The sequence below is a fragment of the Ruditapes philippinarum genome, unplaced genomic scaffold (assembly GCF_026571515.1).
Source record: "Ruditapes philippinarum isolate M1 unplaced genomic scaffold, ASM2657151v2 ctg1912_1_1_1_1, whole genome shotgun sequence".
Classification (NCBI taxonomy): domain Eukaryota; kingdom Metazoa; phylum Mollusca; class Bivalvia; order Venerida; family Veneridae; genus Ruditapes; species Ruditapes philippinarum.
In genome coordinates, this window is record NW_026862146.1 from 21632 (window position 1) to 82579 (window position 60948).

The window sequence follows — 60948 nt, forward strand, 5'->3', positions numbered from 1 at the left end:
TCACATGTTTATTTTTTGGGAATTTAAAGCAAAATTTAAAGGGGGGGGAAAAAATAAAATTAGAAAGTGAAAAAAGGTGCGTTTGTAATATGATTGTCCTTTCCAAAATTTTTAGGGAACTTAGTAAAGACCCCCTTTGTTTTTAAAATTTCCACTTTCATCAAAAAAAACCCCAGTCGCCAAAAGAAAATTTAATTTTTTTTTTTTAGACGACACAGCTCCCGTTGAAAAGTTTTCTTCCAAATTTGTTTTAAAACCTTCTTGTTTATACAATGAATAAACCTTTTTTTTTCCATGCCTAATAATTTTAACATTTTAACATAATTTTATATTTTCAAAAAATAATTGTAAATTTTACAAATTAGAAATTGGGGGAAAGAAAAACTAATTAAAAATTTAAAAATCCCCCAAAAAACGGTTGGGTTTTTTTTAAAAAAAAGTACTTTTTGGGTTTTTTTTGTATACATTTTTGTTAAATTTTAAAAAAATTTGGGCTGGGAAATTTTTGCAAAAATTTAATTTTGTTTGGAAAATGTTTGTTTTTTATAATAGGGGGAAAAGTAAAAGAAAATTTTTAAAAAGACATTCACCTTTGCCCATTTTTCCCTTTGTATTTCTTTTCTGTTTGGATTCCATTTTTTTGAAAAAATTTCACTTTGACTTTCCATACAACATTGACTCTCCGTAAAAAAAACTTTAGGTTTTCCTTTTTTATTTCAAAAAACCGTTTTATATGGCTTCGTTGGGTTTTAAAGCTCCCGCCCAATCAAGCCCTTTAAAAATTTAGACATACAAAAGTCCTGATGCAGGGAAACTTTTAAATTTGAAAATCCCCATAAATTTTTTCTGGAAAAAGAAAAATAAAATTTTTCAAAAAAAATTTTTTTTTCATTTTTTTGTTTCCATTTGCAAAATTTCCTATAATTGGCAGGGGGCCTTTAACAAAGTGGAAAGGGCGATTTCCTCTTTTTTTTTCCCGTAAAATTAAAAAAGGCAAATTGAGAGCCAATTTTTAACCAAAACCCAAGTAAAAAAAAACATTTCTTGTTTATGTAAAAAGGGTGCGGTTTCCAAAAATAAAAAAGTAAATCAAAAGCATGAAACTCATGTTTTATTTCATTTTTATATAGAGGGTGATTTTGGGCCACGGGTTTTTTTTTTTCAGTTATATCTAAATTTACCAAAGGGTTTTTTGCAAAACCCATCATATGTAAAAGGGGAAAAAAAAAAACTAGGTTTTTGGGGAAACCAAAAAACAAAGGGAAATTTGTTTTTTTTACAACTTTAGAATAACCTTGGTTTTGGGTTGAAAAATTTCATTGTTTTGGCCCTGGGTTTGATTTAAAAGATATGATAAAGGGTAAAATTAAAAAAATTTCCAAAATTTAGCAAAAATTTTTAAGTTTTTTAAATGGGAAAAAAAAATTTTGTATGAAAAATTATAGTGTAAGGGGTTTTTTAATTAAAACTGTTATTACGAGAAGAAGAAAAAACATATAATATATGCACATATAGTTTAAAGAGAAAAGTGCCTACCCCGTCCTTCCCCCCCAACCCCCCTTTAACCCCACATTTTAAAACCCCAATTCAAATTTTAAATTAAAAAAAATAATTGAAAATTTTATGTTTGTCTTTTTCAGATTCAAACGGGGTCGCCCGGTTTTAACCCAAATTTTTCATTATTTTTTCAAAACAGCAAAATATTTTATTTTTAAAGCTGCTTTTATGAGTTTTATTTTTAACTATCATGTAATGAAAACGTATAAAATTTTTCTCTTTTTAACCCCTTTTTTTTAAAAAAATGTGGCCCCATAACCGGGGGAAACCTTTTAAAAAATAGGGGGCACCCCCGCCTTTTTTTGGCCCATTAATGTATTGTTTTTCGGTATCCCTTTTTTGCTTTTTTCCAAAAACCGGTTTCGAACCCAATTAATAATTTTAAAGGAGTGTCCCCGGGCAAAATTTTAAAGTTTTGCCCCGCTTTTAAAATTTAAATTTTTGTTGAAAAGCCTCGGGGAAATATTCAGGGCAATTTTTTTTTCCATTAAAAGGGACGAGGGAAAAATGGGGAAAAAACTCCCACCTTTTAAAAGGGAAGGCCCCATTTCTAGAAAAAACCTTTCCCAAAGTTTGATACAAAATATATAAAAATTTTTAAATTTTTTTGTAGAAATCTTTTTTTTTTGTTAAAAAGTATTGGAAATTATTTATTTTTTTTTGGGAATGTTTTTGGAAAAAGATGGTTTCCCCTTTTTTAAAATAGTTTCAACTAGTGTTGTAATGTTTTCTTTTGATGTTTTACCCCATTATAAACCAAAAAAAAATAAACCGGGATTTTGGGCAAATTTTTATAAGGGAATTTAATTTCATTTTTTTGTTTTTCCTTTAAAATGGATGGCCCAAACAGTCATAAAAATTTTAAAAATTAAACCCCCAAAAACCCATAATGAATTATCTAAAGCGGGGTAGGTTTTTGAGCGATGCTCGGGTTTTTTTAAATCAATTTTGGGAAAACCTATATTTAAAGAAGTTTTTGTTAATAATTTTAAATTTGGGGGGATTTTAAATGTTTTTTTTTAACCCAAAACCGGCATAAAAGGGGTTTAGATGCCAACCTTATCTAATTTTTTTTATTTAAAATTGGGGTCAAAAATACAAAAAATTTTTCAGAGTTTTTAAAAAAGGAAAGTAATTTTTCCCGGGGGTTGGTAAAACAAGACGTGGTACCCCGAAAAGGTTTTAAAAAACCCAAAACGTGTAAAACCCGAGGTTTTTTCACAAAAATATCAGAAATTGGGAACACAAACGGGGGATCAAGATTTTTCAACCCAAAACGTGTAAACCCGAGGTTGAACACAAAAACATATAAACCAAAAAAGTTGTAACAAGAAAGTAAAAAATTTAAAAATTGTACCAAAGGGGCGTATATCAGAGTTGTACACAAGACGTATATCAGAGTTGTACACAAGACGTGTATCAGAGTTGTACACAAGACGTGTATCAGAGTTGTACACAGAGACAGAGTTGTACACAAGAACGTGTATCATAGTTGTACACAAGACGTGTATCAGAGTTGTACACAAGACGTGTATCAGAGTTGTACACAAGACGTGTATCAGAGTTGTACACAAGACGTATATCAGAGTTGTACACAAGACGTATATCAGAGTTGTACACAAGACGTGTATCAGAGTTGTACATAAGACGTAATCGGAGAAACGACTCCGAATCATGTCCACTGCTATATTTGCCTACAGCGATAATCTACAGCACGTAAAAGTTATACATGTTTATTTGTTGAATACATAATTAAAAAACAAACTGATAAATCAATTTTTCCGAAAATTTTTAAAATGTAAAGCAAACAAAAATTTTTCGTAAAAAAAATTTCCCTATAAATAATTTTTAGCTATTTAGAAAAACTGTTTTACTTTCTGTTTCTCACGAAAAAATATACCCCTCTTAATTATGCCCTTACCAAATTTTTTTTATTTTTAAGCATATGTACATTAATTACTTTCTTTCCCTTTTAAAATGGGTTATATTTAGACGTAACCATTATTTTCACAATATAACCATTATCCAGCTACGTACATTATGTTAATAGTCCATTAGCCTTTAATATAAGAACATAATTATTGTTGATACTTCTCCCGGCGGCTGGAAACTGTGGGATGTACAGACCTTCAATGATCATATTATTTGTTTTAAACAAATACTTTTTAAAAAGGTAAACAAGTAGTTTTGTAAAATAAGCATTGTATACGTTCAGAGATAAAACTAGATTTCCAATATGTGTAAAGTATTCCGAAAATTGTTGACATTTTAAAACACTGCTGAAACAGCCAGAATCTACAGGCAGTATAGCAGAAATACTGCTAGTACACTATGAGTGTTGTTAGAGCTATTTTTTTTAAATCCATGTACATGTTTAAAGTACCTCAGATGGGTATATAAACTTTTATACGACTTGTATACTAGTAGCTTAGTGACCACTTACTATCTTATGATGGAATATTAAACTTTGTAGGTATTTGTATTACATCTGTATTACAATTTTAACGTAACTTTGATACAGATATTTTTATGCTTTAAAAGCAAATTTAGTTTTTATCGAAGTCATGGAATAACATCTTTTTATCCCATATGCATATTTGGGTGAGACATTAAGGAACCCTTTTATTGATTATTTTTGTGTTGTCTTGTTTTTTGTTGTTGTAATATTTCGGGGTCGTGTCTCTGTTGTAAGTACCCAAAAATATTAAAAGATGTTTAAGCGCTTTGATGCATAAGCAAAATATGTAGTGAAAATTTGTTCACTTACAGGAAAAGAAAACCTGAAATAAGATGACCTTAAAAAGCATTTTGTTACTGGAGCTATCACCATCCTAAATAATTAGGATGCCGTTATAATATATTATTTCAATATCAACTACATATTCCATGTATAATGGCAAACAGTTAAAAAATATTATAATAACGCCAACGACAAATTTTCAAAAGAAATATGTATGCATCTAAAAACATGACTTATATTCCTTTTTTTATAATGAACGTAATAAAATAGGTTTCATAACATACTTTATATAAAATATTTGTTTCTAAAAATAATAATTCCAGCCCATGTAATTATGTTTTTAATCGAAATAAATAGTTCTTTATCGACCTTGTCTCACGTATATTCTTTCCAACAGCTAAAGGTCTTCAAAGTGTATATAACATCATGTTAGAATTAAATGGACATGACATTTTGTGGAGTTTTCATGTCATGCCAAAATTTTATTTCTATTTTAACTTGTTCAACACACGTTAAGGATAGCCATCGTCACGCTGGCAGTATTAAATAGTGTTAGACATAAATAGACCGCAATTAAATGGTCAATTAAAGTTTTGTCTTCCTCACTCTTTATTGTGGCTAAAAAGAAGACATATCAAGCAAGATGGTAAGTTTAATTTATCGTTATTAGATGTATTTTAGAATATATGTAGTACAAATTTATAAAAAAAAATTCAAATACTCACTGAATTAGATGCAATTAGGATACTATAAAAATTCATTTCCGAGTAAAAAATATTTATTAAAATTTTACTTTTTAATAAATTAATTTAAGACCTAATGTATATTTTACGCACTTGGTTCAAGACTTTTTGTCTTTTTTTCTTATCATTCCAACCAAACCAAATGTCCGTTTAAAGGGTTTAAAGCAATATATTATATATTTTTATAAAATTTTGAATATTAAAATTATTTTGTTTTCATAATCTTACGGTCAATTCTCAAAAGAATTCTTACATAGAATGTCTACGTTTATGTAATACACATGAATGGTGTAAGTAAACAGAATAAAAACTTCGAAACAATATATTATGCTATTTTAAGTAGGGTTTTAACTGTTTAGCAATGATTTTATTCATGCACCATTCGGTCATAAGGAAATGTATAAATATATTTCTTTCATACATGTTTGAAATTAATCTTTTACAAGATTTAAATAACAATTTTTCAGCAAATATCTAGCTTTAAACACTTAAATTATCAATTTCGTCGATGTTATTCTTAATGTGTATCAAATTTTCATTTCTTTAGATTTTTGTAACTTCTTACTTATTTTTTTCGCAGATAAAAAGACTTATCAGCGTGTTAGCTTTGACTGTGGGTATTCATTTAATAGTTTGCCCGTGCACTTTTGCACGGATTATCCGTACAGTACAAAAACGTTCGGTTGAACTGCCAGAACAAGAAAATGGCAGTGAAGCAACATCCGAGAGAGCGTTTGAAGTACAAGGCATTGCCAGGCCATCTCATGTGAACACTTTCCAGTTCCTTCTTCCATTTTGGTGGCATTACCTAAGACCGATGTTAAACATATTTGCAACAAACACTAACTTTAGACAATCATTGCAGAAGGAATATGAATATGAAATAGAACATGGGTCTGTAACTGAAATAGAAGCACAGGAGACAGAACATTCAGAAAACTTTGAACAGCCCGAAGGAAACGAATTTGAGTTTGCTGGACATGAAGTGGAATTAAATAACAGAGAACAAACAAATGAAAATGAACTTTTAAATGACGAAAATGGTAGATTAGATGTTGAGCATATGATTGAATCTAACATTTTAACACCTTTCGGTACAGAACAGGAATCACTTGGTCAGGAACAAACCGAAGTCCCTGAACTTGATTCAATGATTGAGAATGCACAATTTGATGAAGAAATGGGAAACTCTGAGGAAAAAGAAAATATTGGTGATTTTGGAACAAATGTTAACAATTTCTTGGCCGAAAGTGAAACGGGTGATGAAAATAAAATAGAGTCTGGAGAAGAAAATAGAAGATTTTTTCTTCCTGGAAATATAATCGGTTCATTTTCTAATTCTCTTACGGATTTTATGCCCACTATATGGGAACAAGAAAAATCTGAGCATGATAAACACGACGGTAACTCTGGTATTTTCGCCAATGAAGAAACAGACAGCAATCATCCGCCAGGATGGGAACAGAGTTCCGAAGGTACGCTTGAAATGAACGGAGACAAATCAAACTCTTTCAATGCAAATTCAAGATTAAGCAACAATTTTGGTAATCAGCTGATACAGGGAGAAGATGTCGGAGACAGATCACCTCGTAGTTTTGAAATTCAAAATATTGAAACAAAAGAAAATGAAATTACGGTGAGTGAGCCGAACGAAACAGAACAATCCTTCGGGTTGTTTTCTGGTTCTGCAAAATCAATTCCCTCTGATGATTCAGACAACGCTGATTCTGGTTCCGATTTCATTCCAAACCAAATGTTTAGACCACCACTAAGTTTGTTTTCACAAGGTTTGCATTCCCAAAATGACCAGGATTCTGGTATTTAAATCGAAACATTCAGTGGTTAATTTGGAACACAATTTACTAAAATGTATCCCTATATATTTTGATATCCCTAAAACAATATATATGGGATGACAACAGGCATTGATCGCTTTCCTTGTCTCTTTCAAAAAAATGTGTACCTGAAAATGATTTAGGAAGTTAAGAACCTAAAAAAGGAGACTGATTAATATTTTGCGTACATCATTTATGTGGTTGTGCTATAAGAATGAAGTCATTTTCTTTAAACACATCGGTCAAAGGAATCCAGGTCAGTTTTAATTGCCAGAATATATTCTAGCAATACTAACTTACATGAAAGACTGGTACAACCAAACTCAATTAAAAGAACATACCTTAAAAAATAAAGCTCGCGATGTTCATAGATCCAGTAAATTCTGCATGTCACTTCTTAAGCTAAAAGTTGGTGCATTTTCCAGCGATAAACAGTGCAGCATATAATTATTTGCTGATTCATTCGTTTTCACTTAGCCTTTCGTATTCTTTTACAAAGCGTTTACATTTATTGTCCGAAACATAATTTTGTAAGTTTTTTGCGTAGAAAAACGGAATTCCTAAAGAAAACTCAAAACGGCAAAAACGGAAATGTTACAGGTTCGGTTTGTTTAGGCTGTTCATGGGCGGTGGTGGTAATTGCAAGCTACCGTCCACGACCTCTAGCACCGACTTAAGCAGTATTTAACAGTATGCAATCAGTATTCAAAAGTTACACATAACTTAGGTGACCGTGGCTGAGGCCGACATAGCCATTGTCAATGCCACTGAGGCCAGTTTTAGTTCAGGTTAGTGTCTTCCTTTAGTTACTGATGTTTTGGATAATTGGTATATAGATACTTTGTAGGACTTTCTCCACCTTTGTACGGTCAAAAGTCAAAAGAGTGAAGGTAACTGGGACTAACAATTAAGATTTCTACAAGGTTTTTTGAATATTCAGTAACAACCTTATGTCTAACCTTATGTCAAAAACCCCTTTTTCCAGTTTGCCCTTTTTCCTTGCCCTTTAAAAAATTTCCTTTTGGGGTTAAAAACCTAAAAAAGGGGCGGCCCCCCCCCCCGGGGTTTTCAAAAAAATTTTTTTTCAAAAAACCGGGCCCCCAAACCAAAATTTTCCCACCCCCAAACAAAAAGCCCCAACCCCCGCAACCAAAAAAAACCCCGTTTTAAAATTCCCCTTCCCCCAAAAAAAGGGGGCCCCCCAAAAACCAAAAAATTTTTTATGTCTTTTTCCAAATCGGCGTTTTTACCCCCCCGGGCTTAAATCCCACCCCCCACCCCGGGCCAAAACAGGCAACTTAATAACCCTGGGGGACCCTTTGGTACCCACTGGGGCCATTTTTTCAGGGGAGACATGATTTGGGAATCTCTGACAAAAAAATTTTTTTAAATTTTTTAAATTTTTTAACACTGGTCTGGTTTTATAATGATTTTAAGTCTAGAAATCTAAATTGTTGACATAAATCTTATATAGTATAATTTCCGAAACTAAACCAAATGCATACATCCAACTAGATTCAAAAACTTAGACCAATCCTTGAACTAGACCATAAACCTTTTAAATTGTAATTTTCAAAAATTAAATAGTGTAAATTGAAATGCAATCATTTCCCCCGGGAACAGTAATCTACAACCACCGTATTATGAAGGGCATATCTTTTATAATTTTCTATACTTGAATGACGAGATTGTTTAACATTTTTACACCTGAACATTTGTAACGTTAGCGCTAGGCGTTATTTTACACCTTTGATGACGTATTCGTTCATGACCAGAATATCACGACTTCTTCACTTACATGGTGTTTGCCAGTTTACCGTATGTAATTGTATTTATTTCCTTGTATATATAGTTGTTAGATTAAAAAATAAAGTAAGTGTTTTTTGTTACAGGAATTGTTGTTCTGTTTTTCCCTTTCAGCTATACCATCTTAAGCTAGGCTGATCATAAAATTATTTAAAGCGATAGGCTGACAACAATTTGTGTTCTCTTTATCACGATACTATTTATTGAATCTTAATCGGACAGAAATATCTATGTACAGTCAAATGACCGTTTTATATTTAAAACATCCATTTCACGGTTTTTTTTATTATATATAGAAATACATCCAAATATATTTACATGTATATATGAATTCTTGCCCTATCATTTATGCCTTCGGAATTAATACGTGTTTCACTTCGTTTTAAAAAAAAACTTATTCTTATACGCAAATCCTTATTCTTGCATAAAAACTGCAAACGTTGGAGTAAACAATGAAGAAAACATGCATTGAAAGATAAAACCAAGCGAACACGCATCCTCAAAGCACGTTTTTGTTTAATGATTAAGGGTTCCATTTGAAAATGCCTTAAAGCAGTATGACTTAATTACGGCCCCGGTATTTTTTATTATCAATACTAAATTGTAAAATTGTATCTCACTCGCGTGTTAGAAGGTTTCGAAACGGATTTATAAATTGTCTCGGCGGATTTCTTCTCGCCCGTACCGGCGACCCTAAAATAACAAATCCTATCGAGCTAAGCGGACATATTTCAGAAATAACGACTAGTATGTATTTAGTCTGATTAATTGTTGGTCTATCATATCTCATCTAACTAAAATTCATGAAAACTTTATGCCGACCATTCATCCGATTATTTTGGTACTGACGTTCGGATGGGAAATAAACGCACACAACCATGCACTTTTTGTGTGTGAAAAAAAAAAGAATAAAATACAAACCTGATGTTTACACAAATTATATTGATATCTTTCTATATCCATATTAATATAAAAGGATACCATCGCGAGTATTCTCAACTAAACTTAAAGGTCTAGTTGGAAAATTTGTTGAGTACATAAACTATATTCAACCTAAACGTAATTTTTTTATGAGACAAATAAATGCAATAATTATAACTAAATTTCGTAATAAATATTGTAAACTTTTAAGCATGATACTATCATGAGATGTTCCTCTAGAAATTAAATAGGTACGGAAGCACCAAGTGTGAATTATTCTATTAAAATCCAAATTACCATATACTTGGCCTGAATTTCAATGTATATATGAGCCGCGTCATGACAAAACCAACATAATGGGTTTGCGACCAGCATGGATCCAGACCGGCCTGCGCATCCGCGCAGTCTGATCAGGATCCATGCTGTTCGCTTGCCAACTCTATTACAAGTAGAGAAACTGATAGCGAACAGCATGGATCCTGATCAGACTGCGCGGATGCGCAGGCTGTTCTGGATCCATGCTGGTCGCAAACGCACCATGTTGGTTTTGTCATGGCGCGGCTCATATAAGATTGTGTATGCGTTATCCGTTGACGATTGACGGGTGCGTTTATCGCCATTGGAACTTCAATTTATTTTATGTGTCCGATCAGAGCATATGAAATTGATTTTCTCACAAGCAACAAGTCTCGTAAATTGCTTGAGGCAATAAAATAATTAGCGAACGATATGTATATAACGTTCAATACAAAGAGAATTCAAACAATAAACTATAGTTGTGGTTAAAATTATTCCATTTTTCAAATTCTTCCAATAAAGTTTATTTTAGTGTTGACACACATGTTATGACATAGTATCAAGTTAAAATAAAGAAAAGTTAAGCTAATATATTTTTCTAATGACCTGTTTTCGTCCTGTGTATAAGGTCAATTAAGATAATCAAAATTAGCTTATTTTAAAATCAAACTTCTTTTATTTATAAATAAATCGGAAGCTATTTTAGAACTAAGGAGGTATTCTTTTCTAGCCCAGTATTGTAATACTTTCAGATATAATTTTAAAAGAATACCAATAAATGTAGACTACATAGTTTGAAAATACAACACCCAATTACATTTTTCAACTCCGACGATATCAATAACTAAATCATAGATAACTGAGTTCAATCAATTGATGAAAAGAACCCTGCAGGCTTCGTTCTTTCTAACACGTTGGATTAATTAACAACGCAGTCGTATGCATGTATGCATCGAAAAAATATAACGGGATCCGAACTTGCTTGCAGTGTTCGTTCTTTTCATCGCAATCGGACCATCGCATGGCATTAAGTCATAATGAAAATACGATTTGATACAATTATTGACTAGTGAGCCATTAAATATGATGTGATATAGCCGAGGTCAATATGACTTTCTGTCGGTGAAAATCACATCATATTCAATGGCTCACTAGTCTAGTCAATTATTGTTTTATTATATGAATAGGCTAAGAAATATAAAAAACAAATCACAAAACGTGCAACCTTATATACACATATACATATATAAAAAAGACGCACGTGTTAGGCATACAAAAATAATTCAAGTTTATACTCATCATTGCGGTGTAGCCTTTAAGTATGATAGTAAAGCAATGATATTTTAATCAAGAAAGATGCCATAAAGAACATAAAGCAACACTTATTTTCTAATTAACACGCGTAATTTACAGTCTACGGTGTATGATCATTGAATATGAGTCTCAATCTATTCTTCGACTGGGAAAATCCAATTCAGCCAGTGAATATGATACTACACCCAGTGAATATGATTTTATAAAAAATTCTGTTGACTACTGTTTGGACCAATAAGATTGCAGCTATATTTAGATCATAAAATAAATAAAGATAATTTCAAAAAAAATTACTGAACTGGCCAGAATGAATCCAATTATCTATACATAGTTCCTTCAAAGACTATAAAGAGGTAGATTTTGTCATCAATATCTGAAAGAAATACATATAAATTTATGTCTTTTCTTGAGATCCCAAATATGACAGGTATCTATATATGTGTCTGTATATGTAATTAGAGACTAGAGGTTGAATAAATTTATAAAACACAGCATGCAATTCTAATGAAGATCAACTAGGAGAAACGCAACTGTAACTCAAGTGATGACGCCAAAGTCATAGTTGGAAGGTAGTTGCTTACTTCGTCGAAGTACTAGTTTAAGTTACCCTTTATATAAAATTATTTCTCTATCATAATGATGTAAAATATTGAAGAAGACCTCTTTTATTTGGGATCCCATGAAAGTTACCTTTTATTGTTATACATGACAAAAACGCTCAATTAAATAGTTTGTTCATGAATCATCCAAACCAATCTTTACTTAATTTACAGATCTTAAATGGACGTTTTTCATAAGATAAGCCACTTTCAGCCAAAAGTTAAACAACAACAAAAAATCTTCACTTTTATGATTGCTTCCAATTTTTTCTAAATGATATGAAAGAAGTACATTGTATGTGTTTTAATCTCATCGTTTGCTAATAATTATGTTCGGGTTTAAAACCTCAACTAACCAATGCACAGGCAGAAAATTGGTTACAAAACTTTTATAAAAAATACATTTTATGCTAGTATAAAGCAATGATAAGGAAAATAATGTCATAACATACTGTTACACACTAAGTATTTTCTGGCAATGTCTTCAAATAGCTTTTATTATACCCGCAATGATAAATCGCTTTTTAGAACATTGCTGTTTTCAGTGCGCCATTTATTTTAGATCACTGTACCGTCACTGAAACCGGGCATCCTAGATAATAAATGAGCCGCGTCGTGACAAAACCAACATAGTGCGTTTTGGACCAGCATGGACTTTCTTTTTGTCGAGTTGTATTTGTGGCTGTGAAACATTCAGTAAATATTACAAAAGTATTTGATTTATATAACTACGGAATTTTTACTTTCTAAAAATAACCGAAAATGTTTTGTTTATACAAATGATGCAAGTCGATTTTTCTTTACTTCTTAATTGCTATGTTTGATTTAGAACAACATACTTGTATATTTATATTAAACTAAGTACAAACAAAATACTGCCGCAATATGTTTGGACAAACAAGTGGCGATATTTGTTATATTAGGTAGCCGACTTTTCAAAGTTTTGGTATAAATAAGTAATTATTAGTTATTTATGTAGTTTTTAATTCTTTATCATTTCAAGCAAATGACTATAAATAGAATAAATATGTGGTAGCTTTTTTTAAGTATACATGTAAATGAAAATAACAGAAAAACAAGCAATTTTATTGATGATAAGAAAGATCAGCTTGTTCATTTTACCAGAAAATCAGTTTGTATCATAAAAGCATGTTTATTTTTGTTTATCCCCCTAATAACCACAACATATAGAAGTTGTTAAATGCGGTCTTATTATTATTTACAGGCGTGTAACTTTCATATAAAACCAGTGTTTTCAAGCATTCAATACAAGCAGCACAAAAAATAAAAACTGTGGTAAGATAAAAGAAAGAATCGTTTTATCCTAACAAGAAAGGAGCCCTGAACAAACGGAATTTAAATCGTAAAATGTAGTGTTGAAACAAGACTTTCGTGATCTGTGGTGATCTCTAGAAGTCTCATAAAATTTGACTTCTTGTTTCAGGTCAGTTATTTATTACACACCTTCAAGTCATTTGTAGGAGGGAAATAAGGATAAGAACGGTGAGTTTATAATTTGTTATTTTATTTGCGAAAGTCATAATAAATTCAAGATTTTTTTTCATTAAAAAGGTTTAAATACAAATGTAACGGTTATTTAAATTATTCATAGAACCTGAATATTCGTTATTGTTAAAAGTATTCTACAAATTGAATGAATAAAGGATATAAGGGTATAAAGGAACATTTATTTTTCAAAAACAAAAGTTTTACTAGTTCCTTTGATTGAGTATTTACCTATTACTTAGTATAAACTTTTCAAATATCAAGATTTACATAGGACAGTGTACATTCTGTGTCGTTTCTAACTAATCAAATAACTGACATTTGTGTTTAAAGGGGCTCCACCGAAGGTTTAAAAAGCCTAAAAACATAACATGGAAAATTTCTTACATAAATTGAGCTTGGGGCACCTTTAAACCAGAAATATATGCAAAGATAGTTAAAGAAATAGCACTTTTGAAATCAATTGAAAATCGTATTTCGCCCATTCTCAATAAAATAAAGCATTTGAGATTGAAAAATATTAAAAAATTTGATGTTGTCATTGTGTCATTTTTTATCGCTGAATTAAATGTTTAGGATATTTTGGCAAGTTTGGCCAGAAATATTTTGAACAAGAAACTATGATATAACAAAGGATGGCATTTATTTCGGTAATGACACTGTAAATTTCTTCGGTAACGTAGATTTCAGATCTAATAATGTAAACATATTGGCTGCATATCAATAACAAATGTGTCTGTAAATATATGATCAAAATTCTGTAAATTCTCTATCTACAGCGGACTTTTCTAACCCAGGAAAATTAAAGAAAAAAAGTTGGGTACCTTGCTAATTTTCAGTTCAATTTCTTCAAAGTTAAATATTCGCAGAAAAGCCCAAAAATAGTCAATTTTGAAAATGATTATTTTATGTCTTCATTCAAAGGATATATATCATATATAATATATGAGAAGTCGAATTCATACACAATTTTGTATTAGCAATTTTTTCTCAAAATATTCAAACTTTCCACTTTCTTAATATTTGGAAAATTTAGTACTAAACAGTTTGATATTCGATCCCCATATAGGATGTCACGTATGTTTCATTTTATTCAAATGCAAGTAAAGGTTGAGAAAACAAAATTTTATTTTTTGTAAAAATAATTTATATTTATGATATTATTATTTTAACATTTATTATATATAGAATGAAATACGGCCAGTAAGCTCTTTGCAGAAACGAATTAGTTGTTGCTGAGAACATCAATATCTTGTAATATATTATCAACATTTCTGTTGGTACATCAACATATTATTAACATATCTTTCCTTTGTAAAAACAATTTTGTGTCTTCTTACATCTAATACAAGGTAACCGTTACTAAACAGGCATGCTTATCCCAACTTTATCTTTAATAATTTTCAAAAATTGTTCAAATTGTAAGTTGGAGTAACGGTATGTTTCACACTCGCTTATTTATGAACTTTATCACGGAATTTAAAACTTACATGTAAAATCGACTTTTTATTTAGGAATCAAATGCACATCATTCTATTGTCATAAAATTGCGATTTTATGTTTTTTATATATGCATGTGTTAAACAATATAAAGTCTGTTTGATAAAAGTAAACGTTTGTTTCACTGTGGTTACTTAAACAAGTAAAAACACGACCAAAGTTAACAAAATTTACTTACTAATGTCAAAATAGAAGTTAATGTTGATGTGTATATACGTGCTTTCTGACTTCAATTTCCCTTTTGATGAACTTACTTTAAAAAGTTGATAAACGTATGTTTCTGTAACGTATGTTTTCATTTTTACATTGAAAGTGGGTTAAAAATGACGCAAGACCGTTTAAGCCGCCATAATTTGTGGTTTAATATATCAGAGTTACACTCATGTTAATTTTCTTTCTTGTTTGGATTCTTCTTTGAATGGATTGGCTCTTAAATAATGGTAACGTATGTTTCTTTTTAAAGTGCTGTTGAAAAGATTTGAATAAAAAATGAAAATTTCCGAAAAATAGAATGATAGTTTGAGAGGCTGCCAAGCTTATTTTTTACTTATAAATTATATAATATATGCTGTATTATTAAGCATGTATCGATTCAATTATGTAAATTTTTGGGTTTCACTTCTTATTGTTTTAGGTTTGTCACTATTTATTTATATGCATTTGGCGACATTTGATCATTCAATTATACCAATGAGATTTTTAACAGTCAAATAATAAATTTTACCAATAAATCAAAGTGCATATACACACAGCAATGACTAATTGCACATGTTTCGTTTATTCTGGAACTTATATTTCTGAAACACAATTTCAAAAGTTGAAATTTCTATGGTGGCGACAGTAAACGTATATTACATTTTAGGGCATTAATGGTACTTGTAAAAGAAAAAATAACAGATAGAAATGTAAAACTGAGAGTGTCCCTATTAGACAAAGTGGCAGCCACCTTTTCTAACGACATTTTGACCTCAAGAAAAACCTTCGTATAAGAGCTACCCAGTGGAACATCAAATGCTGTGTTTTATTGAGAATGAGCGATTTTTATGCTTTTCGATCTTAGCCCGATTTGAGTGAAAAGCGTTTAAACGCTTTTCATTTTGGGTCATTTTTTACAATTTGAATAATTATTCTGGAAAACAAAGTGCGCGAATGGTCTGTTATTTTGCACGAAGATTAGTGGTCTGAACCTACATCAAATGGTACAATTATCTGGAAAAAATATTTTCAGTTCCATCATGTCTAAAAAAACCTCAGTGGAGCCCCTTTAAGGCTGAAAAATTGCTCTTTTACCCCGGATCCTTTCAAAACAATGTCTGTATGAAAATAAAGATGAAAAATGCAAATCTTACTAAATCAATATTTCTTTTGTTGCAAGATAGGGCGACGACAAATTGGTAAATAGTCCTTTTTCCCTGACAGTCGCGCTGCCTTTCGGAATTGTAGTTTGTCGAACACGGGCCCTAAAAGGGCAGTGGGCAAACAGTCATGTGTTACCAGCAATTCTGTCCTTTGACCAAAGTTTGCCTATGAACGGCGCTCTGCCTGTTGACGCCATTCCTAGAGACATAATGGTCGGTCGTGCAAACCAAGGGTACATAGTAAGGGTTGGGCCGCTAACGAACTATGAAAACTTTGTTGGAAGGTAAGGGGCGGCCTGATTGATGCGAAACGTTCCTCTGTCGAATTCTAATTTGAGTAAACAGAGCAGAGATATCGGCTGGGCAATTTGGAAACCAGTTAACATATGGCTTTAGTCCGCTGCATGGCAATTCCCAAACAACCACAGGCATGTAAAATTTTATCCACCTGAAGGAATGTCCGAATGGACCTATTGAATGGTATGGATTATTCCGCCTGCGGGGCAGCACCAGTTAATCCACCTTATGAATTATGGTATTACCAACAGTGGGTAGTCTTCGATGCAGCCCTAATTTAAGTGGCTTAGAAAATTCCCAAATCGCGTTGTTCACTTTGCAAAAGTTTTGTTTACAAAAAATATAGAAGGGATGATTTACGGAAAGTGTTTCTAAATTATAACAAGTATGGCAGAAATTTTATTCTCCCCGAAACAGTGCGGGTTTTCCGGCGTTATCTACAACACTGCGGGTGTTTTCTCAAACATGTAACATATATTCATCGTGTTCAAATCCAACAGGTGGCCCCTTACCTGTACCAACGCAGCCACAGTCACTGATGCACCATACAAGGTCCAGCAACAAACCAGGTCCACCTTAAACCCACAGATAGTTTTTCAACAACCGCAGAGGCCAGCTTGAAGTCGAACCTCCTTCAAACAACACCGTATCTTGTACAACAATTCCAAGCTTTCCAAACGCAAATCATGAGGGATGTTCAATTTGCTGCAAAAACCAATTTCCGGTTTTCACAACAAACAAACAACGCATGGGTCAACAGAAACAGGCTAAGAACACAACAAGTGTACCTTTTTGACGACTGAATCATGTCGCGTTTTCTGATAAAAATCACATATTTGTATTTTATCTTACTTTTATATATTATTTTCATACCCTCAATAAATGGATGCTGGGCTTAGATTTATCTCATTTTTGTTTGTTTAAATAACACATGAAAACATAACAAACTGTTACTTTGTCGTGTTTTCGCCATGAAAAACTACATTAACAGTTGGGATTCCATGTAACGTATATGTAAAGGGTTGTTATCCATACAATAATGATAATTATTATCCATACAAGTCGGTCTGTACTTAAAACGGATTTTTTGAGCGGCAAAAATAATTTACAGTAGTTGTACTGTTTAATCAATTTGTGAAACTAATATATGGATAGTCATGATTTGGACCATTACAGGTAACATGTGCAAAAATATTCAAGTTTTTTCTATGAATACACAATTTATTTTCATTGAGTAGTATGAAAATATGAAAATTTTCATACCACAAGAAAAACTTGAATTTTCTTTTTATTATACATATGCTGTCTCTCTTTTTTGTAATTACAATTCTTAAGACTTCTTTAGTTTTGTGTATTGGCTGAATTAAGAAATAAGTTGTCCGGCAAGACACCAATGAAATCACGGAAAATATATTTCACTGCATTGAAAAATAATTGTTTACAGTGAAAATACGGAAATTGAAAATACGCATTTTATTTCATCAATATTTCAATTTATAAGTATAAAATACATATGGTTAATATTATATTATATTCATTATCTCTAGTTACTGATACAGGCGTTTAAGCTTTAAAAAATTGTTTACTTGAATTTATTTCTTGTGAAACACCTGTATCAATGTCTTGTTACTAGTAATTAAACACCAGTACTGATAACAAATAAGTCAGGCAGTACTAATAACAAAAAAAAAGATGTCAGGCAAATACGAAGAAAGTAGAAGATGGAACATGTACCTAACGTATGTGGAATTCGTTTCCTTGGACCTCTTTTTATCACATTCATCGACATATGGCCCAATATATATCAATCGCTGACAACTAAACCTTTTCAATGATTTTACAAACGAATAATCACAAAGTGCATGCATGGAATAATTAATTTTGTTTTCCCAAATCGAATCAGAAAATTGAGTTACTCTCATACGCTGTGATCTTATTTATATTTATAAAACACTATTATTGCAATGTTATCTAATCTATATCGCATATTGCGTGGGATTTATGTATTAAATGAAAACATGTGACAATGTTTGTTTACAATTTGAAATATAATATCAAAATCGAACGGTAGAGTCCTGAAAGTTGCAGCTATGTAATATTGATCTAAGTTTAACATAATCAATACCGTGTGCACTTTTATCTCCCCGTGTCGCCAATTCTAACATGACGGCTGATTAAATTATTATTTTATCCATAAACAGTTTACTGATGGTATTCTGTTTAAACAACTGGTCAATTAGAAACATTGGAATGAGAATGGATTTACTCTATACTGGATGAATAGTACATTTTATCGTAAATACGCCTGATGAGGAAAGTATTCAAAACATAATAGAATAGTTCAATGATAGCGTGGGCTAAATTTTCAACGTGTTACTTTTTCATAAGGTTTTTGTGTTTATGTATTATATGTATACTATGGATGGTATTAATATCTAAATCTGCAGTTGTCAATATTTCACCTCTGCTTGTGCATGTAGAAAACAAATCAACAGGAGCTCGAAAAAAAATCCAGTTGTTATGAAAATCCGATATGACAATAAAGTCAATGAAATATTTAGTTACACGAGTGAAATGACAATCGTTATGAAATTGAAAACGATTAATTTGAGGAGTTAAATCTAAACAAATAACACAAGCATCAGATACGCAGGGCGAGTCTGTCCATTCACAGTGCATTTATGTCGATCGATCTGAATCACTATCAACCAAAATGTCCATCCGATTTATATCATCTGTCGCTGAAATTGATACGGAAAATAAAAGTGAAACAAACAAGTGCGTGTCTGATCAATCAGAGGACTTCATCGAAGATAATTTGTCGAAAAAGAAAATATTGCGTTCCATTTTAAAATCACCGGCTACGGAATCAGACGACAGAGGTGTGGACAACGACACTTTTACTGATGACACGTATTCTGAAGAGCCATCAGAAGATGATGATAGTTTAGCTGATGCTGCTGAACATCTGTCACAGTCTGAAATTAACACACAATCTATTGAAATAGATTGTGTATCTGAAACAGAACTATCCGGAGATAGAGAGATATCTGAACTGCAGAATTATGTTGAAATACTCAAAAGTACGGGTAAAATAGAAAAGGTTGCTATAACAGATTTAAATGGGAAAATACTTTTTCGGAGCATTGGTATGGGAATTACTGAAGAGGAGGCATTTGCTGCTCTTTGCATTCTCAGAAGCTCTGATAAAACTCTAGCAAAAATAAGAATTGACAAACAAGATTACACGTGCTTCAAAAACAGTTCAAGCTCATTCGTTGGAAGAGCAGAAAATTATTTTTTACACGTTCGGTCATGTTTAGATATCATCCTAATATGTATCTCGGATCCAAACTCACCTGGTTCAAGTATATACGAGGTCTCACGATTCGTACAACGGTGCTACAGAACTAGTAATATAAGTACTGGATATGGAAATGTTGATTTGGTTTAAAAAGAATCTAACTGCTAAATTATCACATTTGTGCATTTAAACAACGCATTTTTAACATTGCAAAAATATGCATATTACTTATAACTTATACTTATAATTCCAAAGAAAATATTTAGCATTCATCACTGGATTCATTAACCGAAATGAATTGATTGAAATATGAAGGTTATAATATAAGACATCCTCTGTGTCCATTTATCAATTATCTATTATAACATTTTATGAAGATAAGTTACCTGAAGAATTGTTCATATGTTACAACCCATCCTTGAGGTTACTTACGCAACTTTATTTCTATTATTTAACAGGAGCAACCGCCGAACGAGCCAAACTGGACCTTTTTTATTCCTAAAGTCAAACACATTCAAAGTAATCCTAGGAAACATAATTTTCTTGTAAAAACTATATTTGACCTTGACTGTCAAGGTCATTCATCAAAGGTCAAAGTCACAGTTGAATTAATCATTATGTCAGGTTTGCTATAAGTGTTCTGTTGTCCATTAATGAATAAAACCCATATAGATAACAAAGTTATGGTAATTTAAGCAACTTTCAAAATCTTGACCGGAACTGCTGATGTCAAAGGTCAAAGTCATATCAGAGTAATTCAGCTTGTTGGTTTTGTCATATGCCTTCTTTTGTTCCAAATTGAATCAAATCTGTACACAAATAAAAAATTTATGATATTTTCAGCAAATTTCAATATTTGACTACGATGGTCATGGTTAATTACAGCTCAATGTCATATCAGAAATAATTCAACAAGTCAGTTTTGTCAGATGTGTTCTTTTGTCTAAGTATGAAGCCAAATTTACTCATTTGACCTTAAGTGTCAAGGTCAAATTTAGGTCAAGGTCAAATTTAATAAATCTTCTTTAATATCTTATCACAAGGATTGTTGTGAACACAATCCGTTCATTAATTAGAAAGTTATAGCCAATTATAAATAAAACAGTGAAATTAAAATAACTTGATTTTCAAGGTGAATGTCATTTATAAGTCATGGTTCAATTGAGTTTGATTAATAACAAAAATCAAGCAAAATCCAGTAATTTGACCTTCAAAGTCAAAGTCATTGATGAGTAAAGGTCATATCCAATCTGGTCTACTTGAAGGTCTTGTCAAAAGGATTGTTGTCGCTAAGTATGAAGACAACCTATAACAAAAGTTATAGCTAATTCTTTCAAAAATTAAGAAAAATTCAAACATTTGACCTTAAAGATCAAAATCATTTATGAGTCAATGTAAAGTTCAGTCTGGTCCCCTTGAAGGTTTTGTCCAAAGGGTTTTTGTGTCAAAGTATGATAACAATCCATTTAGAAATAAAATAAAGGCTAATGTAAGTTTCTGGACAGCAAAAATAGATGGAAATGTTTCAATGTAAAAAAGTTTAGCTAAAAAGTAGTTATTTTTCACATCCAGATACAATAACACTAGCTACATACAATCACATCTATCTTTCATCATACCCTATAACGGCAGCCACGAACACCAATAATATGTCGACAGCGGAATGTCAATAAATGAACTTAAAGCGATAACAACTTTTCTGTTATCTTAAGTTCATTGAACTCTAGATATTTGTTGTGCAAATTTGTTGGAGCAGGTACATTAAAACTTGATAAATTCATTATTCAGCATTTTGATTAAAATTTCATGAATGTGGGATATGTTAGTTCATTGGTATATATTATCTGATTATAACAATAAAACCAGTTGGACTAAACACTTGTGTTTTATTGAGAACTGGTTATGATTCCTGCATTGTAATAAATGTTCTATAAAGTTTAAGTCTTAGTTTTTAAACATTGGACTAGAAATGAAATCTGTCTGTAACATTGGCCTACAAGATGATAGCATGGTCCTTCACCACAACCAACTGCCTTGTTTATATAGTTCTTTTTTGCAAAACATTAAACTGAAACCCTTCACAGTTTAATATGCAAAATATGTTTTAAATAAAAAACAATAGGCTTTCAATGTATGATTTATGTCATCTTACTAGATATTACAGATAATTCCCATGCAAAGAGAGACGCATTTTATTTAAGCAAAGTAACTAAAGCAACAAGAGGGCCATGATGGCCCTGGGGTCGCTCACCTGTACATAGGCCCCCAGGGCGGGGCCAGTTTAAACCAAAGGGCTTTTATTTGAACAAACTTGGAAGACACCTTATTAGAAGATGTTTCATGATGTTAAGTTTTTACTATACACAAATAATGAAAAACAATGACTTTTGGTTTTGCCCCCCCCCCCCCCCCCCCTGGGGCGGAGCCAATTTTAACCCAAGGGCTTTTATTTGAACAAACTTGGTAGAATCCCATTAGAACATGTTTCATGCTAAATATCTTAGCTCTAGCTCTTTGGGTTCTTTAAAAGAAGATTTTTAAGTTTTTAATTACTATATGCAATATAGGGAAAATCAATGACCCCCTAGGGCTGGGCCAATTTTGACCCCAGGGCTTTTATTTGACAAACTTGGTAAACATCCATTAGAACATGTTTCATGCTAAATATCTTAGCTCTAGCTCTTTGGGTTCTTTAATAGAATATTTTTTAGCTTTTACTCTATGTATATAGGGAAAATCAATGACCCCTGGAACGGGGCCAATTTTGACCCCAGGGTTTTTATTTGAACAAACTTGGTAGACACCCATTAGAAGATGTTTCATGCTAAATATGTTAGCTCTAGCTCTTTGGGTTCTTTAAAAGAAATTTTTTTAAGTTTTTACTATATGCATATAGGGAAAATCAATGACCCCCTGGGGCGGAGCCAATTTTGACCCCAGAGCTTTTATTTGAACAAACTTGGTAGACACTGATTAGAAGATGTTTCATGCTTAATATCTAAGCTCTAGCTCTTTGGGTTCTTAAGAGAAATTTTTTTAAGTTTTTACTATATGCATATAGGGAAAATCAATAAACCCCTGGGGCGGGCCCAATTTTGACCCCAGGGCTTTTATTTGAACAAACTTGGTAGACATCCATTAGAACATGTTTCATGCCAAATATCTAAGATCTAGCTCTTTGGGTTTTTTAGAAGAAGATTTTTTAAGTTTTTACTATATGCATATAGGGAAAATCAATGACCCCCTGGGGCGGGGCCAATTTTGACCCCAGGGCTTTTATTTGAACAATCTTGGTAGACACTCATTAGAAGATGTTTCATGCTTAAAAGCTTAGGTCTAGCTCTTTGGGTTCTTTAAAAGAAGATTTTTTTAAGTTTTTACTATATGCATATAGGGAAAATCAATGACCCCCTGGCGTGGGGCCAATTTTGACCCCAGGGCTTTTATTTGAACAATCTTGGTAGACACTCACTAGAAGATGTTTCATGCCAAATATCTAAGCTCTAGCTCTTTGGGTTTTTTAGAAGAAAATGTTTAAAGTTTTTTCTTTTGGTTGCCATTACAACCAGAGTTCTGCATGGAATGGAATTCTTTGAACAACTTTGTTAAGGCTTCACACAAGGAACATCCCTGTGAAGTTTCATTATGATCTGCCTTATGGTTTCAGAGGAGATGACGTTTGAAAAGTGTGAACGGACAACGGACGACGTACGACATACGACGGACAACGGACGACAGACGACGGACGAAGGGTGATCCTAATAGCTCACCCTGAGCATATGCTCAGGTGAGCTAAAAACACAATTCACTGATTAGATTCATAAAATTTATTTAAGCAATATATGTAAATTGTATATGTAAGAATCAAACACTTAACATAAAGAATGATACTGAAAAACACATATAAAAAAAGTTCTTCCATTATATATTGTGTCTAAGGGCAAATATTTCATAATATTTCAAAGTGCATATGATATATATGATGTTAACTCACTGAAGTAAAGGGTAATCTTAGTAGGTGAGATGCTACAAGGACAATATATCGTAGTAATGTACTGATTACTCTATCTAATCTACCCTCTGACAATATAACATCTTGATAACAAAATCCTTGACACTCATTACTTTATCCCTGAATAACACATTTAATGGTCCTATATTTTACTATGAAGTGAAAAGCAACATATATGTGTCACAAGCTCAGGGTCACTTTATATACGCCAATCTGAACAACTAAGCATACAATTTTAAAAATTTAACAAAAGTATGCTAATCATTAACTTACATTAAGGAGGTTTTACTTTTGGTTTCAATAAATCTTAATACTATTTCCATCAGAACACACAATTTATTGACTAAAATTGTGTTATTTTTTTATAAAATTACACATGCATATATACATGTATATAACTTATACAAAAGTATAGGCTAAGAATGGCTTTGTAAAATGCAATGCCTACATTCTCTAACATAATTCATTAAGATAGTAAAAAGTTATTTGCATTCATCTAAAAGTCTAAAAAAAATTTTAAGTACTGATTGAAATATAGTAATAATGTAAACATATGGCTTTATCTTTCTACAAACTTCCCTATATGATAAAGTAGTCATGAACACATTATTTGAGAATGTCTCTACAAACATTACTCTGAAATGCCCCATTTCCAAAATGACATACATATATAACAGTCAACATATTTCAACAAAATAAATAAAAATACTGAGTGAATAAAAGCTTAACTAGTGAAAATGCAAAAGTCATTACACAACAAATGTTTAAGATTAACCCTTTCAATATTAGCAACAACAATGTCCAAGCTGTGACACTTGTGTATGGCCAGGCTAGCCTATATTTCTGTGTCAATATTAGCTTGTGTTTCTAAGTCAGTTACAAGTTATCCTGTATGTATGTGAAAATTGATCAAACAGTATACAGTTGACTCATCAATATTTAAAAGCCTTTAACTGACAAATGACACAACAAGACTTTGAAGCATGGCAAGTGCATTCATAATCTAAATAAATGGTCTTGTACAAGAAGTTGCAACTTCATATAAATATCTATGAATCAAGTACAGGAAATTGTTTTAAAGTGAGCTAGTCATTATACAAGTTAATGCTACACATAGGCTCTGTTTCTAACTGGAAAAAAATTGAAAGGTTTTATGTTATAAAATCTGTATCTTAGTTCTCTGACCTACTTGCATTTAACTGTCTAAAGACACCATTTTAAAGATCATTTGTCTTAAGTTTGGACAAGATTTATCTGGGGGTTTTGCAGGATAAGCTGTTTAATAGATAATAACGGATGATATAACGCTATCACAAACGTGTACAGTTTAGCAAAAAGGTGGGCTAAAATACCTACCATTAAATCATAGCCACAGTATGGAAATGTCATGACAACTTCTAAAATGTAATCTACACATAGACAATTCTTGACAGATATACAATGTATATTAATCTCAGTAATTGAAACATCTATTTTGTAATAAAAATACCAGTAGAACCTATTACATATTCATAGCAAACAAGCAATTATCATAGTATTGCAAGCAATCCATAAGTCCCCTACCGGTTAGAAACCAATCAACATTCTGAAGGGCCACTGGCCATTCACTAATGTTTCAATTTTTCTCTATTTTAAGTAAATTTGTTGGAAAAGTTCTTTAAAAGTGATCACAGGAAACAGTTTTTATGAACAGACAGACAGACGGACTGAAGGACACTCTAAAGTTAATATTTGAAACATCCCTGTTACCAAAATATAACATTTTAAAAGCAAAATTCTTAAAGAGGAGATAACTCTTGAATTAAAGATGCAATTTCATAAAAAATTTCAGCTCTTTTTGACTAATCACAAATATTGTTATATTTGCCATGTTTGAAGCCTATTTGTTGCCAAGGCAACAGATATTTTTTCAAAATAGGAAGAACAGATAAGACATGCATAATCTCAAGACTGCTATCTACCCATATGTCAAGTTTCATAAAAATATTTCCATTACTTTTTGCGTTATCACTGGATCCAGTTTATGTGTAAAATTTGCCATATTTTCAGCCTATTTGTTGCCATAGCAACCAGAATTTTCAACATAGGAAGAAAAGAAAAAGACGTACATAATCTCAAGACTGTCATCTACCCATATGTCAAGTTTCATAAAAATATTTCCAGTACTTTTTGCGTTATCACTGGATCCAGTTTATGTGTAAAATTTGCCACATTTTCAGCCTATTTGTTGCCATAGCAACCAGAATTTTCAACATAGGAAGAAAAGAAAAAGACGTGGCATAATCTCAAGACTGCCATCTACCCATATGTCAAGTTTCATAAAAAACATTTCCAGTACTTTTTGCGTTATCACTGGATCCAGTTTATGTGTAAAATTTGCCATATTTTCAGCCTATTTGTTGCCATAGCAACCAGAATTTTCAACATAGGAAGAAAATAAAAAGACGTGCATAATCTCCATACTGCCATCTATCCATATACCAAGTTTCATAAAAATATTTTCAGTACTTTTCAAGTTATCGCGGGATCCAGTTTTGTGGACGGACGGACTGACGGACGGACAGACAGACGGACGGACAGATGGACAGACGGACGGACAGACGGACAGACGGACGGAGGGTAAACCTAAAGTCCCCTCCGGTAAACCGGTAGGGGACTAAAAATAAAACTACACTGTATATTTCAATACAGAAATTCTACAAAAATCATCACACGGTTTGATTTTCATATACTTTTACATAACACCCTGTCCTACAGCTACGCATTTAACAAGTTATTTTCTGTGCATTATATAATTAATAATTAAAGATGTAATCTGGTCAATATATTGAAATTAACTTTGCAAATGCCATAGGCAAAAGTGTTAAATAGGATGAAAAATGTAATAAATAAACTATTTGAATTGTAACAGCAAATGCTTGCCTATGTCCATTTTATTGTGCAGTCTGACACTACTAACTGGTATATCTATTTTAGCTTTTGTCATGTAAAATCACAGACTGTAAAAAAACAGACTATTCCAAATTCAAAACAAAGCAAGTTAAATACATAAATTTAGCAATGTCCTGGTTATGCTACATACAAAACATAGTATATATAAATGTTTCTTACAGTATTTACTTGTTATTCATCATGTTAAAATATTTCATCCAATGTTTAACAACCATTATTCAACAAAGATAAATATTAATAACTAATATAGAAATACAAAATGAATATAGAAATGTTAACATTTATGGCACAAATCTGATATCTTTTCAACTTTGTTGTAAAAAAATTCAGTCATTTAGCAGAAATAATATACCTGTTATAATTTCATGCCAACCAGCACAGGTTAAAGCAGTATTCAATCCTTGACATTGAAAGAAATAGAATCAATGCAACAACTTATGTGTCTATTAATCATTAGAACCCGATAGCTTCTTCATATGTCAAGATCCATATGGTTTACAATGGCAGTGATAGATAAACTATTATAAACATACATACAACAATGCCCTTCAATTATTGCATTGTATATTCATAAAAACACTAATCTATTACCCTAATAAACTGTTCAACAAAATGCCACTGGAGACTTGGTATTACATTGGAATATAGGTATTATTTTTGTAAAACAAACTTGGTAAGAATTTCAGTTTGTAAAATATCATTAACAATTGAACACAGAAAGTACCTGATAGTCAATAAAGCTACAACATAGCAGTAGTTGAAATCTAAGCTACAATAATAAGACAAACAAATATAAATGCACTTCCTCTTTTAACCCTTAAACCGACATGTGCAACTGAATGTACACATGTGACCAGTGCAGACCAAAATAAGCTGGCATATCTGTGCCATCTGATCATGGTCTGCACTGTTTGGCATTCAGTCACTACTTATTTATTTATTATCAATATTACCCTAAAAATAATGAATGTTTGTATCTAAATTGAAAGATGAACAGGCAAATTTAAAATATTTAGTATGGTAAAGATTAAAGAGGTATAACAATTTTACATTTAAAGCTATTTCTTTAACATGGTAATATTTTTATTGTCCTGTTTAAGATAATGATTTATTGTATTTTATCAGGATTGTATCATCATGATGATATGATTTGTACCCAGCAATACTTCATTAACCATTTCGTACCATGCTAATACATTCTTATGCTACATAGCAAAATAACCAATATTACTTATACCTTTTTATCATGATATTTCTTTTAATCCTTATTTTCTGTTGCAAGAGAGCAGCCTCTTGTCCTTTTATTTGCAACATTTTGCTTGATTCAAATTTAGATTTTTCATCTTCACTTTTCCAACATCACTATTTACTTTCTCATACAAATCTTTTTTATTAATGTCCTCTCAATTTCTATTGTAAAAAGCTCATTTAGAAAGCTTTTATTATAAGATCCAGAGTTTAGCACCAGCAATTGTTTATATTTCTTATGTTGTATAAAACACTTTCTTTTTCATTTTTTTTGGAATGTAAACTATGAACATCAATCACATATTAATGACACTGTTAATGAACTCATAGTTCATACACTATATTGTTACCTAATATTTATATTTTTGACATTCCCAGCTTCCTAACACTATATAACAACTGTTTCAAAGTAAAGACTAATAAGAGTATATTCAAATGATATAGCTTTGTATGCCTTTGGGCAGCAAAAAAAAGATAAGAACAACTCACTGATTCTTCATATAATGAAAACACTCTTGACAGTTCATCATTATTAGCCTTAATCTGCTGGAACCAAGATCAGCAGTCTGACCCAACTCTACAGCTCTATACCACTTAATTTTTCTATTTGAAATAAAAATCCCTAAAACTTTGAATTGGCTGTTCCAAATTCAAAGCTGGGCAAATTCATTATACAAATCTAGTAGGTTCAGGGTTAACTCATGTTGTCACAAAAATCAGTCAACCAAAATACAGTCAAGAAATCAATAGAAAAATCCACTTTTGTCTTTTTTATCACAAATAAAAGGTTGTGTCTTCGTTAATGTTGCCACAATATCAGGAACTGCCCAAATGTAAATTCTGTAAGAGAGAAAAATATTCATCTACACCATTGAGTAAATGATTTGGAGCCAAGTAAATGAAGGAAAGAAGATCTATAGAAAATATCAAAACTAACAAGAGCTGTCACAGGAGACATGTGCCCAAGCTGAAAACTAAAAATCTTTTATTTAGTAAAAGGCAAATACTACAAATATTGAATAAATCCACAAGAAGACCCCAGGGTGCATAAGTACACATGCTGACCAACATTCTTGTAAACTTTCAGGCCTACAGGTCAAATACCTTTTGAGTTTCATGCGACACAAGTTGAATATTGTAAATTTTTACTAAGTCAAGGGCAATAACTCTTAAAATACTAAAAATATCCACACGAAAATACCCAGGTGCACAACTACACATGCTGAGCACCATTCCTGTAAGGTTTCAAGACTTTAGGTCAAATACTTTTTTAGTTATGTGCAACAAAAGTTAAAAATTGGAAATTTTTACTAATTCAAGAGCAATAAATCTAAAAGTACGAAAAAATATCCAAAGGAAAATACCCAGATACACAACAACACATGCTGAGCAATATTCTTGTAAGGTTTTATGACTCTAGGTCAAATACTTTTTGAGTTACATGCGACACAAGTTGAAAATTGCAAATTTTTACTAAGTCAATGGCAATAACTCTAAAAATACTATATATATCTACATGAAAATACCCAGGCGCACAACAACACATACTGATCAACATTCCTGTAAGGTGTCATGACTCTAGGACAAATATTTTTTGAGTTACATGCGACACAAGTTGAAAATTGCAAATTTTTACTAAGTCAAGGGCAATAACTCTTAAAATACTAAAAAAATATCCACACAAAAATACCACAACTACACATGCTAAGCAACATTCTTGTAAGGTTTCATGACTCTAGGTCAAATATTTTTTTAGTTACGTGCGTCACAATTTGAAAATTGGAAATTTTTACTAAGTCAAGGGCAATAACTCTTAAAATACTAAAAATATCCACAGGAATATACCAAGGTGCACAACTACACATGCTGAGCAACATTCTTGAAAGGTTTCATGATTCTAGGTCAAATACTTTTTTAGTAACTAGCGACACAAGTTGAAAATTGCAAATTTTTACTAAGTCAAGGGCAATAACTCTAAAAATACTAAAGATATCCACATGAAAATACCCAGGTGCTTATGTGACTTTTCCTTTGATCTTTTTGGCCATTTTTAGTCACACAAAGCTTAAAAAAAAGACACACATGTAAAAACGGAATGAATAGGATCAAAGAGAATTTACTGTTACCCATTGTTCTCCAAGTCACACAAGTACCTCTGGGTTCATACGGATGGATGGACGGAGGGACACGGGTAACTTTATGATTAACACTCCATGATGTGGCGTTACACGCTGATGTTATATTGTTATCAATTGAACTTTATCAATTTAGAAATAAAATAGTAAGGAGAAGTATTGCCAATAAATCATGGAAGAAAACTCGCCAAAAATGACGATGTCGGACGTTTGGGCGGAGCAGCGTGTGCTAGTAAAATTCTGCATGAAGCTTGGGAAAACGCCTGGAGAGACAACTGAATTAATTAATTGAAACAGTAAGAGGCCAAGTGTTTCTCGCACTCATGTATACAATTGGTACAAGCGATTTCATGATGGTAGAGTTGAAACTACAAAAGATTTACGTTTAGGAAGACTAAACATTACAAATCCTTAACATTAGTAAAGAACGTCATTGATGATGACCAGCGACTTACGGTAGTTCTATTTCTGAACAATGTGATATTTGAAAGACAACTGTGCTACAATTCTCACTAATACTTTTGAATTGAATATGTTTGAGTATGTTTGGTCCGAAGGTTACTTTCCAGTGATAATAAAGAGGCATGTGTTAGAGCAGCAAAATAATTTCTTTGCAAATGGAAAAGAGGTGGTGATGAATTTTTGGACAGAATTATTACAACGCATGAAACATGGTTTCATATGGCAGCAACTAATTCACTGGAAATTCAGTAACTGGAGTTTGAGACTCTGCTGCATGCACCATACAGTATGGACTTAGCACTGATGGATTTCACTGTGTTTCCATTGATAAAGTCACAACTCAGGGGTATAAAATTCAGGAATTTCACAACAAGAGGGCCATGATGGCCCTGAAGTCGCTCACCTGTATAGGCCCACAGAGCGAGGCCAGTTTAAACCCCAGGGCTTTTATTTGAACAAAATTGGAAGACACCCATTAGAAGATGTTTCATGCTAAACATCTAAGGTCTAGCTCATTGAGTTTTTAAAAAAAAAAAAAATTTAAGTTTTTACTATACACATATAGTTAAAAGCAATGACGTCCCTAGGGCGGGCCAGTTTTGACCACAGGGCTTTTATTTGAACAAACTTTGAAGACACTCACTAGAAGGTGTTTCATGCTTAATATCTAAACTCTAGCTATTTGTTTTTATTCAAAGAAGATTTTTAAGTTTTTGCTATACACATATAAGGAAAATTAATGTCCCCCGTGTCAGGGCCAATTTTGACCCTAGGGCTTTTATTTGAACTTTGAAGACACTAACTGGAAGATGTTTCATGTTTTATATCTAAACTCTAGCTATTTGGGTTTTTTCAAAGAAGATTTTTTTAAAAAGCTTTTGCAATACACATATAAGGAAAATCAATGACCCCCGGGACAGGGTCAATTTTAACCCCAGGGCTCTTATTTGAACAAATTTGGTAGACACCCATTAGAACATCTTTCATGCTAAGTATCTTAGCTCTAGCTCTTTGGGTTCTCTAAAAGAAGTTTTTTTAAGTTTTTACTATATGCATATAGGGAAAATCAATGACCCCCTGGGGCGGGACCAATTTTGACCCCAGGGCTTTTATTTGCACAAACTTGATAGATACTCATTAGATGATGTTTCATGCTAAATATCTTAGCTCTAGCTCTTTGGGTTCTTTAAAAGAAGATTTTATAAGTTTTTACTATATGCATATTGGGAAAATCAATGACCCCCTGGGGCGGGGCAAATTTTGACCCCAGGGCTTTTATTTGAACAAACTTGGTAGACATTCATTAGAAGATGTTTCATGCTAAATATCTTAGCTCTAGCTCTTTGGGCTCTTTTAAAGAAGATTTTTTAAGTTTTTACTATATGCATATAGGGAAAATCAATGACCCCCCTGGGGTGGGGCCAATTTTGACCCTAGGGCTTTTATTTGAACAAACTTGGTAGACACCCATTAGAAGATGTTTCATGCTAAATATCTTAGCTCTGGCTCTTTGGTCTCTTTTAAAGAAGATTTTTTTAAGTTTTTACTATATGCATATAGGGAAAATCAATGACCCCCTGGGGCGGGGCCAATTTTGACCCTAGGGCTTTTATTTGAACAAATTTGGTAGACACCCATTTGAAGATGTTTCATGCTTAATATCTAAACTCTAGCTATTTGGGTTTTTTCAAAGAAGATTTTTTTAAAAAGCTTTTGTAATACACATATAAGGAAAATCAATGACCCCCAGGACAGGGCCAATTTTAACCCCAGGGCTCTTATTTGAACAAATTTGGTAGACACCCATTAAAACATCTTTCATGCTAAGTATCTTAGCTCTAGCTCTTTGGGTTCTCTAAAAGAAGTTTTTTTAAGTTTTTACTATATGCATATAGGGAAAATCAATGACCCCCTGGGGCGGGGCCAATTTTGACCCCAGGGCTTTTATTTGAACAAACTTGATAGACACTCACTAGAAGATGTTTCATGCTAAATATCTTAGCTCTAGCTCTTTGGGTTCTTTAAAAGAAGATTTTATAAGTTTTTACTATATGCATATATCGAAAATCAATGACCCCCTGGGGCGGGGCCAATTTTGACCCCAGGGCTTTTATTTGAACAAACTTGGTAGACACCCATTAGAAGATGTTTCATGCTAAATATCTTAGCTCTAGCTCTTTGGGTTCTTTTAAAGAAGATTTTTTAATTTTTTACTATATGCATATAGGGAAAATCAATGACCCCCTGGGGCGGGGCCAATTTTGACCCCAGGGCTTTTATTTGAACAAACTTGATAGACACTCACTAGAAGATGTTTCATGCCAAGTATCTAAGCTCTACCTCTTTCGGTTTTTTAAAAGAAGATATTTTAAGTTTTTTCTATCGGTTGCCATGGCAACCAGAGTTCTGCATGGAATTAAATTCTTCGAACAATTTTATAAAGGTCACCACCAAAGGAACATTCCTGTGAAGTTTGGATGAAATTGGCTCTGCGGTTTATGAGGAGATGTCATTTAAAGTAAAAGTTTATGGACGACAGAAGGACGACGGACGGACGCCGGACGGACGGACGACGGACGTAAAGCGATCACAAAAGCTCACCCTGTCACTTTGTGACAGGTGAGCTAAAAACAATACTCATTATTTCTGGAATTGAGAGTGACTGGTACTCAAAGGTGTATGACAAATGGGTTGATAGACAGAGGAAATGTGTGGGAAGCAACGGTGAACATCCCTTTACATAAACCAGTGAAAAAAGTTTTGAAATTTTCTAGCATACATCACGGAACATTGCTGAGTGATTAAAGAAAGTTTCATGTAATTCTGATGCGACACACTCGTATTAAAGCAGGAGTCTACAAACTTTCTGGACGACCCTCATACCTACTCAGATAGTAAGAATTAAGTTTTCAAACAAATCTTAAGGAATAAGACAGCAAAAAAGCAGAGAACAAAAGTTGTGCCAAATAATCATGTGAAACATAGTACATGCAGTACATGTTAACAGTATCTTATAAAGAAACCAACAATAGATGATGTAATTTTGGTTCAATTTTCCATGCTGAACAGCACAGGTAAAACCTCAAATATAATGAAACTACATACCTGTGAAAGTTGGTCAGCTACATCTACTGGTTCTGTCAATGGTTTTCTTTTATATTTTCTACGATGTTTGTCATCTACATCAAAAAGATAGTATGTTCCTGGGAATAAATGGGCTATACTACTTTCTGGCTTGTACGGTGCTGCAATGTTTATATCATATATATTTTCTTTAAGTCAGTTTGTAGTGAATGCTAGACACTACAATTTCAGATTGGAACAATTCAACATTAACTGAGTTTTATAATATCAACTAGACTGATTGTTAATCCATATATTGATCTAATTTATGTTCATGCAAATGTTATATATTGTCAGTCTTGACTTCATAGGTCTAACAATTTCATTACAAGAAATTTGAAAGTTTTCTTGAAATACATACAATTACAATCCGAATTTCATAAATTCATGAATCTACAAAACTTCAGTGTGCTAGAAACAAAATTAAGAATTCCATTTGCTAAATAATACAATGTTTTTCCATATCTTTGCTTTAATGATTGAACAATTATTCTTTTGAAGTAAACTCTCTAAGAATAAAGATAAAGAACTCATCTTATAGAATATTCACCTTTATGATGAGTTGTCTCCCTTAGTTTCATCAAATTATCAAATATTTCTGGTGCAACTTTTTTTCTTCTGTCCAGCCTCATTTTGACATCACTAAGATTATTAACCAATTTGTGAAGATCTGACTGAGGTGAAAAGTCTTTAGTGACCCGCAGTGAATACATAGATGAAGCTAAACCAGACCCATATGAAAATAAAATAATTCTACAATCTGCTAGATCTTCCACTGGTCGACTGAAAATAATGAAAAAGAACACTTATTACATTCATGACTGAACAGCTGTTTTGATGATCAGTTATAATAAATCAGTACAATTAATTTAAATTTTAAAAGTTGAACTGTGAAAAACATTTTTTTTCAACTTAAATTAGATGCACAATACATTTATTATTTAGCCATTGCTAAAGAAAAGTACCAATTTTCAACAATACTTTCAATTTTCTTTTAAAGATATACTATGCTCATCTTTGGGTAAAATATTTTTATCTTATAAATGTATTGAAATCCATGAAATTCTTGAATAAAATAATAAATAAACTATATATGGGAAGCTGCATTCCCTATTACAAGTTGAGTAAAGGTGGTCTTTTCTTTAAAAAACTGCCAGTTTTTTTAATGACACTATATATTCATATTGTGACCACTTAAAGTGTGTAGAGTTCAAAACAAAACATATTTACTTTAAATGAAGTCGAAACATGTTTATTTTATACATAGAAAAAGACTGTGTAGCAATTATTAATATTTTGAAAAATTAAATTTGAGCATAGTATATCTTTAATATAAAAGGAAGTAACAAGAGCTTTACATTGAGCATATATAACAAATAATAACCTCTAACTTTTATTTGGTGAAATTCATTTCAAAGTACTATTTCATATCAACTCACCCAGAAAAGTACTTATGCAAAAACACTGATTTTTAGAGCTTGTAGTTATTGTAAATGAAAAAAAAACCTTAAAGTTCAGTGTTTGTTTGTTTGTTTTATTGAGTTTTACATCACACCTACACAGTATAGGTCATATGACGATGTTCAGGCTTTACTGGTGGAGGAAGACCTCAGGTGCCCTTCCATGTATTATTTCAGGCACAAACGGGTACCTGAGTAGAAACACTGACGTCCCGTAAGCTAGCTGGATAGCCTCCTCACATGAAAGCATTAAAAGTCTGTGTCGGGATTCAAACCAACAGCAGTGAGGGGCAAGTGTTTTGAAGTCAACAACCTTAACCACTTGGCCACAGAAGCCCCTAAAGTTCAATGATTTTAAACTTGTAGTTATGGTCAATAAGAAATCTGAAAGGTCAGTAGTTTTGAGCTTGTAGTAATGGTCAATAAGAAATCTGAAAGGTCAGTAATTTTAAGATTGTAGTAATGGTCAATAAGGAATCTGAAAATTCAGTAGTTTTGAGATTGTAGTATTGGTCAATAAAAAATCTGGAGGGTCAGTAATTTTGAGATTGTAGTAAAAGTCAATAACAAATTTGAAAGGTCAGTAGTTTTGAGCTTGTATTAATGGTCAATAAGAAATCTGAAAGGTCAGTAGTTTCGATATTGTAGTATTGGTCAATAAGAAATCTGAAAGGTCAGTAGTTTTGAGCTTGTAGTAATGGTCAATAAGAAATCTGAAAGGTCAGTAGTTTTGAGATTGTAGTATTGGTCAATAAGAAATTTGAAGGTCAGTAGTTTTGAGCTTGTAGTAATGGTCAATAAGAAATCTGAAAGGTCAGTAGTTTTGAGCTTGTAGTAACGGTCAATAAGAAATCTGAAAGGTCAGTAGTTTTGAGATTGTAGTATTGGTCAATAAGAAATCTGAAAGGTCAGTAGTTTTGAGATTGTAGTATTGGTCAATATAAAGAAATCTGAAAGGTCAGTAGTTTTTAGGTTGTAGTATTGGTCAATAAGAAATCTGAAAGGTCAGTAGTTTTGAGATTGTCGTATTGGTCAATAAGAAATTTGAAGGTCAGTCATTTGAGCTTGTAGTAACGGTCAATAAGAAATTTGAAGGTCAGTAGTTTTGAGCTTGTAGCAATGGTCAATAAGAAATCTGAAAAGTCAGTAGTTTTGAGCTTGTAGTAACAGTCAATAAGGAATCTGAAAAGTCAGTAGTTTTGATCGATGAGAAATCTGAAGGGTCAGTAATTTTGAGCTTGTAGTTATGGTCAATGTAATCGGTAATATTAAGTCTCAAATATAGAAACAGTCTAGATTTTTATCATGTAAACCATAAGGATGGTCTTATTCAAGTCAATGTAAAGATTTCTCATAAGAAAACAACCCCTAATTACCTGATTAAGAAAGAAACAAGACCTCCATATACTGAAGGAGTGTACATATTTCCTATCTGCTTGGCAAGTAATAGTGATGGCTCTGTCTTTTTGATAAATTCTGTTCTACTAGCAGTCATAAAGGCAGTTTCTACCTGTTTGTTGAAATATGTGTCTTCTAATTTAAATTCTCTGGAAAGAATTTTTAATTTAGGCAGGTCATAAACATGTAAATCAAAATTTGTTACAGTTTATTTATACTTTAAAGAGATGAAATTCAATAATAAATATATCTTTATCTATGTGAATAAAAAAATGTATAAATTCGTATTATTAGAATTTACAAACTTACAGATATACTAGCTAGTTTGTATGTTGTTACCACCTCATTATGTGTACTGATACTGAAATCTGTTTATTTCAGTTTGTGTTTTTTACACTGATTTTAACACATTTCTGGATCTATTCTGGAGGGTGATCAACTTAACCAGCTTTCCTGGAAAACTAACCAGTTATTACCAAATTCTCTGCAATGGACCTTAAGCATGTACATGTAAAATGGCAGGACACACATAAATAGATCAACATAGAAGTTCAATCACCATTTAAACATTCATTTCATGAAACTTTAATTCATCATATCACCATAATATATATTCATTTCCAATGCAGATGTACAGTGTCTATTCTAGGACGGGGGATGGGGAGATTCACTCATATCTTTGAGAATTTCCCCTATTTTTTCAGAGGGCAAGGGGGGGGGGGATTTTACATAGAGAAAGGAAGAAAAAGATCAACAAATGTAATAAATTCTCACTTTTCGATGAAAATTCAAACTGTTTTTCAAAAATCCAGGAACAGACACTGTGTACATCCTTCTCAAAATGAAGTAATTATAACAGCAAGGATGTTTTAACACCCCAAGTTTTAAAATACACATATATTAACTAACCTAAATGCATCTAAACCAGTAAAGATTTGTCTTTGTTCTGGATGAGGGTCTTGAAGAAAATCATTGAACATAATTCTAGCTACAGACTTTTGGACAAGTTTACAAAACGGTGAATGAAAGACAAAGGCATCAGCACAATCTAACAGACTTGAACCAGCTGAAAGTATAAAGAAGTTAAATATTGAAAATCTTGGGAAAAAAATGAAACATGATAAAATATTATCAAATATTACATGAAACAACATACAAAGTAATGATATTGATATATTGTGATGTACTGCATTTCACTGAGCTTATTTTACCCTTTAATTAGCCTACATATACTTATATTCTAGTTAAATACAGTTGATATGTTATAAAAATCTACTGATTGTATGTCAATGTACATTATTTTTTATAGCTTACCCTTATGCTAATATTGGTAATTCTACCATTTCCTAAAACCCGGAAGTGTTTATTGTCAGCCATGTTGGTTATTCACCATATGATGATGTCATTTAATTACTACATCATGATTATTTTGATTCATCAAGGAAGTTAAGTTCTGCATACAAAGATAATATTTTTTTTATTTAAGTTTTTATCATATTTACCAAATTACTTTGTTATTGCATATTCTAATTATTTATTTATTAGATAAGTCAGTTTAATAAGCAGCGCATTGTATGATTTTTTAACTTGTATTTTATTATCTGTTAGCAGTGTAAGCACTATAAGCAACCCTTCTGGTGCCTTTTTGTAAGTATTTTTTAAGCAACTTAAAAAGTTTCAAATATTGTTAACAAACTGTTAGCATGTCACATATAAAAGGCTGAGTTTCGTTAGCAGCATGGACACCGCAAATGAAAACCTTTGAACTTACTAAGGAGTAAAATAAATACAATGAATTTTTTAGTCAAAAGTAACTGATTAATCTTTTATAAGATCAAGGGAGACAATTCATTTAAGAAAAATTTAGCTAATTATTTGATTCTTACATCAGATATAAGACTTAAGTCAAGGTTCTATTTTGGAAAAGTTCCGTCTTAATAGTTTGCATATTTTCCTAGGTGAATTATATTACAAGGGAGTTAAAGTACTTCTACATTTTAACAATTTACATTTTAAAGTTTAAGTATTGTTTATTTATTTACACATGCACCAGCCCTGATTTGAATCCTACCTAAATGACAATTTTTATAAATGCAAGCATGATTGTATATTGCAACAATATTTCTTTGTTTTAGAAATTTTTGTTGAGCACACATACGTTTTTCAGATGAAAATGCTGGATCATTCCCATACATTCTATCCATTCGTATATGAACAGGTCAAGTGAAAGTGTATAAGCAAGCTGCATGTTATTGTTATGAAATTTATTAATAGTAACAAAAGACAAAAGTTAAATTGCAAAATCATTTGAATATAATGGCTGTGTACTGTGGAATAAACTACTCTCTTTTTAATAGTTTAGTTTTAGCTTTCTTTTTGTGTAATCCTTAGTGATAAGTGATGTGTTGTCATTTCTCATACATGAGTATATGTTTTACTGTTTCATTGAATTGATTTACTATGTTATTGCAAAATACTTCAAAATACTGCACATTTAGACGTCGCTTTTCAATGGCTAACTGTAATGTTTATATACATGTAGTTGTTTATGCACAGCTGCTGTCATTTTTTGAAGAAATCTTTTTTTTCTCTAAAAAAGGAAGTTTGCTGTATCATAAATTTGTTATAAAGATTCCTGACAGGATATATGGCCTTAAATTAACAGTTGTTTGCAATATAACCCTTGACTAGCTGCTTGGGTTATATATACAAACAACTATTTAAATAGGGTCATATAACCTGTCCAAAATCTTTATACCTAATAATCTAGCTATCTGTTGTCATATGAGGGAAAGATTATAGACCCTTTCATTTAAGCGATAACAGTCAGTGAAGAGTTACTTCCCTTACCGGATGTGACGTAAATGGGGGATAAAACTATGCATGCCGCATAGAAAGTTAGCTTATTGAAAAGTTAAATGCGTAAATACTGATCGTTCAATTATGATTATAACATGTAAAAATTTACGCATGCATACATAAATTCAATATCAACACAATAGAAAAAAATACAAAAGCAAAGATTGAGATTAATTCTCGCTACCACGGATTTATAAATCCATGTCGCTACGCCCGAGTGAAACAGCGAATTTTAAAGTGAATACATTTATTAGATCTAGATTTTCTCAAATGCCAGGATAAAAAGCTTATAACTAAATCAAATTTTATTATTTTATAAACACCCATACACACCGAAATTGCCTTTTATAAATTTAAATGACAATTTTCTAGTTTTCTGTGTTATTTTCTGTCATTTAGAAAATTCCTGCGTATTTGTGACTAACCTGAAAATAAGATTACCAATGTGTTTTAATGATTGTTTTTCAAGCTTTTATAGAACAATAACAGAATGCATTATGTCAATACTTACTGATTCTTTTTTCATTATGCCGTATAAAAAATATTTCAGAGAACCTGTGAAGGATATAATTTTATAAATATTCCGGAAAGAACGAAAACCATATGGCATTGACTTTTATAATTTAAGATTCGCAACAGACGATAATAAGATAATTTTGATATTAAAAATCTATTCTTTAAAGACCTTTTCCCAGTAACTTATTTCATAGATAAATAGATGTGTACATGTATATATAAGCGCCACTGGGCCGTAACATATTAATTAACAGGGTACATATATGTTGTACATTTGTATATACAAGCGGCACTTGGCTGTGATATCATAAATCACCAGGATGCATTTTTTAGAGTTATAAGATTACGTCACTTTTGTTAGTTGTCAAAATATTTATGATCCGAATTTTGTTATGGATCATCCTAGGGACTTAATTGGTCATGCCTAGCTGATTTGATACTTGATCCAGAGCCCTACCAACTGGCACAGTCAAAAATGCGTAAAATTGTAATTCAGTTAATAACGAATTTCTGTGATCGTGTTTCACAACTTGTTTTTGTTGGGGTTTTTTTGTGATTATTTTAAATATTTGATAAGCAGAGTATGAATTAAAAAGTATCGAGTTGAAAATATTACTTTACCAGCTTAAATATATTGGTGTGATGTACGATTTTTTGAGAGTGCATTTTTTGCCGACACAAATAGTATACAGTCATGTACAAGTACATTCAAAAGATTTTTTACTTTTTATGCCTTTACATTTTTTTTGAAATTACATGTATATTGTTTTCTATTCTAAGTATTGCTTAAATCAAAATGATTTTTAATATACTAGTATCTTGTAATTAATTATTACGCAGCCGTTTTTCGAAACTACAGAATCCTTACATTTTTGAAACTCAAAATATCTTTTGGGTATTGTATATTAGCAGAGACATAGATACATTATCTATATCTCTGGTATTAACAAGTGAGTACGATTTAAGTGCCTGGTAAACTTTTCATTATTAAGAATCTAACGAAAATGGTAATCATGATCAGTTACCAGGAATATGGTCTACTATTAAAACAAATTGTTAACCATATTATATATATATAGTAAACATATTTATTCATTTCACCATTCTTTTTATGTAATATCTTATTCAATTACACAAAATTTTGGCAATTTCAATCTGCCAATCTTAAAAGAGAAAGGATTAAAATCCATATATCCCTCTATAATTGTACTTAATCGTATCGGCATTGTCCACCGTATCCCCCAATGACGTCATCCAAGGGCGACAACTTGAATACGGTCTTAAATGAAAGGGTCTATATAGTGGCAAATACTTCCATTACATTTAGACCACTATCTGATAAGGTTATCATCAAATCCACAGAGGTTTTTATGTCCATCTGTTCCGTCACTACTATTTCATAGGTAATAAGGTAACAAAGACTGATGCATAATTCAACAAGAGCTGCCCAAGGAGCAGAGTGCTCAACTTTTTCAGTTCTGAATAGTGAGATAGAAAAGTGAAGCTAAAAATCAACTCAGAAGTTAATTCATTAAAAATTTTAAGTCATTTCTACCAATTTGAAAATGATAATTTTATTATGATATTAATTCACAACCTTAAACCATGCACAAATTATTCGTAAAATTTTTATTTAATAACATATAGAGTATTTTCAAATCATGCTTTCTCAAGTTTAAACTTACACTTCTTTGTAGCAAGCAACTATTATAACCAATATTCTGTCAAAATGAATCATACCAATTGTTCTTGATTAGTCGATAAGTTTCATCAGATAATATGATGAAAAGTGTTATTTATAACAAGTGTATTGTTTGTCCATATATACATTCATATATATATACATTACAGTAATCATTTTACATGCTTTGTTATTACATCCTCTACAAAGATGTATTGTAGCTTTAAGACAACTTTAAAATTACTTCCTACATTACATGTACTGCATACATCTTCATAAACTTGATGTTTAGAATGAGATTTATCTATTGTCACTCACAGTATACTCTAAAATGCTTAATTTCACCATTTTTTGTAAAAAATCTGTTTAGAACCAGTATGGATCCAGACCAGCTTGCGCATCTGTGCAGTCTGATCAGGATCCATGCTGTTTGCTATTAATTTCTCTACTTGTAATAGGGTTGGTAAGCGAACAGCATGGATCCTGATCACACTGCCCGGATTCGCAGGCTGGTCTGGATCCAGGCTCGTCGCAAACGCACTATGTTGGTTTTGTCATGATGCGGCTCATATACATATCAATATCATTATGACAATATGACAGTCAGTTTAGCAAGGAAAATGACAAAAATTTGTTGTAATGGATATGGTACATATTGTTCTTTTATGACAAAGATTTTATATTTCATACACATGCACACTTTTTTGTAAACAATAGTTTTCATATTATTGATAAAAACCATGATAAACTTATCATTAGTACACCTAATTCCCCACATGCATCCCCAATAAAGCATACAGTATGGGATATTTACACAATTTTAACCATAATTAAACATAATTTGTCCATCAGGTTATCAACTTATCTCATACTTGCTAGCCTTGATGAGTTGGTTGGGGGAGATTGGTGGTTAAAGGTATTTTGGTGCTCGGTAAGTGTAACACCACATGATATAAACCAAAGTAACTTGTATAGTGAAATATAATTATAATTTATGGCTTACTTTTAATTTCAGCTGACTCTAATTTGTGAGAGATAATATCATAACATTTATCTAATGCATGTAAATAACACTGTATAGACAACTTCCCATCTACCACTGGATACTCCGAATCCATGTTAGGCTTGTAAAAGTCGTACACATGCTGCATATGCGTTGCACGGCAACCTGTAAACATATATGTTAGATTATCTGTATCAGTCCACAAAATATAAACAAAATCAAATCAACATTTTTCAAGAAGAGGCAGAATTCATATGACCATTGTTATCTATACTTTACACATTTTACAGATGTTTTGAAACAAGCCAGGAATTCAAATTAACATTACCACATAAATACTGGCAAATTCACCACTCCTTATGTTTGATATTTATCATAAAATGATAATTCATTCATAAAGTTTTGCTAGTGTTAAAACAGATTTTTTTATGGATTATTTTCTGGCAAAGTCCTTGTACAGCCTTCTGCTACAAGTTAGGACCTCATATATAGCCATCAGATTTTGCTGATGGTAAATCATATAATGAATGTTTGATTGTGATGGAAATAAGTAGTTTATTTTAATCACTCCTTGAGCCTAATCTTCATGGAGAGTCAAATGAGTGAAATGGTTGAGACCCTAGTTGGGCTTGAATTTTGAAACCATGAATGATTCCTGGATAAAGTGACAAACACCTTAACCACTAAGCGATGGACCCCATATAAATAAACTTATCTAATAGCAAAAATTAATACCATTTGTTTACCTCTTTCAAAAACTAAAGGAGCATCGTCTCCTATAAGCATGGCTATAGCCCCTGCACCACCTGTACATCTAGCATTGCCTGAAGCATACACAGCTATATCCCCGGCCACAACCAGTGCTTTCCGGCCTGAAATAAAAAACAGCCGACAAAGATAACAAAAAAACATGTCTCAACATGTCTCAAAATTAATATACCAGTACTTATATTAGATTGAATATCATCTTTGAAAAATTTTCTATAAATTCTCCTCAGAAAGCAAAGAAATGTTGTGTTTTTTTCCATTAATCACAAGAAAATTCAACTCACAAGTAGACTAAAATTTGTGGGGTTTTATTTCTTTCTTTTTTTCTTTTTTTCAAATTGAATATATCAAATTGAATATATACTCGGGGGAAGACGTAAGGCCAAGGTTTCATAATTTTCAAGATAAATCATCAATTAGGTATATTTGATCACATGTTATGTCTTGGTATAATGGAAATCTTGGTGTATTATTCTAAAAACTGGTATAGTAATTACCTTAATTGAATCCAATAAAATCAAACTTACCATCCCAGTAGCTAGACTCGATCCAGTTCACAGCATTAAAGAGAGCCGATGTACCACCATAACATGCATTAGTTGTATCTATTCCTTCTATATTTGTATTGCCACAACTTTCAAACAACTGCATTAGTACTGTTTTAACACTCTTTGATTTATCTAATATTGTCTCAGTACCTACTTCCAGTCTACCTATATCTGAATACGAGACCCCATTTCTTTCCATTAAACGTTGTACAACAGTCAAACATAAGGAATTTACATCTTCATTGTCAGAGCAGAACCCCATTTTTTCCTGTCCAAGCCCAATGGTATACTTTCCTGTTGAAGCACCATCAAATGTTTCCAATTCTTTCTGATCCACATACTGGGCGGGGAAATAAACCTCTATAGCAACAATTCCAACATTTTCTGGCCACCCATCTCTCTGGCTTGACATAATTTGTTAATCCTTGGATATTGCCAGGTCAAAGTATATCTGTAAAAAACGAAAAATGTTAGTTTTAAATTACAGAAAAAAAAATTACTAAAATGACAGAACGGCAGTCTTTGAAAGTCAAAGATAATCTAAATAATTCTGAAAGTTATAACATTATTATCTATTCTAATACATGTAATTTACAAATTCACAAATAAAGTGTGCCCATACATATATCTGGTATTTCAAGATTTGCAGCATTAAAACAACAAAACAACAAATTGATCTTTTCTCAGTGCTTGATAGTTAAAGGTTATCATCTTGGACAGTGACTTCCATACACAAATATGATCTTGAAGACATGACATATTGTGTAAAGTTTTTAGTGAAAACTTTCAATAATTGTGGAGGTAAACATTGCTTCAAAAACATTATTAGTTTGAATGAATTATCTTTTCTATTTTATACACCTTCTGAGGTAGGTGTCCGGGTGTTGCAAATGACTCAACATCTTCTTACTATGATCATTTGTGACAAGTATTTTCAAAATCCCTGGATGGATGAGAAAGTTATGAACTGTAAACAAAATATACCCTGTAACAGACTATGTTGTTCTTTGACCTCCAACTGTGACCTTGACATTAGAGGTAGCAACTGGTTGTTGCTCATGACATATTGTCTTATTATTGTGAATACTTGTGACAAATAATTTCAAAATCCCTTGATCTTTGAAGAAGTTATGGACCGGACACCAAATATACCCTGTAACAGACTATTTTAATCTTTGACTTTAAACTGTGACCTTGACTTTGGAGGTAGGAAATTAGTTGTTGAGATTGACACATTGTCTTATCATTGTGAACATTTATGCAAAGTATTTTCAAAATTCATTCATGGATAAGAAAGTTATGGTCCTATAGACCAGACACAACATATACCCTAAAAAGACAATGTTGACCTTAATCACCAAGTGTGACCTTGACCTTATTAGATGTCTTATTATAAAAAATCATTTGCACCAAGTTATTTCAAATTCCTTTAATAAATGATATAGGTATGGACAGGACAGGAAAGTGTGACAGACTGACGGAAAGACTGACTGAGCCTATTTCAATATCCCCCTTTTTTCTTTGAAAAGGCTGTGGACAATAAAATTTAGTATAACACCTTCGCATGTCAAAAACCATCAAATGTTCTGGAAAATGATGAATCATGAATCTTTTAATGTGCATGAGAACATGTACGAGAAGCCATCATTTAATATGCAGATTCTGTTGTTTTTTATAGATAGATTAGCATAATACCCTTACATGTCTTAAAGTCTGAAATTTTCTGTTAAAAATTTAAATGTAGAAATGGGCATTAAATAGACAGTAAATACATCAGAGGCCACCATTAAACATGCAGACTTAATTTTATTTCCTGCGTGAAGGCCCCCATCTGACCATCTAAAATTGTGAGCAGGACAGCAGATATATATGTAAAATTTCTGGATCTATATGCCTGGTAATGCAGTCAAAACAATGCTTTAAAAAAATGACTCACAATTATCATTTTGAAAAAACGGATGACATTTTTTTAGTGAATATTTTCAGAAAGTAGAGCTGAGTTGCATATATTACAGTAATGTATAAACATTTTTAAAGCACTTAGTTTCCTGGTTCCTTTTGTAAACTACATGATTGTTTTCAGAGGGAAATAAAATACCACATAAATTCTAAATAAAGTTACAGTCCTGATATTTGCTTTAGTGTAAAATGATGACAGTAGAGATTTATACTCATTAGGACACTATATTCTAAATCTGCAGTCTAGAATATAAATATTCCGGGATTAAAAAAAATTTAAATTCACTAAAATACATAATACAAAAGAACCAAATGGGCTTAATAAACACAACAAAGAAAACTTTATGAATTTAAATGAAAACAAACAATAATTCAAATATGTAATCAGACCATTTTTTGACATGATATGAAAGATTTTTGTCAGACTGGACAAATAACTTGCACACATATTTTCTGATCATTTCCCTATCAAGACTAATTGTTTTCTTTTAATGTGCAAATTGACCCAAGAATGTAAAGCTTTAGTATCCACTTCTCATTCAAATCCAGCTAAAAAAATCACACAAAGATCAACTTTAAATTTAATTGTGAGTATATTTATTTTACTTTGGAAAATTCTCATTTTAAGTGCTTCCCTTTATTTAGGAAAGAATTTACTTTTCAGACTTTTTGACCTCCTTTATAGGCAGACACAGGCAAAATTTTCATTTCTTCATTTCATTATTCTGTTAAAATCCTCAAAACAAATCTCTAGACAGTCACAGGAACAAAACTTTATACCCCTTATGAAGAATAAAATGGAAGTTTCCTAACTTGACCCATGTTGGTCAGGTAAAAGCTTTAAGTTGTCACAGTGAACTCTGGAATCGTTAAAAAACATGTCAAAAGAATGATTTGGGTTTGTTTCAATCATACAATATCCAAAATATATATTATAATTGTATTTTCAAGGAATTGCCCAAGTCACATGACTAGTTTTAGAAATATTATGTTTTTCTGTCTGCATCTTAATTCTATTCAACATATATAGATATATTTACACTTCAAAACCAAAATATATAGAATTTATACAGAAATTCATGCTTGGACAATAACAAAAATAATTTCATTGTGATTTTGACAATCCTGTATTCTGCTGAATACATGTATGCCCTCTATCAGCAGCCAATTAGTCATGTGATAAGGTTATAATGCATGACTTCTGACCCAGTGATCAACAATTAATAAGGTTTATCAAGTATCTACTGGTCATGACCTTTACCTTTGACCCCTTGACCCAAAACTCAATAGGGGTCATCTGCTGGTCACGACCAATCATCATACAAGTTTGAAGTTCCTAGGCCTAAGCCTTTTTAGTTAATTGATCAGAAACCGTTTTTACCTACAAGGTCAATGTGACCTTGACCTTTGACCCCTTGACCAAAAAATCAATAGAGGACATCTGCTGGTCATGACCAATCACCATGCCAAGTTTGAAGTTCCTAGGCCTAAGGGTTCTTTTATTATTGATAGGAAACCGTTTTAACATACAAGGTCAATGTGACCTTGACCTTTGACCCCAAAATCAATAGGGGTCATCTGCTGGTCATGACCAATCATCATGCCAAGTTTGAAGTTCCTAGGCCAAAGCGTTCTTTAGTTATTGATCAGAAACCGTGTTTACTTACAAGGTCAATGTGACCTTGACCTTTGACCCCTTGATCCCAAAAAACAATAGGGTTAATCTGCTGGTCATGACAAATCACCATACCAAGTTTGAAGTTCCTAGGCCTAAGCGTTCTTAAGTTATTGATCAGAAACCGTTTAATTACAAGGTCAATAAGACCTTGACCTTTGACCCCTTGACCCCAAAATCAATAGGGGTCATCTACTGGTCATGACCAATCACCATACCAAGTTTGAAGTTTCTAGGCCTAAGGGTTCTTTAGTTATCACTCGGAAACCGTTTTTACCCAAGAGGTCAATGTGACCTTGACCTTTGACCCTTGACCCCAAAATCAATAAGGGTCATCTTCTGATCATGACCAATCACCATACCAAATTTGAAGTTCCTAGGCCTTAAGGTTCTTTAGTTATTGATCTGAAACTGTTTTTGCTTACAAGGTCAATGAGACCTTGACCTTTGACCCCTTGACCTCAAAATCAATAGGGGTCATCTACTGATCATGACCAATCACCATACCAAGTTTGAAGTTCCTAGGCCTAAAGGTTCTTTAGTTATTGATCGGAAACCGTTTTTGCTTACAAGGTCAATGTGACCTTGACCTTTGACCCCTTGACCCCAAAATCAATAGGGGTCATCTACTGGTCATGACCAATCACCATACCAAGTTTGAAGTTCCTAGGCCTAAGGGTTCTTTAGTTATCACTCGGAAACCATTTGGTCTATGGACAGACGGACCGACAAGTGCAAAGCAATATACCCCCTTTTCTTTGAAATTGGGGCATAAATATAACCTTTGGCTAGTATCTATGGTAATATTTATCTCATTCATGCCATATCTTCACCAAGTTTAGCAGACACAAGAACTAAATGCATGTACATGAGTTTTTGTTACTATGCTTTTATTCTGTTTCTAAAGGTTATTCTGAATTTTGTGTAGTTGTAAAAAAAGCTGGGGGAGGGGGGGGGGTCAGTAGCCCCCAATAAACAAGTGTGCTAATATTCTTTATCTTCCGGGGTCTACAAAAATTTATGTGTTCCAATAATAAACCATTTTACGATGACAAGTCTATACCACAACTATATATTGTTGCCTGTCAAAACTAGGAATTTTGATATATAGAGGATATTTGTTTAGTTCAGTGTAAGATCAGAATATATTTCACCGATTGAGCAACAAAAGGTGTATAAACTTTTGGTGTTCACAAGGTGAAATATATTTCGATCTTACACTAAACTAAACAAATTTTCTTTTTATTATATGCAAAGAAACGTTTTAAAAAGACATTAAACCTGATACTGCATGAAAAGCGCGCCAAATAATAATACAACGTGATGTCATTTACGACGTAACGTCATTAAGTTGGTACCCAGTTCTGTGCACGCTCGTATTTCACTGAAACAACGTAAGGGGCTTAAATTCAAAACAGTGAAATTATCAAAGTGGTATTTTCACTGTTTCAAACAGTGAAATTACCAGTTTTTATATCACTGATATTTCTATAAACCACCGAAAAGCATGTAATAAAGTCACTTAATCTTAAGGTTAAAGTTCATTAATTATCAAGAAGGTAAAACAAAATCTACAAATATTAGATTACAAAAATTTTGCAGGATAACAGCTAAGTATTTTCGTAGGTAAAAGTAACCACTAATTTTATATATTTACCAAGTATTAATCTTAAATCCTGGTCGATAAACTCTTCCACATCCTGTTTTAAGTGTTAAAAAAAAAGATGTTTATGGTAAATGCATGAATAGACATAATATATTTAGTTCTGTGTAAAAATACTACAATTACTTTTATTTCTACTTGGTTAAGTATAGGTTAAAGTTTATAAGTATCTATTTACAAAATTAGAGTGGTCAGGCACGGCGCAGCGTCACAACCAATTTAATTTTGTAAATATGTATACTAATAAATTTTAACCAGCTTAATGTTGTTAATTATTTTCATAAACAGTCGATTTACTACACTGAGTAACAGTTTGCCATTTTACCAAAGTAAATGTGTTACTATTCATTTGAAAAACTGCAATCCTATTGGACAAAAAATAATGTCAAACACTAAGGCAATTTAATCTACTCCTTTATTACACAAACTGCACGGATTAAGCTGTTACAACAGTTGAGAATTTTTGTCTACAAAACCAAAACATAACCGTCTTAACATTAACAGATTGACAGGCACTCTTCTATGAGGATTTATTGACAAAATTAACAAAAACCTTAGGTCAGTTACTGTTAAACTTCTTTGATAGGAGTTAATCCTTTACTGAATCATTATAATTACAATTGGGCAATTCTTACACAATTAAAGATGATAAAATCTTAACTTTCAAGTTTGTTAGAAGAACTTAATATTTTTTTGGACACATACAGCAACCGGAAAAATAAGTTATCAACATTTTTCAATGCTTTAGAGATGTCCACACGCAACTGCAAGCGTTCATCAACAGGCAGCAAAAGACTCTACATATGAAACCCAGTGCAAACCATGATTAGTAGGTTTGTGCATCTGTACTTTCACTTTTCAGTCAGTATATGGTATATTTTCAAATTTTTCCTTAAAAAAATTGATGAATGGTTTTGTCAAGATTGAAAGACGCACAAGTCCATTTAATATATATTTCAGGCCATCCTTAAAAAAATGTTTGTTTGCATTAACCCGTCCCAGAATTTTCAAGGTCGATTTTTTCATTTTTTTTTTTATTTTTTATTAAACTGTACTCCCAAATAAACATGGAATTTCAAAATGCTGGACAATATATGCTTTGATAATCTGGTAACAATAAATAAATTGATAAATGAATTCTAACAAGCAAATTCGTTGAATTTATATCCCCCGCCGAGTACTGGTTATTATTAACACAACAACTGAAGACATAAGGCTATGCAACAGACCAGAACCATTTGATCAACTTTGGCAGGGGACCACCCTAGGATCATTCCTGTAAAGTTTGGTTGCTGTGCAGTCATTTGTTTCTGAGGAGATGTTGTTTAAAAGAAATTGCTGACGACGCATGACGACGGACGGTGGGGGATCATAATAGCTCACCTAGATGTAAAAACATCTTAATCTCCAGACTTCATTATTCGTAATTTAGTGATGTTGATCATTATTCCTGTAAAGTTGGTTGATTCTAACTCAAGCACTCAAGGATCAAATAACAACATAATGAAACAGTTTTTACTAAGTCAAGGGAAATAACTCTACAAATACTGGATAAATCCACAAGCGAAACCCCAGGAACAAACTAAATATGCTGAGCAACTTTCCAATAAGGTTAAATGACTCTATGTCAAATCCTTTTTGAGTTACATGCGACACATGTTGAAAAATTGCAAACATTTTCTAAGTCAAGGGCAATAACTCTAGAAATACTTAATAAATCCCCACGAAAATAAACAGGTGCACAACTCAACATGCTGATCAACATTCCTGTAAAAATCCATGACTTTAGGTCAAATACTTTTTGAGTTACATGTGACACAAGTTGAAAATTGCAAAATTTTACTAAGTCAAGGGCAATAACTCTAAAAAATAGTAAAAATATCCGGACGAAAATACCCAGGTGCACAACTACACATACTGATCAACATTCCTGTAAAGTTTCATGACTCTAGGTCAAACACTTTTTGAGTTACATGCGACACAAGTTGAAAATTACAAAATTTTACTAAGTCAAGGGCAATAACTCTAAAAATGCTAAAAATATCCAGATGAAAATACCCAGGTACACAACTACACATACTGATCAACATTCCTGTAAAGTTTCATGACTTTAGGTCAAATACTTTTTGAGTTACATGCGACACAAGTTGAAAATTACAAAATTTTACTAAGTCAAGGGCAATAACTCTAAAAATACTAAAAATATCCAGAAGAAAATACCCAGGTGCACAACTTCACATGCTGATGAACATTCCCATAAAGTTTCGTTGAATTCCAGCCATTAGTTGCAGAGAACTACTCCGGAAACGAAATTGGGACGTTTTACTAAGTCAAGGGCAATAACTCTAAAAATACTAAAAATATCCAGACGAAAATACCCAGGTGCACAACTTCACATGCTGATCAACATTCCCATAAAGTTTCGTTGAATTCCAGCCATAAGTTGCAGAGAACTACTCCGGAAACGAAATTGGGACGTTTTACTAAGTCAAGGGCAATAACTCTAAAAATACTAAAAATATCCAGACGAAAATACCCAGGTGCACAACTTCACATGCTGATCAACATTCCCATAAAGTTTCGTTGAATTCCAGCCATTAGTTGCAGAGAACTACTCCGGAAACGAAATTCGGACGGACGGATGGACGGACGGACGGACGGAAGGACGGACGGACAACGCCAAAACTATATCCCCCTCCCGATTCCATCGGCGGGGGATAATTAAATAATACCTACATTTCATTTCTTCTATTAGCCTTTAAAAGAACAAAAACAAAGCACAAGGCATAATTTTCAGATTAAAAAAATTTATTTTTTTATCCAGACCATGAAAAAAACTTTTGAGTAGGGGCAAATTTTGTGAGTCGGTCGCGTTACAGCAAACAAACATTTTTTTAAGGATGGCCTCAATGTGGTAATGGTAAAAAAAATTATCTAATATCACATTTTCATATTTGTACAAAGGAATGTGTTCAAAATCCCTTTGACATGCAAATAGTTTAAATTGTTTAATTCTATTTGAAAATACATGCACAAAAAAACCTGAACTTTTCAAATTTAATGATCATGGCTGTCTTTGTTTAATAACACACCATAATACTAAATAATAGCATAAATGGTATACTTCAGCACAATTACATGTACTATGAGGTTATTATACAAAATGTACATTGTTGAGTACAAAAATGAATTTTATTTCATGAGTATATAGCTGTCAAACCTCTATTGAACGAGGCTCTAGCAGAGTCTGATATAGTTTTTTTGTGCAAGTCTAATAGAATCAATATTGTTCTCAACAATGTATAATAACCTCTTTATTTCATACTTTTAGAGTTTTTGACAGACCTTTGCTACTTAAAGTGATATATGAAATAATGATATGAATTTGAAAATGAGGCCATTATGTACAAAATGCCTTTGATAAAGATATTTTGGACTTTGGACATGAAAATGAGGTTACTTGTATATGGGGTATGCTATGCATTAGATATGAATATTTTATGGGGTATAATATTCATTTGATTTTGAATTGTTTGGCCTCTGGAAATGTTTGTATTTTGTTTGAAAGAAATGCAGAGCAGCAGTTTCTGTGCACTGCACTTCTTATCAATAAGATCTATCATCCTATTAAGTTTCAAGTCTAAAGCTTTTATAATTATTGAGAAATGGCCTGGACAAAAATAAAGTATGAAAATAAACAAAGGGCAATAACTCAAAAAATAAGAAATGCAGAGTACCACTTCTTGTGCACTGCACTTCTTCTTAATGAGATCTATCATCCTATGAAGTTTCAAGTCCATAGCTTTTATACTTTAGGAGAAATGGCTGGGACAAAAATAAAGTATGAAAATTAACAAAGGGCAATAACTCAGAAAATAAAAAATGCAAAGTACCACTTCTTGTGCACTGCACTTCTTCTTAATGAGATCTATCATCCTATGAAGTTTCAAGTCCATAGCTTTTATACTTTAAGAGAAATGGTCCGGACAAAAATAAAGTATGAAAATTAACAAAGAGCAATAACTCAAAAAATTGGAAGTGCAGAGTACCGGTTTTTATGCACTGCACTTCGGGTCATTATAAGAAGCATGCATACCAAGTTTGAAGTCAATCCAACTTATATTGACTGACTTATGCTGACTTATGCTCCGGACAAGCTGAAGGGGACCCCGACGCCGACAACGACCCTGACAATGATGCCGCCGACATAAGTAACCCCTATATGTCACCTTTTTCAAGGCGACACAAAAACTTTAACATATGCAGACGCGGATGCCAACACCGGGGCGACTACAAAAGCTCTCATATAGTCAAGCTAAAACATGATTTATAAATTTAAATTGCTAAATTTCATACTTTTGTATAATGAAGAAAGGAGTTCAATACACATGTGCATTAAGTTTGCTGTCAGAGATAATTAAGGTGTTTATTACTTCATTATTAAAAAATCAAGGTGTGAAAAGGTGTTGATAAACAAATAATTAAATTAGTTATTTGGTAATATATATTGTTTCATGTTAATATGACTATTTGTTCTTTAATCAATTTTTTATTTTAAAGTAAATGTGAATTTATTTTATTTCATTTATGTGATTGCATACCAGTTGTTGCTTATTTACAGACTTCCCGAAAGTTGAAAAAACTGTCAGACATTCGGTCTGACAAACCATGAAAATCTGACGGACCGAAACAAAATCTGTTGTACCAAATAAAATTGATCAAAATCAAAGAAAAACTTGTGTTTGTATTCCTAAGACACTTTTTGTCTTTTATTTTTTCGCCGTAAAAATCGGCACTATCCGTACAGCGCATTTTCATTTTCTCCCCTTCATACACCAATGATTCATGGTTCTGCTTCCATTTTTCATGAAATTTTGTCTCAGGTCTATACTTTTCATCCTTTTATTGCTGTTTTGCGCACTCTTCTGACGTAGATTTTCGTTTTTTCCCAGGTTTGGCACCTTTAGCGACGCCATTTTGTATACATGCTGCTTGGATAAAAGCCGGACAGTCTGACCGATCCGGAATAAAAAATTGTCGGACCTGATCAAAATTTATCGGACATGTCCGTCGGACCGACATATTTTGGGAAGTATGTATTTATTTTCTAAAACATACCTGTTACCACCTAATTCGCTATTTTAACAAATTAATGAATATCATAAGACCTTCACATAATGACAGGTGTATGTATATTAATAGGATTAAAATATCTGAAAAGGTGTTAAATTTACAAACACTTTTCAGAATCAAATAAACACTTTACTTAATATCAAATACATTCTTTTAAAATCATCAAGAAATATTACGGGGAAGTCAATGTCCGGGCCCGCAAAGCGGGCCAGGGCTTTGGCTTGCCCGGCTATAGACTACACGTGTATATTTAAAAGAAAATTTAAATTAAAAAAAATTAAAAAATATATATTTACCTATCAATGAAATTTTCAGTGTCAGTTCTAGCTAGGCGCCGCCATTTACAATGTAACTCAATTATAAAAGGCGGTGTATTCCGATTACGGAACAAATCTCACTTTTTAGGATTAATAATAATCGTCGAGTGTTCCGAGTGAAAACGGAAGTGGGTACATATAATACCGAATGACACCTTTAAAACGGAAAAATGAAAGGATTTTTTACCGACTTCCCCGTTCATAGGCTTTGCCTAATTTCATATTATTAGATTAAGTAAAAACTAAAATGATAACTTGCAAATAAAAATTGGGGGAGAATTGTCTGCATATTTCAAATTTGGGAGAGAACCGTCAGGGGAGGAAACGGTTTGGAAGAGAATATTCTGTCATTCACTGAAATGGATAGCTTCTAAATATCTAAAGTTTCTATATTTCAAGTTTCAGTTGGTAGTATTGTCTACATCTACATTGTACGTTGGCGCAATCACACTTGATTATGACGAGATGATTTTGTTTCAGATATCAAGTAAAATTGATTTTAATGGTGTTTGACCCATACATTTTGGTGACATAATTTGCTGAGTAAAACTAAAATACAAAAATGTCTTATCTTGTTATAAAACACTATCTGATAATGCACTGTACTGGTAATATTTACTTTTCGACTAACCTCGGTGATCGGTTATTGAATTTTCAAACTGATTTTCAGCTAAAAACCGACCGTATCAATAAACAGATAAACGTGACACCCCTATGTATAGATCTATACTGAAAGAATCGCCAATGTCACAAGAATGTGATTTGAATTTCGGATGCACAACATTTCGGATACATGCTCTGGTTGTCATGTAAAGTACATGTAATATTGTACGTAAACAAATACTGTAAACTAACTAGACTTTTTTTTACCTTTTTTTCCGATTTTTAAATGTTCACGTTTCACAATATCTTAATATGATAATTTTATATGACAACAGCATGATTTGGTTTCGTCACGGATCATCACGTTGTTTACACTTACACCGGTCCGGAAAGGGTCGAGATACTGACGAATTAGGAGACGATAGAAAATATTCGGGAAACTGCTTACGACATAGCAATAAAGAAGGAAAATGCGCCAGGATGTGAAGTTGTTATGGGAGTAATTAAGAAGATTATATTAAAGAAGAACGACGGGAAATTAATTAGATATTTAGCGCGGGGTTCAATGATATCACGGTACAAGTTTTACTTTTATAGGAATTCATCGTCAGTGACGACAAAGTTTATAAAATACTGTCACTCTGCAAAAAATGTTTTAAAGTGTTTATCCCAGGGGGGACTGTTTATGTTAACTTATTACCTTGTTGCAAACTTGAAAAAACTAGAAATGTGTCCATAGGACACGGATGCCTCACACGCCACTGCTCTGTCAATCTTCGGTACGTTACGATACCGAAATCAACTTGATTTCGGTAAAGTTACCGAAATCAACTTTTCATTACCGAAATCAACTTATAAAATCACAATTAAGCGTTTTATTAAAAAAAGTTCATTATAATACATTACAATAGGTTAAGTTTGACTTACATGCAAAAATTCAGTTTAAAATAATTGATAATTATGAAATTAGAATCTAATAACTAAATATCAAGATTATTCCCTGATTTGTCACGAACCGAAATATATGTTACAATACCGAAATCGACTTGTAAAATCCCAATTAAGCGTTTTATTATATTTTTTTCATTATAATCTATTACAATTGGTTTAGTTTGACTTTCATGCAAAAAATCAGTTCGAACTAATTTATAATTATGAAATTAGAAACAATTAAATATATGAATATCAAGATTACTTCCCTGATTGTCACGAACCGTAATATATGTTACCATACCGAAATCGGCTTGTAAAAGTTAAAATAAACATTTTCATAGATCTTGTTTAATTAATTAATATAAAATCATTCAAACTGAACCATAAACAAAGGAAAATAATATTTAATTATAAAAAATGATGATGTTATAGACGGATATGTATATTATATCATGATTACTTCCCTTGTTATTAATGTGTTGCATTACCGAAATTAAATCAGATTTCATTTCAAAGATGAGAATAACCCCTAAATAATTTGCATGAATTTCAGAAGTCTATGAGAAAAGTTACTTGAGTGAGTTTTAAACTTTGAATTCATATCACTTATTTTCAATGTTTAAATTTTCCCTTTAGTCAGATAACATAGCAGCGTATCATGTCTTTGATGTTTCTTAATGATTTCGAAATACAAAATTAAACAAAACTGTGTTTGAAGTTATCCGCCTAATTTAGATCACTATAAAAATAGTTGATATTTAATTTAAATCCAATGATTATGATTTGATTAAAATAAAAAGACGTAGTGGTTGCCATTAATCATGTAACCATAACACCTTTACTATAAAGAGCAAACATACACGTGCTCGGACAATGGAGGTGCTAGTTGACATTACATACTCGTTAACCGCAATCCTTTGATATACATCGGCGCATGGAAACTTTAGAAATACTTTTTTTATAGTTTTATAGTATAAATATTTCAGATCTAATAAGTTGGTAAAAATATAATTTTATATTAAATAAATTGTCAAAAGGTCTGTTTTAACTAACATGTAGGGGTGGTCGCTATACGTTTCCGTAGAAAACATTTCGGTATATGAGACAAGATGCTTTGATATTATTATTACCAAATTGCATATCAGTTGTTCCAAAAATGTATGATTTTTTTTGATGTCCCGGATACTTTATAATATATTAATAACTACATATTCTACTTATTGAAAAAGTTGTTAACTCATGATTTTATGTTGATCGATTTTTATTACATGCTTTTCGGTGGTTTATAGAAATATATCAGTGATATAAAAACTGGTAATTTCACTGTTTGAAACAGTGAAATTACCACTTTGATAATTTCACTGTTTTGAATTTAAGCCCCTTACGTTGTTTCAGTGAAATACCAGCGTGCACAGAACTGGGTACCAACTTAATGATGTGACGTCGTAAATGACGTCACGTTGTATTATTATTTGGCGCGCTTTTCATTTAGTATTAGGTTTAATGTCTTTTTAAAACGTTTCTTTGCATATAATATAAAAAAAAATTTAGTTTAGTGTGTAAATTAAGATCGAAATATATTTCACCTTGTGAAACCAAAAGTTCATATTCACTCGTGGCTGCGCCACTCGTGAAATATATACCTTTTGGTGCTCGCTCGGTGAAATATATTCCGATCTTATATATATAAATACTGAGCTGAACTAAACAAATATCCTCTATATAATCATTTTAAATTTCGTATCTGTAAACAGCATAAATTTATGGAATGACTGATCATTATATATATATATATAATATATATATATATATTTATATGATGTAAAAAATGGAACACTTTAAACTGACAAATTTCAATTATGTAATGTTGTAACTTGTACGATATGACATGTTGTGTATTACTGTATTAAGTAAGGTGTGAAGTAATTAAGACAGGAGGTACAGTTGACATGCAATGTATGTTAAAGATTAAAGATTATAATGAACCATCGATTTATTTCGTAACAAACATTTAAATAAATGACTAAAATATAAAAAAAACATTATTATAAAGAGTCCCCATAACATATGTTAGCGATTTGTTAATATATAGTTTAACTGTTCAATAAAAGAAAGACCCAAACTTTCCAATTTCCAATTTTACTGCCTGATACATTATACAATGTTTATGGAATTTTTTTAGAACAGTCGAATTATATACAGTATCTGTATTCAAACTCATAAAACATAAACATGTACAAAATTTATAATTAGATTTAACTCATATTACAGAGTATTGTATTTTTCCATCATAGTCCGATCATAGCTTTTTAAAAATACGATTTGATTAGAAAATTGTTATGCACGATAATCACGTGCAGATATATAACATGCTTGTGCTAATGTCTTGTAATAAATGATTGCTTTACATACATAATTTGTGTACCAAATATCTCTAAACCTGCAAAATATTTTATTGCATAATGACTTAAAGTAAGTCAAACCCTGTTCGAAAGTTCATTTCATAGGTTAGAGAAAAAAATCTTACTTCGTTCATTAATATTGTACCGTGTAAAATGAATATATATCACTTTTTCATATTCATGTTCCATATTCTATTAATAGAAGATATGTTAATTCTGTTCGTTATAAATATCGGCAAGTTCTTATAAGCCGGAGTAACAGTTATCTTATTGTTGTTTCCTTGTCTATGAATATAAGCATCAGTGACAGAGCACGTTTAGTATTTATTTAGTTATTTATTTAGTTATTTGTTTATTAATTAATTTATCTTTATATTTTTTCTTTAATTTCAAAAACATAAATTATCTTAAATAATCACTATATATGTATTATACATGTATTTTATATACATAATTTAAACTTCACAGCTGATTTCGGTAATGCTAAACACATAACGGGTTGTTTAGAACAAAGGGAAGTAACTCAATAATTACATTTTTGTTAATAACATCATTAAAATAAAATATTATCAATAAATTTTTTAACTGAAAGTCTATTTCACTAATTTTCATCAAATAATGAAGAAATAATAGCAGTATTTTAACTAGGTTGGTTTTTACGAGTTGATTTCGGTAATGAAAAGTTGATTTCGGTAACTTTACCGAAATCAAGTTGATTTCGGTATCGTAACGTACCCGTCAATCTTATGACTCTAGGTCAAATATTTTTTTGAACTACATGTGCCACAAGTTGAAAACTAAAAATCAACAAAGGGCAATAATTCTGTTAAATTTGGTCGCAGCAAAAATTCCTTCCTTTACAGCCATTTACACATTAAGGTTGTTCATCCCTGGAAGTTTAAGCAAAATCTGCCATCCGGTTTAATAGGAATTGCGTTCACAAAATTTCTATATAGTATATAGTGAAAAAATCAACAAAGCACATTAAGGTTGTTCATCCCGGGAAGTTTAAGCAAACTCTGCCATCCGGTTTAAGAGGAGTTGCGTTCACAAGATTTCGGGACGGACGGACAGACGGACGGACAGACGTACGGACAGACGGACAAGTGAAACGCTATATGGTTCCTTTTGCGGGGGCATAAAATAATCAGAAAATACAAAATTGTCTATCTGGCATACTATTTTTTTCCAGGAAATCCTTCTTTTTAAGTATTTTCTTTACTGTAACTTTTATCTGCAAAATAATTACATAGAGGACAATGGAATGAGTGTAAGTTCAATACTGAATTTATTGCACGAGTTGAATAGAATTATATTATGCCGAGCTCTGGCGCGCATAATATTATGTAATTCAACGAGTGCAAATAAATTAAGTTAATGAACTTACACGAATTTAATATTCTATTATCACATATACCAAAATAAAGACCAATTTAAAGTGAAAAATAAGATCCATTTTTTCATTGGACGCGCCTGTAGTATAACGCTAACATTTAGCGCGTTTTTTACACTATGTTTGAATAACACTAATTACGTCCACGTCAAAATATATGCATGACCGGTGCAATACCATATAATTTACGGAGTCGAAAAAAGCACGGGTTGTGTGATAAATTTTCTTTTTATTCATGCTTTTTAGTGATTTTAAAGTTAAATTTTTAAACGGATTTTGGCGCCGGGCGTAACGTCGCGCGTTCTCCTTTTTGACGTCAACTCACCATAGACGTCACAGCATCAATTTTGAAATTTAGTTCTGTTTAAATTCGTCTAATTTTGTATTAAAATCAAGATTGCCGAGTGTTTTGATTTCTTTCGTTTTGGGTATCATAGTCAAAACATAAAAACACGTCCCCTGTTGTCAAAATATGAAACCCCAGGAAAAGTAACCAATGAACTAGCATCTGAATATGATATTTCTTTCGCTTTTCCTTTCTCTTCCGTCACAATAAGTAAACCCCAGCAAAAATGAGCCAATCAATGGGCATGCTCTGGAGTGCGAGTAACTAATACCTGCACTCCAGTTAATGCACTGTGCATGTATATGTATACGATTTAACACTGACACATTTTCAACAGAAAGGTCCCCAAACTATGATTCAAGGGTTGGTTTGGTTGATATGGTAAAAAAATAAAATAATTTATAAATATATGCTATTGTTTGTGTTAGAATTTAATAAAGAAAGGTAACTTTTGAAGAATACTAAATTAAAATAAGTCTCCTTCATATTCTTTAATATCATTGCATGTGGTCAGAATACTCTTAGGGTCACTGAAACTGGTCCTTCAACGATAGATATTACATAGAATCAGAATTTTCTTCT

General features: G+C 32.0%; 1 protein-coding gene across 1 annotated transcript; it reads right to left on the reverse strand.

Annotated features, from left to right (window-relative positions):
• Positions 1 to 23589: 23589 nt before the first annotated feature.
• Positions 23590 to 55644, reverse strand: LOC132718103 (hydroxymethylglutaryl-CoA synthase 1-like). Its single transcript, XM_060701733.1, has 9 exons — positions 55560 to 55644; positions 43922 to 44393; positions 43373 to 43498; positions 42627 to 42791; positions 37477 to 37633; positions 36546 to 36716; positions 34260 to 34492; positions 33692 to 33831; positions 23590 to 28829 (listed from the first exon to the last, which is right to left on the reverse strand). Exons 2-9 carry the CDS (start codon positions 44352 to 44354, stop codon positions 28806 to 28808), a joined length of 1449 nt encoding a protein of 482 aa, XP_060557716.1. The 5' UTR covers positions 44355 to 44393; positions 55560 to 55644; the 3' UTR covers positions 23590 to 28805.
• Between the last annotated feature and the right edge of the window lie 5304 nt (positions 55645 to 60948).

Excerpts from the sequence above, each read along its gene's own strand:
- LOC132718103 (XM_060701733.1), bottom strand. The coding sequence starts at position 44,354 with ATGTCAAGCCAGAGAGATGGGTGGCCAGAAAATGTTGGAATTGTTGCT. Across the intron at positions 42,792-43,372 it reads TCCTTTAGTTTTTGAAAGAG|GTTGCCGTGCAACGCATATG; the intron begins GTAAACAAATGG and ends ATATGTTTACAG. Across the intron at positions 37,634-42,626 it reads AGAGTCAGCTGAAATTAAAA|CTGGTTCAAGTCTGTTAGAT; the intron begins GTAAGCCATAAA and ends TTATACTTTCAG.